The sequence below is a fragment of the Pleuronectes platessa genome, chromosome 5, assembly GCF_947347685.1.
Source record: "Pleuronectes platessa chromosome 5, fPlePla1.1, whole genome shotgun sequence".
Classification (NCBI taxonomy): domain Eukaryota; kingdom Metazoa; phylum Chordata; class Actinopteri; order Pleuronectiformes; family Pleuronectidae; genus Pleuronectes; species Pleuronectes platessa.
Genome location: NC_070630.1, coordinates 4,493,740 through 4,557,556, shown reverse-complemented (window position 1 = coordinate 4,557,556; position 63,817 = coordinate 4,493,740). Strand labels below are relative to the sequence as shown.

General features: G+C 41.2%; 8 protein-coding genes across 8 annotated transcripts in view; 7 read left to right on the top strand and 1 right to left on the bottom strand.

The window, feature by feature from the left end:
- The window catches only part of zgc:153184 (uncharacterized protein LOC751652 homolog), a 15,416-nt gene extending 13,581 nt beyond the window's left edge, over positions 1 to 1,835 (top strand). Inside the window, exons 5-6 of the mRNA XM_053423540.1 lie at positions 225 to 428; positions 883 to 1,835. Of these exons, the coding sequence (XP_053279515.1) occupies positions 225 to 428; positions 883 to 1,296 (618 nt within the window). The 3' untranslated portion in view covers positions 1,297 to 1,835. The remainder of the gene's footprint in view (positions 1 to 224; positions 429 to 882) is intronic.
- A 1,670-nt stretch (positions 1,836 to 3,505) lies between these two features.
- Positions 3,506 to 8,525, top strand: LOC128440728 (TPA-induced transmembrane protein). Its single transcript, XM_053423536.1, has 6 exons — positions 3,506 to 3,962; positions 4,730 to 4,813; positions 5,113 to 5,233; positions 5,355 to 5,515; positions 6,751 to 6,821; positions 6,924 to 8,525. The coding sequence occupies exons 1-6, from the start codon at positions 3,894 to 3,896 to the stop codon at positions 7,120 to 7,122; spliced, it is 705 nt and encodes a 234-aa protein (XP_053279511.1). The 5' UTR covers positions 3,506 to 3,893; the 3' UTR covers positions 7,123 to 8,525.
- A 2,545-nt stretch (positions 8,526 to 11,070) lies between these two features.
- guca1c (guanylate cyclase activator 1C) lies at positions 11,071 to 13,187 on the top strand. Its single transcript, XM_053423541.1, has 4 exons — positions 11,071 to 11,265; positions 11,675 to 11,824; positions 12,246 to 12,333; positions 13,051 to 13,187. Exons 1-4 carry the CDS (start codon positions 11,071 to 11,073, stop codon positions 13,185 to 13,187), a joined length of 570 nt encoding a protein of 189 aa, XP_053279516.1.
- Positions 13,188 to 15,301: 2,114 nt separating this feature from the next.
- Positions 15,302 to 16,020, top strand: thrsp (thyroid hormone responsive). Its single transcript, XM_053423538.1, has one exon. It carries the CDS (start codon positions 15,392 to 15,394, stop codon positions 15,803 to 15,805), a length of 414 nt encoding a protein of 137 aa, XP_053279513.1. The 5' UTR covers positions 15,302 to 15,391; the 3' UTR covers positions 15,806 to 16,020.
- Positions 16,021 to 16,110: 90 nt separating this feature from the next.
- Positions 16,111 to 18,131, bottom strand: ndufc2 (NADH:ubiquinone oxidoreductase subunit C2). Its single transcript, XM_053423539.1, has 3 exons — positions 17,877 to 18,131; positions 16,562 to 16,705; positions 16,111 to 16,284 (listed from the first exon to the last, which is right to left on the bottom strand). The coding sequence occupies exons 1-3, from the start codon at positions 18,013 to 18,015 to the stop codon at positions 16,235 to 16,237; spliced, it is 333 nt and encodes a 110-aa protein (XP_053279514.1). The 5' UTR covers positions 18,016 to 18,131; the 3' UTR covers positions 16,111 to 16,234.
- Positions 18,132 to 19,141: 1,010 nt separating this feature from the next.
- Positions 19,142 to 23,471, top strand: rab30 (RAB30, member RAS oncogene family). The gene is made up of 5 exons (XM_053423537.1): positions 19,142 to 19,270; positions 20,610 to 20,708; positions 20,805 to 20,888; positions 20,978 to 21,161; positions 21,813 to 23,471. Exons 2-5 carry the CDS (start codon positions 20,616 to 20,618, stop codon positions 22,061 to 22,063), a joined length of 612 nt encoding a protein of 203 aa, XP_053279512.1. The 5' UTR covers positions 19,142 to 19,270; positions 20,610 to 20,615; the 3' UTR covers positions 22,064 to 23,471.
- Positions 23,472 to 24,078: 607 nt separating this feature from the next.
- prcp (prolylcarboxypeptidase (angiotensinase C)) lies at positions 24,079 to 35,520 on the top strand. Its single transcript, XM_053423533.1, has 9 exons — positions 24,079 to 24,511; positions 28,948 to 29,088; positions 29,172 to 29,273; positions 29,479 to 29,660; positions 30,531 to 30,688; positions 31,510 to 31,682; positions 33,875 to 34,042; positions 34,155 to 34,342; positions 34,534 to 35,520. Exons 1-9 carry the CDS (start codon positions 24,326 to 24,328, stop codon positions 34,742 to 34,744), a joined length of 1,509 nt encoding a protein of 502 aa, XP_053279508.1. The 5' UTR covers positions 24,079 to 24,325; the 3' UTR covers positions 34,745 to 35,520.
- A 4,061-nt stretch (positions 35,521 to 39,581) lies between these two features.
- Positions 39,582 to 41,441, top strand: LOC128440725 (protein FAM181B). Its single transcript, XM_053423534.1, is given in 4 exon segments — positions 39,582 to 39,613; positions 39,615 to 39,780; positions 39,782 to 39,841; positions 39,843 to 41,441. Coding segments are annotated over 4 exon segments (1,239 nt in total). The 3' UTR covers positions 40,824 to 41,441.
- The last annotated feature ends 22,376 nt before the right edge of the window (positions 41,442 to 63,817 follow it).

Genomic DNA, 63,817 nt, shown 5'->3' with positions numbered 1-63,817 from the left:
GATTCTGAACTCATCATATTGTATTGGAAATGAATGAAATTAAGACTAGAATTGAAAATAATCACACCAATATTAATTATACCCTATAATCTCTTCCTGATTATAGTTGTCTTATAATAACGAGTCCTTGGTTGTTTTCGTATAATAAAGTTTGATTCAAACACAATGTGGTAGAGAGGAGATTATAGTGCCCAGGCTCCAGGATCTTCTCTTCCCCCCTTCAGGCCAACCTCGCCCTGTCACCCACTTCTCTCCTGCCTTCGCCCAAGAGCCCCGAGGTGAAGCTGCAGCCGGCGCCACGGTCGCCCCCCCCGCCCGGCAGCCCCCTGGGCCCCAGGCTGCGGCCCTCACGTCAGTCCAGCGAGGAGGAGGATCCCATCGGGTTCGAGGACCCGCCTGAGGGGACCCCCCTGCCGAGCTTCAACAAGGTAAACACATGGTCACAGCTTCACCACGATGGTTTCATATGCTTGTTGCTGTCCTGTGTGATTAAATGTGAGCTGCTGACACATTGATGGCACCTGGAGTGTTTTCACGCGCGATTCGCCAAATGCCCCCGTGATGTCACAGCCGGACACGTGGTCCTCGCACCCGTTGACGCGTTTCTCTGTGGGTGTCCGGCATCTTCTGTTTAAGCAGGCCTTAGATAAGCTGGTGCAAGATGCCACTGTAGAGCCTGAACGCCTCTGCAATGGAGGATTGAGGATGTAATCCCCTTAGCCTAGTTAGGAGTCCCTGTAGGTACCATCTTGTGCAGCGCTCTCACGCATATGCTAATTGGTGTTGGACAGTGACCAGAAGCCCTTTTTAACCACGCAAATTAATTAACGTTAAACCTAAATGAAAATTGACACTTGCTTTCCAAAACTTTTTCCCATGCAGACTCGTGCACGCCTGTCGTTCAAGAGACGCCCGCCCACGAGGCAGCACAGGAGGTCAGCCGGCGAGGAGGCGGGGGCCTTGGGGGGCGGCCTGTCCCCGTGTGAATTGTACAGTCCAAACGAAAATGGAGACAGGCAGGAGGTTTTTTTACACAGCCCGGCCGAGGAGGATGAATGTGGGCTACCGGGCAGCCTGGAAGAAGACAAGGACATGGACTGTGAAAAGACAGAGGACCAGGTAGCGGGGAGTGACCCCGACAATGAGGGGGAGCCGCAGGAGGAGCAGGAGGCCCGACTTGCTGAGGCTTTGGAGGAGGAGCAGCCACCTTCAGAGCTTTGCCCCGCTGAGCAGATAGAGGGCAGCATGGAGGGAGAGGAGGAGAGGCCTCGCCAAGAAGGAAACGAGGAACTGTGACTGTTTACTGTAAGAGAGAGAGAGAAACAACCAGATGTCTAAGTTATTCAAAGCTTTGTTTGAGAGAAGTTCCTCTTCTTTTAAGTGTCTGTTCTGTTTTTAAGTCCCTCTCCAGGCCGTGTATAGAACAGGTCTATAAACACCGGGGAGTAGTTGATGAGAGCAGCTGTGTCTCCGCACATGGAAATAAGCATCACTGTTGAAACTGTGTCCACGATCAGAAAAGACAATGTCACACACATGGGACTTTGAAAAATGCTGGTTAGCAAAAGGAAGAATATCTAGATTTATACTTATTTAGATTTCATAGCAGATTATGAAATGTCCAGGCTTCATTCAGAATCACTCTCACTTCAGATTGAAATTATAAACCGCTTTGTTTTCTGTTTTGATCGGTCGATATCTCTGCTTGTGTCCTATTTTTGTATACAACAAAAATATTTAAATCGCAGTTTTACTGTGGAGCGACCGAGGACCTCAGAAGCTATATACATAGAAATGTTATGAAAATAAACATCTTCCTTCTTATGTAAAGAAAACCTCATGTTAAACTTATTTGTCATCTTTTTGGGGAGTTTTGTTGAGTCATTACAGGTTAAACTGTATCTTTAGTTAGAGGTGTAGACTGTGTATTAAGAGGGATATGGCAGCTCTTGAAAATGAATCCAATCCAACTTTATCTTGGACCAAATTACATTTATAGAGCAAGATGTTTCTGGATATTTTAACTTGACTCCTTCACCACAGGAGGAAGTGGAGACGCACCGTCCATCTTTATAAACAGTTTATGGTTAGAACAGATGATAAGTGATTTCTGTGTCTGTGTGCGTAAGCTTCTTTGTTACAGCTGCTACTGTAGCTTTTGCTAATCATTATCATTAATATTTATTCAGTCTGCACACTCAGGGCCTTTGAATCCAAAAGCCAAGTGGTAAACATTAAGATTATGAAACCATCTCTGCATATTTGCAGATCTGATGGCTCAGTGGTGCAGTGCCAGGCCACCGCACATCGCGAGGGTTCTGGGTTTGAACTCACCAGCTGATCAAAACCAGATATCTGAGTTTTCTCCTGGTCCTCCAGCTTCTTCACACAGTCCAAAGAAATGCGGTTGAAGTTAACTATACTCTTAAACTGTCCATATGTGTGAATGTTAATGTTAAATGATGTGTGACTACGTCCACCCTGCGATGCACGGGCATTAATGGAAAGATTGGCGAGCTGATCTTTGAGGGTATATTAACCAGAAGGACGTGGTTCAATCCCTGGCTCCTCTAGTGGCAGAGTGTCCTATGTTAATTCTATGGTGATAGAAACATCACTGTATGAAATGTGACTTGTACTGTAAAGACTGATAAGACTAGAAAAGCTCTATATAAATACTATACAGTGGATATCGAGATACTAAGATACTTTATTGATCTGTATTGATCATTTGCATTTTGTCAGCCTCTAGATTAAGAACTGTGCAGAGCTGTGACAGCGGTGAAATGCACAAGCACCTCTGTCGCATTTAATAACAACTTACTATATAACCATTCAGGTTTCACTGTGTAAAATTTAGATGAAAGGATCTATTGGCCGACGGTGAATATAAAATAATCCTAGTGATGTTTTCACTAGTGTGTTTCATCTAAATTCTACAAATTGTTGTTTTCTTTACCCTAGAATGGCTCCTTTTATATGTAAATGCTTTATATTAACTACAGGAGACATGTTTATTTACAGTTGCTCAAACTTTATGACGACTGAAGACTGCCACAGGTTCTCTGTCATGTTTGGAGGGGGGGGGGGGGAGGGGGTGTTCAGCTGCAACATGACACTTCACCACTAGATGTCACTGAATTCTACCCACTGAACCTTTAACTGTTGATTTTTACAAGCCCACGTTAGTTTATACGCCTTTATTAACTGTTTCAATCGTAAAAGTAAACATGATTCTTTGCTACAATAATACATATCTGAACTAAAGGTCGACAATGATGGCAGAGTTTTGATTCGGGAAGAATAACGCTGAGTCATCAAAGGCATCATGAAGGAATTGGTGAAATATCCGGACGAATAAACATAACTGTGCAAATATAATATAAGTAAATTTATGAACCATCCATTTTGCTTGAGTCAATATTCAACAATAAAACTCTCCAGATGTTTACCTGAGGAGGGGGAGGGAGGGGGAGGGAGGGGGCGGGGCTGCACTTCGAGTGATTCAGATACCTTCACAGCACAGACAGTGTCGGTATCTAACATGTCGGTGGGTGAATGGAGAACAGGTCCGGGTTGTGAAACGCACTTCAGATTCCCGGGAATGTGTCAACGCCTCCTGACGTCAGGGAACCTGCTGGAAACACCTGGAGGAAGAAGGCGCAGGTCGAGGAGTCCACCAGAAAGTGTCAAAGTCCCTCAGGGTCCCGGGGACACGCGTCCTCACCGTCCCGCTCTTTACTGAGGATTCAAAGACCCGTGCACCCGCAGCTGGGACGTTCGAGTCCCGCCGACATTGTGGTTTCTGGTTTAAAAACTAAGTGTGTAGCGCTGAAGACTTCCGGGTTCAGACTCCAGGCGTCTCCTCTGGGTGCAGAAGACAGAACAGCGACATGGAAGAGAACATCCCGCTGGACCATCTGAACCACAAGGAGGGAGGACTCGATCCTGCTCTTGAACCAGTGAGTTATATGTACATATATATATATATGTGTGTGTATTATATCTGTCTATCCTTATATCATATATGTGTGTGGGTAGTGTGTGTAGATGTGGGGGTGGGGGTGTGTGTATATTCATATGTGAGAGCTATATTCTATATCTATTTTTATATATTGTGTGTGTGTTTACATATACATATATCTACATACACACACTGGCAGCCATATGTGTATGTTTACATATACACATTTGACATGTTAATCAGAAAATGTATGTGAGATCTGAGGACTTTTTTAGATCTGCATATAATATTTGATTGATACAGACAATATTAATTAATTAGCATAAGATTGAAACTAATCTGTAGTCACGTGTCAGTGTACTGTTCATCATCATCGTGGTCATCATGGTGGTATTTGAACTTTGACAGTAATATGTATTACAGTGTCATGTGACAGCCGGTGATGGAGTTAACTCCTGATGCAACAAATAGAGAGGCGATAAAACAAAACAAGTATTTATATGTAAATATACATAAAACACATCAAATGTATTGTGCCGATCAACCCTTGTAAACTGAATAAATAGACATTTTCAATTTGTAACAGTTTTTGTGTTCAAATTATTACGTTAGTGTTAAATACTTGTTCATTTATAAATGTATATTCTCAACTGCGAACAACAACATCATATTATCATTAGACGCTGGATCAAGTCTCTTCTGTCAAATGAATAATTCCCTTCGCAGTCAAGGGATGAAAGTGAAAGTGTCTTTGTCTTTCATCAGCTCGCAGGAAATGGCGACGCGTTGCTCTCAGTTCGTGCACCAGAGGATGAAGTGGACGTGGGAACTCCTTGCAATAACGGAGCGGTATGAAGTTGTTGGTTCTTGATCATTTCCTCCTAACAAAAGGAAGTGTAACATCATCTCTGTCATCTGGTGAAAAGTCCCTCTGTTATTTTCCCATCAGTCCCGTTCAGCTATGAATGACCTTATGTTGACACCGTGGTTTTCAGGAAACGTCTTCTAACTTTGTGGTTGTGTGTCATTCCTCACGTTGTGTCTCAATAACTTAACATCTAACTTGCACCCCCCCCACCCCCACACACACACACACACACACCGATTGCAAACCATATTGTGACAAAATAATGTGAATCTGCTTCCAGATCAGCAACGTCTACAGGATTAAGAGAGAACTGAAAGAGAATCTCAAACCGTGGATGGTCGCTGTCGCCATTCTTGTTCTGATCGTCGCTGTGATAATTCTTTCGGTCGTGATCTGCTCAGGTAAAGTTTTATTTCAACTGGTCTTTTATAAAAAGCGTGACATTATGCTACGTGTATTAATAATACGTGAAAGTGAGAATACCTCCGTTTTGAGGCCTTGAGGTTTTTTCTCTCTGAGCAGCGATTCACGAGGACGTGGACGACAAGTTCGACCGGTCGACGTTTGTGATTCCTCTGCGTTTCAATGGGAGCTTCCAGCTTCCTAATATGGTCTTCACAGAGGAACTTCTCATCATCTCCTCCAGTGAAAGCCAAGCTCTGACAGCTGAGCTTCAAGACAAGGTTTGGCCAATCACTGTATTCCTTGTATTTCAAATAACGTATTTAATCCAATCGGGTTGTGTATTCATTGGGGGCCGAAAGTCTGAGACCTTCTTCTTTATTATTTAGAGAACGGGAAAACGGTCTCAGACTTTGGGTCAAATATATGATAATAGTATCATTAACTATATATTTGCAAATGTACAGACAGTATAAGATTGGAAGATTCTTCCTTGGACACAGATATTGACATCATGAATAATATATAACTAGAAGGACACTCAGTAGAGCACATTCCTCTGCCAAGACCACATTTAAATTCAATAGATCCACATTGTTAACTGGATCTGGACCTAATTGCACAAACTCATTAGTATCAGTCCCCTTAATATGCCAAATAATGAATTATCTCCTGGGACAATGTTAAAGAAAGATTTCCTGGAACCATCCACTGAATCGAATCCTCATCAAAATGTTATTGTTTTTTTATTGGTTGCCTCCTTTCATCTAATCCATCCAGTTGTTTGTGTGTAATGCTGCCGTCAAACAAACAAACACAGATGAAAACATAACCTCCACAACCATTGTGCACAGTAAGGCAGAGACTTTACAGTAATATATAGTTCTTCATGCGAAATGGCTTTAATTTCATTATCATCTTGCATATGAAAATGAAAGTGGCTTTATGATTTCAATCGTAGTTTGTTTGTTTTAGTTTGTGTAAGAGTGGAATATGGACCAAGGAGGATCTAAAATCACTTTCTTTAACATTTTGAAATAAGAAAATTTAGAAATTTGAGTTGAACTCTCAGAAAATAATTCATGGATCTTGATTTTCTTTTAAAATCAGCCATTTTCAAGGGACTGATATCTATGAGTTTGTGCAGTTTGGTGCAGATCCAAATAAAAATCTGTATCTATAGTGAATTTAACTGTGGTTTCAACAGAGCACTGCTAGTGAAGGTCCGGCTGCACTGAGGGCCCTAAGTTGTTTAAATATTTAGAAAATAACAATCTATAATGCTAAAGAACTGTAGTCTTAGTTGTTGTTTGAATATTATTTGTGTTTCACTTGGAAGTGGAGGCTTGAGAAACAACCGAGAGACTGAGCGTAATCCCTCCAGTTTCATCTCTCACGGGGAATTCGATATTGAAATGGCTCTGCAGCAGACTGTGAGAGAATTGAAAGCAGATGAGTATCAGCTAACTGTTTCTCTCCCATTGTTTGTTTGCATGTCCCAACCTGCCGCACCCAGCTGGCTGAGCTCTACACCGCCTCCCCTGCTCTGGGACGATACTTCTCCAAAGCCGAGATCAATTCCTTACGGTAACACACACGTTGCCTCATCTACACAATCAGCTGCATTAGAGCACTTCTTTGATTTGTGTGAGCTCTAAATGGAAATGTTCTGTTTCACTCTCCGAGCAGGAACGGATCCATCATCGCTGACTACGAGCTGACGTTCCTCATGCCTGAAGAGACGCAGGGTCAGCTGAGAAACTTCACCCTGAGCCGGGAGATGGTTTACAACGTGTTCAGACAGTTTCTATACGACCACGAGTTGGAGGATTCTGCTCCCACCTACATCGATCCCCTCTCCTTGAACATGTTTGGAAGAATGTGGTGAGGGAAAGAAAACCTGCTCAAACAAACAAACAACACCGGAGAACCAGAGGATCCGGTTTTCCTGTGGGATTGAAGTGGGACGGTTCACCTCCCACAGCACTGTGGCTTTCGGCCGCGTGTGATTTCTCAGACGTGCGTGTGACTTTTCCGACGCATGTGTAGAACAGGAAGCTTCATGGTCAGAGTCACACAAACCCACAGGGTGTGTGGGTCTGTGTGCAGGTCACATGAAGGCTCTCAATTTGTGTAGATTTTGAGTAATATCAATAATGAAACCAAACGCGGTGCTGCGTTCATAGAGTAATATAAACACATGCAAAGTGTCAGTTACATCCTCAGGAATTTGTGTGTAAAAATGTTATTACAATGTGTTACTGTGCCTTGTTTATGTTTATTCATCACAAGAAAACAACAAAAAATATCACGGTTATGATCACTGTAATTTAACCTGTGATTATATTTGTACATAAATGTTTTACACAAAGTGTGTAATCATACAAGTGTTAATATTTGCATGTCTGTGCCATGTGGAGGATTTGCCTTGAAAGTAGCAAACACTGTTGGAAAATCAGCTATCATGGGAAAAGTGGTCAGTTATTTTAAGATACACCTGCCCCGTTTATTATATACACTCAAAAAAACCACTTTGTACAATATCTCACTTTTTCTACATGTCAGACAGGTTTTTTTTTTTTCTTTCTATGGTTGACCACTAGGGGGCGTACATATCCCACATGCAGCAGTAACCATTTTTTTATTCCATGTGCAGAGGACTATCAATAGTTTGTATTGATTATGTCCCTCTTGAACACAATGAGTTGTATTGTGTTACAGATGATTATCTTTGCTGATATATATATATACATATGTATGTAGTTGCTGCTGTGCCAGTGGGTCTGTTTCCTGGCAGTGGCCACGTCAACATGTTGGTTTCTCTAATGGGATTTCTTCTGTGATTAATGTTGATGCCAAATCACCCGGTGACAGACAGCTGCTCTTCCACCAGAAGGTCTTCATCAAGGCAATGAGACCTGAGGAAGAGTTAAAGAGTTAAAGCTTGAGCCAAAAAACAGACACCAATTGCCATTTATGTTTATTGTCAATAGTAAGAAATCAGATTTAATTTGAATGGTTTGATTAAAACCAAATGCGTCTATAACATGAGAAAAAAATGAATGTTTTTAAGATTAATTGTTTTTACGGCAGTTAATGTGAAAACAAAGTTATTAAAGTCATCCAGTTGTATAGAAATATTTTTGTCAATCATTTCTTATACAGCTAACTGGACAATCATAACCTTAAAACCAAGATATGGTGTAAATAAATATTAAGTTATAAAAAGTTTAGCTTGAATACAAGTTTTGGGGAATTTTATAAGGAAATAAATGATATTGTATGTAAAAACATGGTGTATCGCATTTGAATTATTTTTAAAGTTTAACCCCATCATCACTGGCTGTTCCGACAAGACCATTAATTAATGATTTAAAGGATAATCTAGAGAATAATAATGTATATGGAGCTTTTATGCTGAGCTTTTCTTCTCTCCTGCTTTGGCCACATCTCTGTCTTTGATCTGAGGAGAGAGGAGATTTATTTTTCACATGCTGTTCTCAAATGACCTCGATGCACGATGATCGTCACACGCTGGTCAAAAGGTCAAATTTAAACAGCGGGCGCACCGGAGCCGTCCAAAGAGGTTTCAACAGCTTATTACTGCACATCAAACCCAAATCACTCCACCTGCTCTTTGAGACCTGCAAACATTGGCCCATGCAGCGACTAGAGAGAACAGACCTCCACGTTTCTGCTCTGACTCTCTGAGTTTATTGATTCTGCTTCAGTTGACTCTAGCCGCTCCTCCCTGGGTTTTTTCTGTATTTGTCCTTGGTTTTTTTCCGCATGGAGGCGTCTATCTTTCTTTTCAGCTAAAGTAAACATTTCTCTTAATCTGTTGGCAGCGCTGAGGGTTCATGGGCTCTGGCCTAACCCTCGCGCCTCACCTGGGTGTGCACTCTGGAAACTGCCGGCCCTGCGCTGTCTGCATGCGCAGCCGCTGCTGCATCTCCTCAGTCCTATTTTGAGACCTGCTAATCGTCTAAAGGCAGATTTACTATAACGAGCGCTCTGAGCTTTGATAGCCTTTCACTACTGTGAAACCGCCGTCACACACCTGATCCTTTGAGATCGGTCATGCAGAGCCACGCTCGGGTCAACAATGCTGTTAAAACCGCCATTATGAGAAGATTTTACAATGATCTCTTGGACTCAAGCTGAATTAATTCAATCAAGCTGGACTGAATTGTTCATCAATGCTCTCATCAAGACCCATGAATTATTCCCAAAGGAAATTGGGTCAAGAATTCCCTCATAAAAAGTCTCTATAGCGAAGTTTGAACCGCAAATCTATTTAGAATGTATTAATAACCTTTAAGACATTATAAAATGGATGATTAATCTTTAACTAATGTTTCAGAAAGCAGGGGAAATTACTTCTTTATCTTAACACTAATCATTGGAGAAAATATCTACTATCTAACAATATCATGTCCAGTTTCACCTAAGACAAGCAAACATGACGATAATGATTTGATTTAGAAAGTGATACAAATGATGGCTTGTCATCAGGACTCAGATGATTGTGTGTACACACTTTATAAGGAATGAGGTAATTATAAATTGTGTTGGATTATTAAATATAATACTTTTCATCAAGATCTTTCAATTATTCTCTGAGAAATCATTGAAAATGTTAAAAAATCTCACAATGGTAAATGAAGTGATCCTGGATCTGCACCAAACTTTAATTGGATGCTTCCTGACAACAAGTTTTGTGGTAATCCGCTCACTAGTTTGTGCTTAATCCTGTTAATTAACAGACACACAAACAAACACATGCAGATGGGAACCTCCTTGGTCGAGGTAATGAATACAATGAACAAAATCCCCCCCCAACAAACACACAACATCTGGACCATTGTCTGACTGTCATTGGTGAGCAGGTGAGAAAAGTGATGCAGCGTTCAGAGTGTTGGAGAATCTTCACTTCAATGCAAAGTACACACTTCTCTGTGTATTTGTGTATAAATACTATTCTGTTAAAGTGTTGGGAACCAGCTCAAACCCGATAGCGTGTGCAGTTCTCCTGCACCATCAATGATGTAAACCCTTTTGAGAGTGTTATGATTAAATGTTTCATTTATTGCATCTTTGTAAAGTATAAGTCATTCTTTAAATACAAGGCAACAAAAAACCTTAGAACACAAGTTTAGCAGCTTTTAAAAAGAAAAATGTACATGTTTCTCATGTTTATATAATATACTACGATGTGCGTGACTCTACTTATCATCGCAGACCCAATCTGTAAAGAGGATAAGTCCGACACAAGAGGAATTCCCTTGGTTAATTGTTGTAGAATCCCCGGTGGGTGGGGGGGGGTAACCCTATGTGAGCGTGCACACAACTACCGTACTACATGATTGACTTGAGAATCACAAATAACCAATAATTGTAGCAATTAATTCAAAAGTAAATAAAAAGTGAAAATTGAAGTTAATATTAAATTAGTTCCCCCCCCCCCATTCCCATGCAGTTGTGGACCATTAAGGCAAAAATCATGATCTAAATTTAGCTTCAAGACTTAAGAGTTCAGGCTTTCAGGGAAATTCAGGTTTGAGTCCCATCTCCCTGGATTTTGGCATCCGACCCTCAGTCGTCAGTCAAACAGCAGGAAATGTTCCCAGCTTCTAGGAAGACTCAGCAGTTATCGCATTAGCGGTTATATCTAACCTGGGCCGTCCCACAGACTTAAGGATTAAGGCGCTCGTTGCATGAGGCTTCAGTCGGACCTGTGTCAGTGCTCTTGGTGATCTTTGTCCTGCGTGCATCAGCCTCACCATCGGCTCTCTGCAGCATTCTGGACATCAAGACCAAAAAACATCCACTCAAAATGGGAGGCTACTGCTCCAACCTGGATGATATACTGGAGGAGGACATGCACCACTGGTACACCAAGTTCATGAGGGAGTCGCCCTCGGGGCTCATCACCCTCTTCGAGCTCAAGACGATGCTCGAGATGAACGGGATGACGGAGGAGGCCAGCAGCTACGTGGACCAGGTCTTCTTCACCTTCGACATGGACGGGGTAAGAAAGCATGTCCTCTGCTCGGCCCATTGGGGGAGATTCAATGTATTATTCCTGTGTTATCTTAAATGATTTTACATGAGGATTACTGAAAGGATTCATCAGAGATTACAGAGGTTGGTGACATTTTAAGAGGCATCAGCTGAGGTTAAACTCTGTGAGTCCTGGCATCCGTCACAAAGCTTTGATGAGGGTACGGCTTATTACACATGATGAAGTGCAACAGTCTCCTCAGAATTAATTGCATTTAATGATCATGTGCAAAAAGGATCAAATACTCATTTGAATTTGAATTCCAACAATAAATAAGTATGAAGTTAAATGCACACAGATATACATATTATACATATTACATATTATATGTATGTATTTCTTTCGCTAACTGAATCCTTTGTGTGTTCTTCCTCAGGACGGCTACATTGACTTTGTCGAGTACATCGCAGCCATCAGCTTGTTACTGAAGGGAGAAATCAACCAGAAGCTGAAGTGGTACTTCAAGCTGTTTGATCAAGATGGAAACGGGAAGATTGACAAGGACGAAATGGAGACGATATTCAAGGTGCACTTGATTTCTTTTCTTTCCATGTTTCATAATCAATGAGCCTCGGGAGATACAAGGAAGCCGCTGGCTTACGCTTCCCTGAATCGGGCAGATTAGCTGCTCTACCGCCACAGAGAGGAGAAATGAGGTTAACCTGCCACCAACGAGACATGACACCTAATCCAGGAGGCCTCTTACCTAACCTGGAGTCTAAATGTGGCCTCGTCTATAACCTAACTCACTGTTAAAGACATCACCCAGTCATGACCCCACAGATTACATGAGGCCTTTTCACTTAAATCATGAGCCACTTAGCTTTTAAGGCTAAATGCTGTATCGTATATGTGATATGAAGCAGACACAGTTTCATGTGAGGTGTTAAGGCCTCTGTGTGTGTGTCCGTGTGATTAAGAATTAACTGTGTAAACTCTTGTCACAGGCAATTCAAGACATCACCCGGAGCTACGACATCCCCCCGGAGGAGATCGTGACGCTCATATACGAGAAGATCGACGTCAATGGAGAAGGTGACAAATATTATCAATGCAACGATTGTAATTTATCACCCGGGTGTCTTTTGCTGCAACTCGTGTCACGATGGCAAAGCAGCATGTATCCAGAGGCTCCTGGTTTTCAGAGTAAAATATTTAATTAATAGGAAGGAAGGTTTCAAATCCATTTTAAATAACTTAAGTCAATAATTTGTTTGCTTTTCTGCAAAATCTGCCGAACAGATTTACACAAAACTTGGTGGAAGGAAGTGATGTGGGTCAGGGAAGAAATAAATCATATTTTACATGATTTTTATATATACATATATATATAGAGAGTATATCATTTTGTAATATACATAATATGATTAAAAAAGACATTCATATTAAATATATGAATCAACATAGATAGCAGTTCTATAAACATGTGTGACTTTTCTCATCACATTCAATTACTTATTCTCTGGGGGAATCAATACAAATGTAGAAAAATGCTGAAGTTTTATGAAGATTGATTGAATTTAAAAAAGGTTTTTGGGCCTTGGCAGAAACATTCGCTTAATATATCTATAAAGTCCACTGACAGAGTCTTTGGTGCCAAATAATGACACCTGGAAAACCGAGTAACGTCCAAATGCTCCTGGTTTTCAGAGTAAAATATTCTATAAATAGGAAATTCAGTGTAAATGGACATTTTAATGATTTATGTCATGTTTAATAATGTTCATCTTCGCTGCTGCCTGGTGTCCTCAGGTGAGCTGACTCTGGAGGAGTTCATCAGCGGAGCGAAGGAGCACCCCGACATCATGGACATGCTCAGCAAGATGATGGATCTCACCAACGTCCTGGAGATCATCATCAACGGTCAGCAGAAGAAAGCTGAGAACTGAAGCGACGACCCCCACTAGCTGGGGGCCGCGCTGGACAAACGGAGACTGTTCTCACGATGGACTTTAAGAGGAAAGAGTGTTTGTGCTGGACGAGGAGCCAAATCTCAGAAATGCACAGGATGAAATAAACGATCTGACGTAGCAGCCCCGCGCAGATATGATCCCTCTGGTCGCTGCCCGAGGGACCGAGGGATCTACTTGTCCTCTCCCTGCTGCTTGTGCTCTCACCCTCCAGATTTGTTAAGGTGGTATCAGATCGTGTGTGTGTGTGTGTGGAGAGTCTCAGTGAAGTTCCCATCATGCTTCAAGTAGCTGGTGCAAAGCAAAGTGGATTAAAACCCTTTGCCCTGGGAAGCTGAGACCTCACTGAGCTGGAGAGGGTGTTTGAGCGTGAGGAGTGCAGTCAGCACCAGAACGTCTTGGGCAGCTGTGGGATCATTTGTTTTTCATAATTTAACATCGGGAAAAAAATTATATTTGAACATATTTGAATTCACATTTCAATTCTGTTCTTCCTGTTGAAGAAAGGTGTAAAACTAAGCGAGACATATTGATAACACGTCTTCATGGTAAAGTCCTATATGCCAATCAATGACATAACTACTGTATTTGGGTGTTGAGATTTTAACGTCATGTGGTTAAAATCTAAAACACTCACTGAAGTAGTTTGTTCCTTGTTTCACTGAGTTGCTGTTTGCATTAAATTGACACTTTCAGATGTTTCAAAAACTTGATTGTAACTGAATATGTATGTTGTAGACGCTGAATGTTGATGAAATGTAATGTTTCATATTAATTTTGCTGCACCCAAGGTTACATTGTTGCCTTAAAAAATACAGTGGATTGTTTGTTTTGTTTAAAAGTGTTTGCTTTTTGTGTCTTCAGTGTTTTCTGCCAGGTTAAAAAGATGCAGGAGCAGAAAGGAAATTAAACACGACTTCCAGAACATATGAAAATATCATGCACATTTAGTACAATAGAAAAGAGTCTAGGCAATACCTTACAATAAAGTAAGGGGAATTCATGAAGGGCATAAAATCACTGTATCACATGTAAAATCATTATGATTTGTGGGTCAACCATTAACTGATTATTTGACTAACAAGACACCATATCATTTAAATAGCAAATAGGCGCCATCTAGTGGCTGCAAGGTCTCAAATGATACAAGTGAGATGTGCTGAGAACAATTGGACGTTCAAATCTTTAAGCTCTAATATTTTCAGGCTTTTATAGGTGACATCGCTCATTTAATACAATTCATCAACTTATTGTGAAATGATGATAAAATGGCTTAATACACTTTATTCTGTTAAACATTTGAAACTTTGAGGCATTTGAGAAAATATGCAGTTCAATTTAGCAGCCACAATTCTATGGTCTTAAAATATAAACTGGTCTTGAATTCAAAATGGAGGTAAATACCTAATAACTCTGTTTCAAACTACCAACTGGTCTCAGGCGCAGCTATAATGGTGTAAAAATAATGATGTTAACCTTTTTGACCGACACAAACTGGTGTTTTATGCTTGTGTCTCTGTTTGGCTCCACTTCTGAACACGTCTGCCAACAGACCGAGCGTCTGCAGCATTCTTCATTCGTGAGAAAATACCAGAGCTCGTCACACACATGAAAGAACTTTAGGATTTGGACATAATTTGGTTTAGAGAGGAATCAGGCCCACAATAAAGAGAAAGATTGCTCCGAGGCCTATTTCCAGTTATTTTTATCCAGTGTCAGCTTTTCCTTAGTTTATAGTTTATAGTTTATCAGAACCACATAAAGCTTCATTTTCTATTTCCCTGAAGTTCAATCCTGTAAATCTAAACACTTCTGATCTTTGGGATTAAACTTTGATATCCCTCAGGCCATTTTTAACCCCGATATCAATCATCATAAAACCATGTGATCCCTCCAGACTCAGGTCATTCACACTCGGTGGTCTGCGGGGTTAATCATTCCACAGAGGTTCTTTTTGGTTTCAAACTGGTGAGACATTGTTATGAAGGTTGTGCAACTCAAATAAAGATAAGAGTTTGACTCCACATAGCACCCGGAGCTCCGAATGTATCGGACGATGCATTTACGCAACGGCACTCATCGTATAAATTCACCGACACCCCTCATGGCTTTGCACTGCACACTGCTTCCTACTGTCTGACCACCGCAGCACAGGAACAGCCGGGACTCATCCAATCTGAACCATGCAGTCTGCCGAGGCCAAATTCAACAAGAACAGCCTTCACTTGGCTCTGAGAAGATACAGCTCAGCCGTCAGCGACATGGAGCAGACCATCCTGCTGCCGAGTCTGCTGAGAGACGTGCCCTCCGACCGGGTGTGGGACAGCGAGGAGGCGGAGGAGTCCTGTTGCGGGGACCTGTACGGAAACTACCTGATGCTGAAGACCATCAGGAACGCAGTGGAGAGCGGCCTGTTCCACCTGGGCGAGCACAAGCCAGAGACCCGCACGGAGCTCAGCGACACCCGGCTGGACGCAGACCCAGAAGCCCTCTTCCGCTTCCACCTGAGCGGACTGTTTTCTGTGATGAGCGACCTCACCAAGAGGTCTCAGAGCCTGACTGAGAAATACATGGACATCATCGGAGTGGCGAATTAGAAAACAGGGGTCAGATACGTGGACACGGGTGATTGTAGAAGTGTCGTCTATGGAGCAGTCACTCGAACATCTCTGAACTGTTTACATTCAGTGACCCCATGCTTCTAACTCGTGGAATACGTTTGCATTCATTGCCCAAACTCTAAATTTCTGTCTCTTAATTTTGCAAAACTCCATTGAGACTGATATAAAGATTAAATGATCATGAATGACAAGTGTCCTCGACTTCATTTGTGTCCAAACCTCACAGGGAATTGTGTTTGTTTGCTTTAACCAATTCTGAGAAAATTTCAGTCAGAGAACGATGAATTTGTTAAGTTTTTATTTACAGAGCTATATCTCACACAATAATAATCTCACAAAAGAGACAACTGGAGACAGATGGTGAGTCCACAGATGTTCTCTCTCTCTCTCTCCCCACACCAACACTTAGCGCACAGGATGGAACGGCTCCAAGATCTCTGCCATGGTCCTTTTCTCTGGTGACAGGAAAGAGGTATACAAAAATAAAGGTTAACACAAACACAAAAGCCCCAATTTTTTTAATTCTCACTGAGAAGACTTTACAGAAAACATGGTAGAAACTGAGCTTGAAGAAAATGTTTTGTGATCAGCATTACAACGTCTCCTGTGTGTTTGAAGAAAATCCCCCTGTCACCTCATATGTTCACTCATATAAAATCCCTGATGTCTAATATGAAGAATGATGAGACATTGCAACATGTAATCACACGACACATGAAAAAAACGACTCACCCTTGGCAGGAAACTCCTCTGGGTGCAGTCTGATGTACTCGTTCATGTCTCGATCAAGTCGGGCGTAAGTGTAATTTTCGTGTTTTGTGATGTGGTAGCCGATGAACCAGCCAATCGTCGCCAGCAGGACCTGTCGATGAACTCCTTAAAAGAGGAAACACAGCACAGATGAGAATGTGGTTAAAGCAACAACATGATCCATGTTCAAATAATACACAATACTAATAGATATCAATATGTTGCTTGTGCATTGAGGCAGCACAGTGAGGAGGATTAACACATGATTGATCTACAACAGAATTGTTAAACATTTCTCTGTTTATCAAGTCTTTCTAATGCTCTGACCATAAAGAAGAGATTCAACCCACAATCTTCACACAGACTCAAAGATTTGTCTCAAAACTTAAAAAGATAACAATATGACATCTATCGTGTTTGTTGTTGATATGAATTTTAGTATTGATATAATATTTGGCTGTTTGGTCCAGCCCTGCTCTTCTTGCACTTTCCTTATAAAGGCACTACAGGCCTGTGCCTTATCTTTTCAATAATAAGCAGGAGCAAATGTCAAACTCTTTAATTCAGTTTTTAAATAAACATTAATCCATCATCTTCTGCACAGGTTATAAACTCAAACATTCAGTAGCCCTGACAGTTGGTTTTTCATATAAACTCATGTGGAAAAATGAGAATTTTTACTAATGCTCCTTTGACACAGTCCAGCTAAAAATAGAATAAATGCATAAACACAGCATTAAGTCATATGGACATTTACAGTAGTTATAAAGACTATAAGACAGAGCCTGGAGATTTGTTATAGACGGGTTTATTGCCCATTTGTTTTTTCTATAATTAAATCTCTGTGTAATGTATTAGATCATTTATTGTTGGTGTGTTGTACGTTGCTTTAATATTAGTCGAGGTAAATGTGGATAAACACACATTTTAGATTTAATAACAGAATAACAACGTCAGTTTTTGTTTGTCATCTTTTAATCGTTAAATCATTCTAGTGTTTTATCTTTGAAAGTGTTTTAAGGGGAAGTTGCACTTTTATTCTGCATCATAATTCTGGCTCCTATTTCCCTGTGTGCTGTTGTTTGTTGTGCAGCTGCTGCAGCACTTTGACCCATGACACATTTCCCCACAGTGACAATAAACTATATTTGATAAGAACATAATACGCAGCTATAACAAACTACAACTCTTTGTTATTAGAACCGTGTCAGAGTTGATTTCAGACACTTTCCTGGTTTAAAGCTTCTGCTCTGGGGACAAGTCAAGAGTCTGAAGGCTAACTAGCAAACATGCTAACCTGCTCTCAGCGGCGGCCTGTGGTTGATCGCGTTGTGGAGCATGGCGGAGCACCAGCCGACCCCGGCGAGCCACACCGAGTTCCTGTTAGCGATGCCCGGGGGAGGGAGACACTTCGCCTCGTCCGCTGCGAAGCCCATGGCGAGAAAATGTCCCCACGATTCAGAGTTTTTTTAAATGACCTCCCGGTTAGCAGCTTCCTCCACCGATCAGCTATATCCTCCCGTAGGAAGTCAAGGGCACAACGTGCAACCGCGAAGAGCGTCCGGGTGGAAACCTGTCAGGCGCCCTTTGGTTCCGGATTCTCTGTTTCCTAGCAACAGAGGACAGAACTTTAAATGTGATTTATAGATTAAAACAGATATACTTTTTTTTATTTAATAAAACATATAATTTTTGATACACTCACACTTTAAAGGGAATATGTACCTGACCACTATAACGTTTCCCCCAATGTTGTTATATGTTAGGAATTAATTGTGTAATAAATATTATATATATAAGATGGGATGAAATAACATAATACTTTATTAGTCACAAAATGGGGAAATTAGCCATATTACAGAAGCAAGAGTCAAAAATAGGCCTCAGTAACTAATCAAAAGTAATATGCAATACTTAGTATAAGGATAATAATACTTAAGTGTAAGAAATATAAACAAATATAGAAACATATGAATGTAATAAAACTAATATATACAGTGTAATAACAAGATAAGTGTGTGCAGTGTGAGACTATGTACAGTGAATGGATCGCACATGAACCATTGTGTAGCATGGATAGATGAATATCGCACAATTAAACACAGAATTAAAGTTAAGTCCATAATGGGTGCGTGTATTTCTAATTCTGATAATATAATAATATGAATAACTTTATTTGTATAGCACTGAACAGGGTTACAAAGTGCTTGACAAAAATCCATGGCAAAAAAAATTATTGAACAGAAATAAAAGGTTTTCATTCAGTTAAATTTGGCAGAGAAACCAAAATCATTCCCATAATAACAATATGTATAATAAACATTATTTTATATTATCATTATATTATGTAGATATAAAACTACTACAGTTTGTGTGTCATATATACTGCGATAATACCGATAACTGTGAGAACCTTATTAACTATAATTGTGATATATATAAAATGTTTCATCTCTCTTTTACAATCCAGGTCCTATTAGATGTTAGAGGATCTAATGTGCATTGGTTCTCACTGATGTGGATGAAGTGGAGTTTTGCATGTGAGCAGATGACATCATTGAGAACAGTCCTCCTCCTCCACAGCCACAGGAACAACTATGCTCTTCCCATCAGTGGCTCTCCCCGTTTCCTGAGCCGGATCTATGCATACCTAGTGCTTCAGGGTCCGGGGACGTCCCCGTGTATTTGGGGGTAAGTGCAAAATCTCCTCCTTCAAATACAAAACGCCGACTTTATGTTATTTTTTTGTTATCCTCCTTCTCCCTCCTGTTCCTGCAGATTGAGCCAAAATGGCTCCAGCCGCACGGTAGCTGCTGGTAGCCACTGTTGCTAGCTGCGCCCTTTATAACGGGTCTCAACCCAAGAGGATAACGGAGGAAAAACGAGGATTAAACAGTCCCGTTAGCTCCAGATCGAGTCCCCGAGCGGGATGCGAACGTTGTTACATTTCATTAGGAAACAAGATGGGAGGAAAAATGCGACACCGGGGAAATGATCATTTATTGTCACATGCGGATGATTCCAGCTGAATTCAACCCGGAGAGAAGGTTCAGTGCATCATCAGGAGATTTTTCACTTTAGTCCTGCAGGGTTGGATTCAGCCTTTTGCAGAGAGATACTTAGTTTTCTCACGTACAGGCCCGAATTCACGATGCTGCAGACGGTCACTGCGGAGAAGGATGAACCTGCATGTTGTTTTTAACTGTTTACATCAACCTGTTTATTGTTTTTTCCCATTTGCATGAACCGATTTTTAGTTTTTCCTGTGTACATTAACCTATATGTTGTTTTTTCCTGTTTGCATGAACCTGCATGTTGTTTTTAACTGTTTACATAAAACTATATGTTGTTTTTTCCTGTTTGAATTAGCCTATATATTGTTTTTCCTTTTTATGTGTTGATGCAGTGTGGTGTTACAGATGCTTTGTTTTAGATTTTTATTACATGCTATAAGTAAAAGTATAATATTGGTTTTAGCATTATTGTTTTTAGGATTTCACTGAAATGAATACGATAACAAACTAAACATCATGATCCCTTTGAAGTGATTCACGGCCCCTTGAAAACTGCACCCAAGCAAAAACATTAGGAATCAAACAAAACTTGCAAAAACATCATGTGATGTTAAAAAAAGAAGAAGGGCGAAGTATCAGTGAAATATTAGAGCCGTGTAAAAAGGGCTGGGTCATATGGCCAAAAAGGACCTCAAGGCGAAAACCTTCTTATCGGTTGATAACGATCACGTTATTATATTATGAATACACATGTTTCAGCCCTACCAGTCTATTTGTACAAGTGAAGTGAGTTTATTTCACTTTTAGTATCTCAGATTTTTGCTGGTAAAGATTTTTCAAGGCAAACATCAGAGATGCCGTCGAGCTGTTTACAGATTCCACAACAATATATCAGTTTGATCTCTTTCCCTCCTTCTTGCTTCAGGACCTTTACAGAAATGGCTCATTATCCTTTAATGCAGTCAATCGGTTTCAATGCATTTTCTCATCTTTCTGTTTCTCTTTTTTTTTCACAGTTTAGGATGAGCATGGAAGATTATGACTATCTGTTCAAGATAGTCCTGATAGGAAATGCTGGCGTTGGGAAGACGTGTCTTGTCCGGCGCTTTACTCAGGTTGGTATCATATATATATATATCGTATATATTTGCGCGACTGAGTTTGCAGTTATAACACAGTTCATCTCAATAAAATATAAAATCTCATTTCAGGGCCTTTTCCCGCCTGGACAAGGGGCTACTATCGGAGTAGATTTCATGATTAAAACCGTGGAAATCAAAGGGGAGAAGGTCAAGGTACACAAATATGAAAATCCTGTTATGTTAAACAAAAGTATGTGCCTGGACGATTTGAGTTGCTCATTTCCTATATTTCCTTTTTCCAGCTGCAGATATGGGACACGGCTGGACAGGAGAGATTTCGCTCCATCACTCAGAGTTATTACCGTAGTGCCAACGCCCTCATTCTCACGTATGACATTACCTGTGAGGACTCCTTCAGGTGCCTTCCAGAGTGGCTGAGGGAGATTGAGCAGTATGCCAACAACCAAGTGGTGACTATACTAGTCGGTAAGAAAACTTTATACATCATGTTCGTCTGGGGAAATCTGAAGAGTTGCACACACTGTATTTTACTGGAGCTCACCTGGTTTTCTAAGTAGGGTTGGGTATCATTCGGGTTTTTTCTGTTCTTGAGAACCTTTTCTTGAGATCTAACCCAGATCTGATGGTTTTGATGAGAATTTTTTGGACAATGCAACTGTTAACAAGTAAACTCAACTGAAATATATAAAAGCATTTTGTTGTTATGTGGACTCGAGCTACTAGCCACCTGTAGGCCGACGTTACCTGCTGCCAGAGCTGTGTAAAGACTGTGTTGCCATCAGAGTTTAAATGTGATGTTTACTTGGCACGTGACGTTTCCTGTAAGCAGGGGAAATATTTCACTGCACGGAAATCTGCATTGGAAATGAATAACTGAGCAAATATCAGAGTGTGTTTGTGTGTAGATTTGCAAAAGACCTCACTTTTATTTTTGTGTTTGTGGATTTTTGGTCACTCCTGAGGAAAGGAATCACTCACATGTACACCCACTCCACTTCCATCTGCCTGATCCACACCCACCCACCCACCACTGTTCAGAAAGTCTTCTTTTCTCTGTGTCTTGTTACGTAAACGTCTTGTTACGTGTGTTGACAGATACATTTGTATGCGTTACAGGTAATAAAATAGACCTGGCAGAGAAGCGGGAGGTCCTCAGACAGAGGGCTGAAGATTTCGCTGAGTCTCAGAGCATGCTGTATCTGGAGACCTCGGCCAAGGAGTCCGACAACGTGGAGAAACTGTTCCTGGACCTGGCCTGCGAACTCATCCGAGAGGCCAAGCAGAACAAGCTGGATAACAATGACACTGCCCCGATGCCCGGCGAGGGTAAAGCCATCAGTTACTTGAGCTGCTGCAGCCTCAATTAGACAGAGCTCCAGACCGAGCTTCTGGCCGTGCTAACTCAGTAGCCATTGACTGTAGAGAGCAAATGGCTGAGCCCCTATGCCTCCGTCCCTCCAAGATGGCATCAAGCCTCTAATTTCTCTCATTTCTAGTCCCATGCCTTTTAAAAGCAGTACAAGGGAGTCCGTCAATTTGAGTTCTTTATGGAGAACATAATCCTCAGTGCAACAGGGTGAAGTGTTTGTCTGCCTGATGCATCCGAGGATCCGAGTAGGGCTCAATTTTGTCCTCTTCACGCTGAAATGGCAGAACTCTCCTGTTTGGATTTTAGGCTCCATTGTCATTAAATATTCACCAGCAGTATTATGTGAGTGAAAAAGCTCAACCAGGTATTTTGTTACAGATTCAACCGAGCTGACAAAAAGCTTCCCCCGATCTTTGGAGGTGACCGGTTCACCGTAAAACAAAATGTTTACACACGGTATGTTTTTAAGATGACCAAGTCCGATCGAGTTGCGAGAAAACGTCGCAAACTTTTCCTGAAATCAGTTGCACAATCTTTACGACTTATTGTTCCCACTCCGGTTCCTTCAGCTCTGAGAATTGCATAAAATGTTATTAACTTTTCATAATCTAATTTTTCTGTGTAGTTATTTGCACCTGTCATTACAAACTGTGAAAATATTTGTTCCCAGTAGATTTTTACTTGCTGCTAAAATATGTTTTTAATTGTCGGATTAAACATGAATTAAAACGCGTAGAGATGCTACATTGAAAAAGTGACATTATTTTTGTGTGCTTGCAGTAAGTTGATTTAGTATGAAGCGAGTTGGAAGGCCTCTGAAATTATGAACAGTTTATCACTTGACATTGTTTTTGACCATCAGCTGTTACTTTAACCCATAGTCGTGAATATTTCTGCCTTCGTTGTTGCTGCCTAGCCATGAAAGTGTAAAACTTCATTTATTTTTGAAGCCGTTGATCCATGTAGTTTCCATTGACTCGTTGTACTTCACATGCTTTGATTGTGAAATGTGTCCAGCATGTTTTTACCATAATTTTGTAGTGTCTAACTTTATCTTTCATATATTTGCCATACCTGTATTGTACTGTATTGCACAACGCCAGTTACTGCACACTTATTTTTATTGTAACACTTAGGTTCTTTTGTTGTACAGACTTGTAGTACATCTCGGCACTTTGCTTTTTATACCTTTTATTTTCAGTAATCCCTAATGTACAACTGACGAGCATTTTGTTTTGCCTGGTCGCAGCAGTTACTGACCGTTAAATCCTTGCATCCCATTGTCAACACAGTGTGGGAAATGCAAAGGAAACCACTATTGGGATATTGTGCTTCTTTTTCCTTTATGTGTACCAAATAATCTCAAAAAAATACTCTGTACATTAACATTAAATACTTACACTACATGTTTTGTACTTGTGTTTCTACGTTTTCTAGATTTTCTTAATTTAACCTGATGAATTTCCACCATGTTTTAAAAAATAAATAAATCCATTAATATATAAATTAAATTTGTATCCCAAGGTTAAGAAAGAGAAAAACGTGGTGACGTGTCCAGTATATTTTCTAAATAAAATTATTATACATAACATTTGTTTTGCCCTTTTGACAAGTTTGAAGTGGAGATTGACCCTTCCGGTATAGTTTCAAAATAAAAGCCGCAGTATAGGAATTCATGTTTATTCCCATACAGTGATAATACTCTATAATATATAGATTATGGTCTCTAGATTTAAACGACATTTAAAGTGTATTTTAATGCCATGACAGAGATAAACACAGTGACACTTCCAGTATACTTTCAAAAATAAACCTCTAATATAGAAATAGGTGTATTCAGGCGCTGTATAAAGATTATACATAATATCAACAGTCTCCATATATTTATATAAACATTTAAAAATGACGATTATATGCCAAAGATAAACGCTTCAGTGACACTTCCGGTTTACACTTTCCACTCAGAGGTGTCCTCACGTGTGGAACTCAGACTCCCATCATCCCTTGCGCGTGTGTCTGCTCGCACAGGAAGTGTCTTTGTTTTGACCACTCGCCGCCTCCAGCTGAACTCGAACACGTGAACATGTCAGCGGGTGTTTCCTGACGAGACGCCGCCGACCAGCTGCTGATTCCCGGGGACAGATCCCTGACGAGGAGTCCTCTGTCACTTCCGGCCTGTGACGGGTTCTGGGGGGGAAAGAAGAAGAGGACCTCATGTCTTGTGAGTCAGTCTGAGCTGAGAACGTGTGACAGGCTGCAGATGATGGAGCAGGGAGGCTGCGGGACGCGGGTTCGGGTCAGAGCCGCGGCTCTCTGCGTCCTGACGCTGTGTTTGGGTTCTTTGCACGTGCTCGCGCTCAAGTCCCAACTTTTCACCAGGCTGGGGGGGTTCGCCCCCCCCGCGGAGACCCCCATCAACTACACCACCCTGTACTTTGACCAGAGGGTGAGTTCACTTCTGTTTAAACTTTATCAGTTTTGACATTTACATTTTTCATTTAGCTGACGCTTTTATCCGAAGCGACTTACCATCAGTGCATTCAACCATGAGAGTACAAACCCAGAACAACAAGAATCAAGAAAGTACAATTTCTTCAAAGCAAAACTACAAGGTGCTTTAAGTAAGTGCCATTTAAGTGCTGCGAAATCAGTTGTCACGTGAAACGTTACAGGAGCTTCTGGTTCCTTGTTCCTCTTTCACTTCACTTCGAAACTTCTCTTGCAATGAAGAGAAATATTCTAGTTCCTAGTTTTTGACCTGATTCAACCTTTAATGTAAAACAATACAATAATACTAATAAGACTGGTGTTATAATGCTATTATGACATTTTAATATATCCATAAAGTAGTGTTTTACTACAATAAGATTGATGTTATAATAAAAATAAAAATACTTCTAATACAAATAACAATTACTGTGTTTATAAAGAACTTTTGTGCTTTATTGAAGCTATACTGCTTATACTGTTTTTACTATAATAAGAAATATATTGAGTGTTTTACTATAGTAAGTTTTACTATTAGTAAGATTGTTAATGTGTGTTTGACTATACATGTAATAAAAAAGTAATAGATTGTGTATTTTACTATAATAAGATAGAGATGATGTGTTTGGCTATAGTAACATTCATATTATCAGATGAATACTGGTTAACCACTACATAAATTGGCTTCACAGTTTCACCGTTTATTGCTCTTTCTAATATGCTCAATATACTTAGCGCTGCAGAAGTTGTCCGTGTGTTGTGTCTGCAGACAATCGACGTCCCCCGCCCCCCCCCCCGACTTCCTGTAGTGAAGGGAAAGCCTCCACAATCAGCTCTGTTTTCTCCAGCATGCACTGAAAGTATCGCTCCTGGCTTGCTGCCTGAAAAGGTCTCCGGGGTCCAGTGAACGTGAAAAACGCTTAAAACACGATATCTTCTTTCAGCCTTTTACGTTTCCCTCATGGAGCATGAGATCGCCTGCTGAGGCGTCACATCGAGTGACATGTGGACCTGACTCATACGATCACAAGACACAGCGTTTGTCTTCATAACTCACGCGTTGAGGTCATCCTTCACTGTCATCGTGTGCTGATTAATCGGCTGCTTCACTTCACGCTGTGATGAAGTTACCACAAGTGATGACGGTGCATTCAGGTGCTCTATAAGCTGCCCGAGGTAAACGTGTCAGGATCTCTGAGGAGGGGGAAGATACATAAACTGCAGCTGAAACGCTTGAATAAATTCAAGGGGAACTATTGGGCCTTGGCCGAGGTTTGTGCTCTACTGAGAGACACTCTAGTTTAACCTTGAAGGTTAAACTCTGTTGAACATTTAAACCTGTTTCCTTACAAACCTGTTAACAATTATTTTATTTATAACTGAGACTAAAAAGTGTAGAGACACGAACGACCAAATTCCAGAATCTTTCTTCTTTTGACTGCTATCCATTTGCTTTTCTCTTTACACGTATGCACTTTACAATTTACAAATATGTTTAACAGTTTTTCATTGGTTTCTTTGGGTAATCAATACAATTATACAATTACACATCACAAATCTAATGGTTATACCCCTACCCACAGAAAGACCCAACCCCCACCCACCAGCCTACCCCATGCAGTAGAAGTACATACATTAAAAGAGACTTTAGAATGTATATATATATATTTATATGTATATAGGAATATTGGATTATTACACAATTTACAAATATTAGATGTTTTCAGACTTTTTAAAGAGAGGATTTGCTTTTTTTTGTCTTACATCTCGGTAATTCTTAATATCTCTGTTTTCGTGGCTCTTGAGAAATTGCGATGAACTCAATCGGTTAATCAAACTATCAGATAAACCAACAAAGAGGAGAACAATAGGCTGCAGCCCCACACGTTATATTTAGACACTGTTAACAGAGGTTGGACGCGGGGCCAACACTCCACACCTGGTCCAGCCCACCACTTCCTGCCTGATCTGCCGAGCTGACAAGATGATGAAGACCATTTCCTCCCTCCTCCTCACACCCATTGTCTTATCTGTGTGTTTTTTTTTTTTTTTCTCAAACCAATTATCAAGCTACTGCTGCTTCTTCTCCAGACGTACAACAAAAAACAGCCTTGTTCTCCTCTTGTCAGTCCCAGAAGGGTCTTTGCCGTGATGATCATCAATCACAGTCCTTTTTCCTTCGCTCTCTGAGTGAGGAGCGCTCCAAGTGATCCAGCAGTTGTCCTGAGGAAATCCTCCTCGAATGGGTTTTCCCTGCAGACAATGAATGGAAGTGTTCTTCAGCATCCTCCAAATCAACCTCTGTCCTTCACCGTGCTCGTTTCCCTCATGTTCTCCAACTCCTGGACAACAAAAGCAACTTTTTAATCTCCAGTGGAACAGTTCACGCTTTGGCCCAACATGCCAAGCAGGGTGTGTGTAGAGAATCTTAACTGAGACAAGCAGGGCTCAAGTGCTGCCTGCAGCTGCCACTCGGGGGCGCTACTTATCAGAGTGTGTGGATTTGTTACAAAACCAGTCTTGTGGGGTTTTGTGATGTGCATACTGAGTGGGTGCAAGTGGTGCAGTATTCAGCGGGGGTCCTTTTTGATGAAGCACTCCACATATTCACCCACTTTATAATTTGCTTGTTTGTAAGAATATTTTTCAAAGGGAACTCCACTCTCAATAATTGAAGAGCTTCACTCCCCCCAAAAAAATCTACCAGTTGATCTACAACTGGAAACCAGCTCATGAAATATAAACAAATATGTGATTTATATAAACGACAAGTAACGTAAATCATGTGTTCACAGAATTCTGACATTACACTTTGGACGACCAGTGCAACTTCTTCTGCTGCCAAACGTCCCCTTTAAACCGTCTCATGGTCCCCCTCGCACTTAAAAGCCCTGCCAAGCACCGAGGAGTGGAGGCTTGAATGAACACATTGAGGTCCCCGAATCTTTCTGCTGTCATTGGCTCATAAAATTGTTGCCTCCTTTGTATCCACCGAGGAGGAGAGGGAGCGAGGAGGACGAGGAGGAGGAAACAAAACAAAAGCATTTTGTATTAAGTGCCGGGGCCGATTCAAGGGCTGGCCGACCCCGCTGCATCGTAGGGGTTGTCGTCTCTGTGAAGTTGTTGGTTTCTTTCCGCCTTTGTTGTTAAGAATACAGGAAATATAGCTGAATGGGGGAAGATACCCAGAATCCCTGAGGCGTGATGAAAGGATATCTCGGAGCTCATCGAAAGTAGAACTAATTTGGCGTCTCCCCTAAAACTGTCTCCAACTTTTTCTTAATACAAATTGGGGCTAATTACCTCCGGGGGCTTGTCATCTCAAAACGCCACAGTTGGCCCCGGGCCAGGTGTCGGCCGCCGATCACCCACCTCCGAGTGGACTGTAAAATGCTTGTTTGTTGGTTTTGAACATTAATAAATGATCGGTGCATTAGATATTCTGTCAACAACATGTGACGAATGCACAAGAGAGAGTCGACTTCTATTTCTGAGTTAATTAGATCACCTGTTAAAGTTACTGATGCTGACTCAGGAGCCAAAATGTGTCTTTGGACTTAAAATAATTAATAAATTAAATTTTTTAGTGATAATTATCAATATTGATTGATACTGAATGTTTCCTTTATAAGAATGTTTGGCCATATCGCTCAGACCTATCATAAAGTATAGAGAGGATATCACAAGGCTGTTTATAACATGTATGCCATAAACAGGCAACTCATTGTTATTGTAAGGCAGTAAGTTCATGCAAATTAAAACACAATCATTAACACAACATGCACCAGATTTATTACAACATATTTTGTGGAATAATGATTTCACAATGGAACAGAAAAAGTTAGAGATTATCTGAATATAGTTTTTGTTTAATATTTTCTGACAGTACTATATAATCATGACAAAAGAAAAGTTGTTTAATGTTGTATCTTTTGTGTTTTACAAAGCTATCTACATTTTCTTTATCACAACATATCAAAGTTTTTTGATTTTATGCTGAAATGGTCTATTTATATTCATGAGAAAACAAAACTTAAGAAATGTTAAATATAAGAAATAATAACATATGTATGGACGAGTCAGCGTCATTTCAAGCATCATTTCATCTGTATCAAAGTTTTTATTTAAATAGAAGAAACAACATGTTGTTCACTCAGACAACTGTCAACAGTTTAATACAATCATAAAATATCAAAGCTTCTTCATTCAAACAAAACATAATTAACAATAAATAATTACATTCCCCTGCCGTCTGTCTGATGCCATCTCAAGTTGGATCTCATTTGTTTGACTGCTTGATTTCAGCTTAATTATCATAATTCTGATCAGTTAGTGGATATGAACTCATTGAGGATTATAAAACACATTTAATTGAATGTTTTCTATCTTTTTCAGATTGATCACTTTGGATTCCTGGAGGATGGCACATTCAAACAGAGATACCTGGTGGCCGACAACCACTGGAAGCAGCCCGGAGGTCCTGTTTTATTCTACACGGGCAACGAAGGCGACATCACGTGGTTCTGCAACAATACTGTAAATATCCCATCTGTTAACTTTCTCGTACCCTGTGCACAGCCTCACATTTGATCGAGCGCCTGCCTTTGTTTTGTCCTCAGGGCTTCATGTGGGAAATTGCGGAGGAGTTGGGCGCCATGCTGGTTTTTGCAGAACATCGTTACTATGGAGAATCTCTGCCATTTGGACAAGAGTCTTACAGTGTAAGTGAAGAAGTTCTAATTCTATCATTGAAATCTAATTCAAAATGATATTTACTCACATATCTGTCCTGAAATGCTCGTAGGTTTGTTAGATGAAGGTGTTAAAATAATTCCGTGCAAAAATAGACTTCACTTTCGATGCCAGGGAATAATTTTGTGTTCTCATCTTTTAAATTCTGAACGAAACTCGTCATTTTTCTTGCAGGACAGCAAACACCTGAACTACCTGACCTCAGAGCAGGCCTTGGCAGACTTTGCAGTTCTGATTCAAAGCCTGAAGAGCACTTTACCCGGAGCTCAACGCAGCCCAGTGATCGCGGTGGGAGGCTCCTACGGGGGGATGCTCTCTGCCTGGCTCAGGATGAAGTACCCCAATGTAGTTGTCGGGTAATATACTTATAATAATGTATCATTGTGTGCTGGCAGAACAGGATGTGACGCTCACAGAAATCAGTTGTGTGTTCTGTTTTCCGTTTTAAGGTTGTGGTAGTTGTTGGTCGAGTGTTCCCCCAACTCACTGAAACAAGGCAGCCTCTCCTTTGTGGGACACTTTATAATTCTCATGTCCTAAATCATAAAGCACGCAGCTAGCACCAGTGTCTCCTCCATCTTGGTTCACTATGAAAGCTACAGCCAATGACGTTGTAGGGGGGTCAACTACACCAACGCAATTGGTTGATTGAAGGTCAAAGTTCACCAGAGTTGAACTCCAGGCGAAGCCATGTTGCGGATGTGCTTTGCCACTGGAAGAGAAAGTTGTATTTGCCCCAGAATGGATGTGAATAGGAAAACACATGAAAACTTTTCCATACACACAAAAAAAAGATTTAATCACTAGAGGAAATAAAAACTGAGAAAGCATCATACGCCTTCTTTTAATGATGATTCTGCAGCCTCACGTTCACCTGACCGGTCATTTCCCACCAAAGGAGAGTGGAAGTACAAAGAGAGAGATTCCTCTGAGTGCTCGTTGAAGTACTTCTGTTCCGTTTTTTTTCCCTTTCGCGAGCTCCTGTCGGTGAATTAATGTTCGTAATAAACACCAGATGTTCATTTGAGTCAACAGACTGTTTTACAAGAGGCTCTACAGAAACATGAGACATTAGGCATCAGAGCTTGTATCAGCGTTTCCTTCACTTTCATGCTGGGATCATTATCGTCCTCTTGCAAACATCCGGCACAAATGTTTTTCACAGGTTTCAGGGGGAAAATGGAATCCACAGACAATAAGAGCCAGTTTTGCTTCTTGTATTTCAGAGCTCTGGCGGCCTCCGCTCCAATATGGCAGTTCCCTGGTCTGGTGCCATGTGGCGACTTCCACAGAACAGTAACGCAGGACTTCGCCAGAAGCGGCTATAACTGTGAGGCCAACATTAGAAAGTCGTGGAAGGCAATCAATAACGTCTCCTCCACTGGTGAGTCAGACGCTCGTGGGTTGATTTATCTTCTTCTGTCATGTTATATGAAATATGATGTACTTGAATTATTCAGAAACAATTAGTCAGTCCAGTTTTATCTCTTCTGTGCTGGAGGCTTCTGGATTGTGAGAGTTTCTGTCCATATGGTTTGTTAAGTGGTGCAATCATCTCCTACAGCCTGGGACCAGACGGCTGTTACAGAAACCTGGAGAACTACAGGGTCTAAACTCCACAGAGGACAACCTGGGATAGAATCAGAATATAAATTTGCCTTTATGAAACCCACTGGTATTTTTTTGTGGGACAATTTGTATATTTGCATGAGAGTTTCTCTCTCCACACCTTTTCTGTGTAAACTCTAAACTAAGGAAAAGATGGACGATTTGACACCCATAAGTCATATCAAAGTTTCTCTATTGCCACCTGGTGGCAGGCTGCAGTATTGATCATAAACCCTCTCTCCTCCATGTTAACGAATGGTAATGTCACTTACAAGTAGTGTAATAATAAAATATATTAATATTAAGTATAAAAATAAACTTTATTTATGTAGTACCTTTCAAAACACAATTGCAAAGTAGTAATAAAGACGACAAATCAATCAAATCGAAAGTTAAATAAGACAAATAAATCGCTGAGATAAAAATCAGGGACATTTCCAGTTGAGGTACGGTTTAAGAAAGAACTTAAAAGATAAGTCTGACAGCTTAATTTCCTCCGGTGAGCTTCAGGAACCTCTATCATCTAACATGGCAGTGCACATTAAAAAGACATAAGTAATGTGATTACTTATGTGATTTTTGTTCTCTTTCGATTAGCATCTGGTCTCCAGTGGCTGTCAGAAGAATTCAGTTTGTGCAGCCCTCTCAAAAACAAGATGGACGCCGTGGCCTTCAAGAACTGGCTCCAGGAGACGTGGGTGAACCTGGCGATGGTGGACTACCCGTACGAAGCCAACTTCCTGCAGCCGCTGCCTCGCTGGCCGATCCAGGTATGAAAAAAAAAAAATAGTAATAATAGTAAAATAAAATCCTGTATCTTAAGATCTGCGCCATTATTTGCTTTTTAGAGGGGTACAAAAAATGCTCCAATGCAATTAAACCCTAGTTAAACTTCACTAAACTTTGCTTTACACTGGATTTTGTTTGTCTTTGCTGAAGCAGCTCGTCCGTGTTTGAAATGAACGAGCGATTCAGACGTTTGTGCGTTTGAGTGTTTGTTGTGGTCGTCCCCGCTTTTGTTTACAACAGCTGTCAATTAACTTCATTAATATTCATAAGGCCCTCTCTTCTCTTTGGACTGTAAGTATTCTGTAGCCGAGCTGCTACAAGTAAGCCACCATTCTTCCTCCTCTCCTCGTAGCGAGGGTCCTTTCAGTCGCACGCTCCGTCAGATCTCTGAGGTGTTCCTCTCAGGAGAGGACATTTCCCCGTGAGGACGTTAAACAAAGGTTGGCTGCTCTCATTTGAATGGGAATGGAACAAATACTTCACTGTAATCATGTAATGTGGATTCAAACTAAATTTCCTTTTTTAATTTATTTCCATGTAAACGCTTGTGAGTGACCAGCGGCCGATCGGAAGCCTGATAGACTTGGGAGCAGTTTATTCCACCAGTCACCTCGGCAGGTCACGTGTATAAACCGAGCTCCGCCATTGACCCCACATTCGGTTTGGAGCCTCCGCACTCCTCCCAGCGAGCCCCCCCCACCCCACACATCTCTTTCAAAATAAAACTTCCACCACAGCGATACATTCTTTTTTTTTGTTATATGTTTGCCATTTAGCCGCTGAAAGGATCCGGGAGCACTGTGTCACATGAGACAAACACTAAATGGCCATTTTGAGTTGTGTTTTTTTTTTCTTGGCTCTTTGCCTTTTAATGTATGCGACCCCTATGGGTGGTTTAAGCAGTTTAGGCAGTGGGTGCAAAGAGGAGCTTTTTTAATGACAAAGCTAATGTGATTATCTGAGTGAGTGTGAGAACGGGGTATTGAGGGCTTAGAGGAGGGAAATCTGTTGGCAGAGATGAATGTATAAGCCTAATCCTATCTGAAAAGTAAGGAGAAGATGCTTTGGAGCAATTGCAGTGTTTCTTTTTTTTTTTTTCACGGTATAAATCTTTAGTTGGACATGTCTGTGGCCCTCCTCATCCATCGACCACCAACTCCTCCCCAGCCCGCAGACAAAAGCCTTAGTAACAGACTCCACACTAGCGCAGCTCCCCTCCAACGTCCAAACAAGGAAGCCCAGTTCCCCCCCGGCTCACAAAGAGAGCGCCGAACAACAGCCACGGCCAACTCCGCCGCCGCAACCATAACAACACGCGGAAAAATAAAACAGACGCCGAAGCTCCAATATCTATCATTCAGCCTGTTAATCCTGAGAAATCAGCCAAGGCAGTAATGCATGCAACATTTAAAAAAAAAAAATCTGTCGTTTAGATCACTGGCTTTAAGTTAGTGGACGTTTTTCTTCCCTCTTGTGCCAAGTTTAGAGCAATAAATTCCGGTTCATTCCAGAGAATTTCATATGCAAATCAGGCGCCACCACGTTTTATGTGGAAAAACACTTTAGGGGCCACAGGAAAGCAATGTTCAGTCTTGTAAACAACTTGGATCTACAGTGTTTGCAGACAGTGTTCAGACCCCTTCACGTTTTCACTCTTTATTACGTTGGAAAGTTTTTGCCCATGAAGCTACAACGTTAAAAACCCCACAACTTGAAATAACCTTGAGATGTGATCTTTACTAAAGTGGCAAACTGGCTTTATTGGGCATTTGATTGATTGATCGGATTTGACACAAACCAGTTCCCAAACTCTCCGTGGACCTCTGGGGTAAAAATTGTGGCTCGTCAAAGATCAGAGCAGGGGTATGAAACCATTTCCAAAGCTTGGTGTGTTCCCAGGAGCACCGTGGCCTCGATACTTAGGAAACGGAAGAAGTTTGGAACCTGCAGGACTCTTCCTAGAGTTTGCAGAACTGAGTAACTGAGCAAGAAGGGCCTTGTTCAATTTCACAGAGCGTCAGAACTCTCCTGCAGTGAATCTGCTTGAAGGACGACGGTGTCAGCAGCTCCCCCATCAACTACGCCTTCATGGAGTTTAAAGATATAACCCACCTTGAGTAAAAGGGATATTATAGACTTGCTTTACCTGAACTATAAACCTGTTGTTTTCCAGGTGGTGTGCAAGTATCTCAGTTTGGATTCCACCGCGTCCGACCACCAGCTCCTGCACGGCGTGTCACAAGCAGCGAAGGTTTACTACAACTACACCGGCAGCTCCTCCTGTCTGAACACATCGCAGACAGCCACCGGCAGCCTCGGGGAACTGGGCTGGTTTTACCAGGTGCGCCACAAAGGATCGCTCCTTGTCATTTCCTGAATAAAGTTGTGCACAAATATGTCAGTGGGCAGCTGCACCTGTCTGAACCAATGTGTGTCCGATCCCTGATCCCCAGGCCTGCACGGAGATGGTGATGCCCATGTGCACAGATGGCATCCAGGACATGTTTGAACCCGAGGAGTGGAACTTCCAGGCCTTCTCCGACGAGTGTCACTCCATGTTCGGCGCCAGGCCGCGAGCTGAGTGGGCGGATATCGTCTACGGGGGGAAGGACATCGCTGCTCACAGCAACATCATCTTCAGGTAAACACTGGCTGGGAAATGGCCGACAGAAGGTTTCCTGTGTTTGTTTAGTGCAGGGAGATTAGCTAAGGTGAATGCCACGTACCGGCTTTCCCATAAAACTATTTTGGCTTTTACACTCTGTGATATTAAAGAAAGTGTCATGGAAGTCCATTCGTTTGCATAACGTGAATGTGTCTGTTGTGTTTCAGTAACGGAGGACTTGACCCGTGGTCGGCTGGTGGCGTCACCTACAACATAACCGATTCCCTGGTTTCTGTCATGATCCCGGACGGAGCTCATCACCTGGACCTGCGCTACAGCAACGAGCTGGACCCCCCCTCGGTCCGAGCAGCCCGGGCGCTGGAGCTGAAGTATTTCCGGGAGTGGATCCAGCAGGTTCAAACTGTGTCGATGCCCTGATCTCTCAAAGCGGCAAAAAACTTCACCTGACTTGTTTAATCAGTGGTATTTCACAGGGTTCTCTTTCCAAAGTTTGTCTTACTTTTTAAATCAATGCTGGAGATTTTCTTTAAAAGATTAAATTAACACACATTTATCTACGATCAGTATTGATTTTTTTTCAAGTCAATTACTTTTTTTTTTTTTTTTATCCTCATAACGTAGCCATTTTCATTGCTGGAGTCTTATACTGCAATTTTTCTTTGACTCAATTTTACGCACTTCATTGAAATACAAAGGAAAATGTAGGATTCCAAATACAGCACAACCCCAGGATAACATCTCAGTATTTCTTTATGCCAAATGATATATCTTCAACTGCTGCAACATAGAAAGGTAAATTATTATTAGCATGAGCCAAAATGAAAAGTGTCTTAATCACAATGGAGTTCAGTTAATATCTTTATTTAGTTTTTTACTATGTGATCAAATAATCATCAAAAGACTCCGATCATCCTCATTTCACGGCCTCTCTGTCGTCAAGCTTTTATTTTCTTTTTATCTGTGTTTCAATCAGGGCGACACTTCCTGTTCCATCTCATCTTCATGTCATTTTTCTCATTTAATGTCATTGCTTCAGATTGACACTCCTTAAGTCTTTGTTGTTTGTCTTTTTATTGTAATGTGCTTCTTTACACTTCAACAACACGTCTCAGGAGAAAAGCTGACACCAAAGACTTTGTAAAGAAAATACATTTGTTTTTTTTTAAAGATATTAAAATTGATTTGATCAAAGAGCAGTGCCTTCCTCGCTAAATTCTTTATGAGCTGTCAACACATCCAACAGTGAAACTGATCACACATCTATGAAATATATCGCCGTATGATCAAAATGTCTTTTAATCATATATGGATGTAAGGTGGTTCCGTCCACTGGACTCTTTGTCCCGCTTCAGAGCGACCGGGGCTTTTAAGTTGCCTCCGCCTGGCAGGAACAATTGCATGTGCTGGAGATTTAATAAAAACCCAATCGGAGGAGGCCAATAAAGTGAGTGGTGGGAGGTTATTGCAGCTACGCCTGCTGACCTCACCCCCGTGGACCGACCTGTGGGATTCCCCTCTTGGCACACATTCATTCACCGGCCGCCATTAAAGCTTTAAATTGCTGCACCAAAGTCGCCCACAGACCCCGTTTTGTTCCCCCCCTGCCAGTAATATTATTAATACAACTCCTGGGGTGCCGGAGAAGTTGAGAGGGGTTGATGGGAGGTTAATAGCAAGAGGCTGAATGGACTCAGGGATCGTCGGGGAGAGAGGGAAGATTTTTTCTTGTAGTTCAGCGTGAAGTCACCGATCAAATGTGAAGATAAAAAGCTCAAATGGTCAAATCACATGATAACGCATCTTCCTACTTTTAAATTTTCTTGCTAATTCTTTATTTTCAGCCAAGATTGACGATTTACTTCACCAGTGCATCGTCGGTTCTAAACTTGCCTGTTTGGAATGTGTGCCTGAACTGTGTTGATGCTCCAGAGCCACTTCAGAGTTATTCCCTGTCATTAGTGATTCCTCCTCAAACAGTTCTATAATATAGAGTCACTTTTTATTGTTTGTGTGCAGAGCTTTTTATTAACAGTCTATTGTGCAGAGTGAAGTTAGAAAACGTTGTGTTCATCCTACCTGGTTTATCTGCAGTCAGTATTTTTCATAAAATTACATAAAAATGCATTTTGCATATAGGCAGATGTTTGTTTCAAAATAAAAGCCCTGTAATTCAACTCGATATAAAGCATTGCAGCAACACATTGAACGCTGCGCTTTTACTTTGTAGACACATTGCAAAATAGGGATGAATTTTAATGTTGTTGCCATGACGGATATCATGAATGTGAAATAAACATAAATGATGTGGCTGGACAGATATTATCTGGTGCAGGCTTCAAGTCGCAGACCAGAGCTGCAGTTTACCCAAGAAATGTTTAACTCGATCCACAGACTGAAGGCCCACTGCCCCCCCCCTGCTGGTCGCCTGTTAATATACATTTTATTCATATTGAAAGTATCCAGCGTCCAAATACCTTTATAGAGTGAAGCCAATAAAATAAACGGTTCATTAGATACAAGTTCCACATACAGACAAACAGACGGTTGGGGAATTAGTAGGTTTGTCTATCACAAATATAACTTAGAATTGGTTATTGGTTTCCCAATTAGGTCTAAAAACTATTAGGTTAAAACAAATTGTGGTTATTTGAATATATACATTAATAAAATAACACATTGAATAAATAGGATGTAAACAGACATAATGAACATTGCACATATTCTCTATTAAAGCCACAAGTTCCCCGATGTGACGTGAGCGTGTGAAACGGACGGGGAACATGTCCTGCGCAGGAATGCGGGTTGATTTCCCCACATTTTGTCACAGGCTTCACTGAATCACCCATCGCTTTAAAGGAACACAGCTAAACATGGGGGAGGACGGGGTCTCCGCCACTAAATGCCCTCCTTAAACTTTTTCTCAGGCCTTTGAGAGGTCATTAATTTTGTCAGCCTTTTCTAAGTCCCTGACACTGGCCATCAATCAAAGGTGTTATTAGTATTCGCTGGAACACAAACTGCGAGCACGTCCCTGCTCAGACGGGGACCACACACTAGTAGAGGAAGAGATTAGGGCCGTGTGTGTCACGTCACGTTGCACCGAGCACCCCCCCCCCCCCCCCCCCCCGCGCGCCCTCGGGGATGGGTGCTGCTGAATAAGTGAATTCTTTGGGTGGTAATGTTTTACTATATCTCAACAATATGGATCTGGGTACTTAAGCTGGTTGTGTGTGTTGAGAGGGGGGAGGGGGGGGGGTGCAGTAGATTACTAATGATTTCCTCCAAATTAAACTTCCCCCCCTCCCCCCTGAGGTCCAGACAAAATGAGATTCTCAGAACGCAATCCATATTGTGACCTTTTGTGATTAACGCTGAAACAAACACAGCTCCATTACGGGGATTAAACAAATCAATTAACAAACTACCTCCCGATAAAAGTCCCAAAGAGTTGAAACAAGTCAAGACCTCGTCAGCTGTGTTCTCACTTCACATATCTTCGTCTTTTTTTCTTCCTCCTTCGCCGCCGCAGCCCATCCCCTCTCGCCCTCTCAGCCTTTGAGCAACAATAGAAACTTGTTTCCGGGATCTGTGCGTCAGGCTCTGTGATGTGAATGACCCACCAGCACAAAAGCCAAAAGCCCCCTTTGACTAGAAGGAGGAAAAAAAAAGGTGGATATGGCTGCCATGACTGTGATGATGTCACTGTGCCAAAATTGTGCCGCTTGCAAAGAGAGGGGAAGCAAAAAGTCCAGCTCCATGAGACGTTGTGACGCTGCTGCAGCTGATCTGCATTTCTTCCACCGCTCAGGTTTAATTAAGTGAAAAGTTTAGAATTGACAAATGTAATATTTGTCTTGGTTTTGCTGGGAAATGTCACAAATGTTTTTTAAACCACCATCTGTACAAATAGCATGATATTCTATTTTTCTTCTTCTAAATCCTCCTTAGATTCGACTGGATTCCTTTACATTCACAGACTTGTGTTGGGCCACAGATAATGAGATCAGTGCTATCAGCTTCACTGTCCCCTTTTTCTCCTCATTAACATGAGAAAGATTTTTTTTTTGTGTGTGTCCCTCAACTCTTAACTCTGCGTCAACCCCTAACCCTCAACACGCTCATTTGTAAGAGGAGCGATGTCCTTTCAATTAGTAACTTGCAGCTAATCTTCAAAATATGTTAAAGTAGGAATAATTTAGCTTAAAGTGGTCAGAGGTTGGGATGGACAGGATTCTTTGGTAAAGAAAAGACAATGTGCTGTAGTGTAGCAGTAAGTTACAGATTTTTTTAATGCATATTCGATTTATCTTTCTGGAAATTCACTTGAAATTCCTCCGTTAAATTGGCCAAAAAGCGTTGGCAACACAACAACACGTCCCTTTTAATGTATTCACCACAGCCCAGAGACACTTCCTGTAATACGTTATTGTTTACAGCAGAACGTTTCATACCCAGGATTCCGTAAGGTCAACATTTCTTCTGGCACACTGAGCCCGAACTGCACTTTATTCCCCTTTAAATTAACAGCTCCGGCAGCTTTTCTAGTTAAATCGACTGTTCATTATTGAGACCCATTTTACGAAGGGGCTGTGAGGTGCAATTTAATGAATCTCTGGCACAAAGCTCCCTTTCACTGCCGGGCAAAGAATAGAGGCTATTTAGACCCTGTAGGGCTTTATGTCAAAGGCAGCCCATAATAGTTGTCAGGCCAGGGCAGAAATTCCCACTGGCCTGGGAATGCACCAGAAATCAACTTTTGCCACGAGCAGATTAAGACACAAGCGAGCAGTTGGGAAGATTCCTCCAGATTGTGGCATCTGTTTGGGCTCAAAGATTTTCCCACAGAAAAGAGGCCTCTCTCTGTACTGTAAAGCCTCCATTCTTTTTCTTTTTCATGCCGGGTTTGTTTCAGTGGCTAAATGAACAGTAATTCGATTACAAGTTAACTTGTATTTGGTAACCCAGACACGATACGCATTAAAAGAGATGAACAACAGTTACAGTTTTTTAGAAAAGAAAACAGGAATTAGGATAATAAAAATGCTGCGGATTCGGATTTAACTCAGTTAACTTAAAAACATTGTTTTAGAGAGTTTAAGAGCTACAGTAATATCCTCCACTTTCAGTAGAGCGTTTCGTGGTTCAGGGCACACACTAACAGTTAAAGCAGGGGGGGGGGGGGGGGGGGGGGGGGAGTTGTGACAGAGGTTATTGTCTTCAACTCAGCAGGGAATTTCAGACAAATCCCTCTTAGATGCAGGTGGTCGGGCACAAGCAAAGAGTTAAGTCCCGCGGTCCCTTTGCCCCTCCTCTTTGATGTTCTGACATCATTAGTCCAGCCCCCCCCTAAGATCTCCTCACGTCCCTCGGAGTCCCTCACTTCTACTCTGGAATTTTTACCGGAGCTCCATGAGCAGCATCAGGACCGAGCGCTTGTCAGGGGGGAGAAAATAGACATGCTTTGAGGAAACTTTTGGATCAGGGATCACAGCGGATGCCACAGGTGTAGCCGCCGGGCCTCGACAGAGTAATGGCTGTTCAGACTGCGATCATGAACCCTCAGTTCATGAATTTCTGCTTCCCGGGTTCTGTGGTGGAGTACGACGTGGAGAAGGGTCTGGACGGGGGTCTCCTGGGTGAGGCAGAGAATGACGAAGACTACAAAGAGACCACCAGGGACCTGCTGAGCTTCATAGACTCGGCCTCCAGCAATATCAAGCTGGCTCTGGACAAGCCGGTGAAATCCAAAAGGAAAGTCAACCACCGGAAGTATTTGCAGAAGCAGATCAAGAGGTGCACCGGCATCATAACACCAGGAAACGCTGCTGAAGCCCCAGTGAAACGACAGGGCTCCCCTCTGGCCCAGCAGAGCCCTGTGCAGAGCAAAACTCTGCCTAAACGCGATGGAGTCCAGGCCAACCTACAGAGCAAGAGCTTGGCCGCCCTCTTCAGCCCTGTGAAGGATATAAGGGGTGAAAAGGCCAAGAAGCCGCCCCTGAGGCACCGCAACCTGCCCCCCTCTTTCTTCACCGAGCCGGCCAACTGCTCCAAAGTCAGCTCCACGTCTGGGATGACGCTGAAGGACCTGGAGCGAGGGAACCCAGAGGCCGTGGATTTCTTCGAGCTCTTGGGGCCCGATTACAGCAACATGGTCAGTGAACAGGACCTTTATCAAAACATGCATCTGCGGGTGCAGCCGGAGATGGGAGGCCTGGATCCTGCCTCGTACGACGCTCACCATTTGCTCAGCGGTCTCCTCTACTCGGAGCCCTGGACTAGCTGCTCTGGACCCTCTAAGAAAACCGGGGAGAACCTGCGAACAGGCCCGGACCAGCCCCCCGTCTACTGTCAGTCTGAGGCCGGCACCCCGGGGCCCCTGGAGGACAACGCACTGTGCACTTTGGCCTTCCCCAACTTCTTCACAGACTGCTCCATACCTCAGGTCACTTACGATTTAAGTGGTGGTTACAACAGAGCTAATTATTCGTCTCTATGAGAAAACACTGACAATTCTGTGGTTAGAAGTGTGACGAGTTTAACAGTAGAGAGTTTTGATGTCGTCCCTGCTCAGCAGAATTTTGTGTCCCTCAGAAAAACATGTTTTACTTTGACTTTTCTTTAAAATGACTTGATGCCATGTACTTTTAAATACGCCACTTTCATTTTCTACACAAGTGGATGTGATTTTTTCTTTATCTCAGGCAACTTCGAGTGACACTGAACGAAAACACGTCTGAAGCTAGGTATGTTTTTGGAAAAATACATTTTGGTATTTAAGACAATAAGGAAACAGACACAAGCTGCAGAAGTAGTTGTTGGTTTAGTTCACTAGGCATCTGTTATGTTAGGGAAATTATATTATAGAAACAGTTTGTCACATTTTGATAAGAAATATGCTGCAACAATCTCTCAGCGAGGCACTTTTTTCATTCCTATTAGTAACAAATCGGTGCAGGGAGGAGACGGGGAAATCTATTTTGTGGAGATTGTGATTACAACAGTGTTTGGTGCATTTACAGCTCAGAAGTGATTTTCAGATGCACATTTACTACTTGCATGTGTTTGTTTGTTTTCATTGGGGAAAAGCCTTTAATGTATCTAGTTATTGTAAGAAGAAGAAAAAATAAAGCTGGTCTTTATTCCTGTGAAAAAATAGTTTGTTTTTGTGTGTGAATATATTACAAAGCAGAAAAAGATTGCAGGGGCGAAGGTAAATGTCTCTGAAATTTGTTAATACAGTCATATACAAGTAATTTGCTGCATTTGGATGAAGAAATATAGAAAGACAAATTAATATTTTAATGTAATTCAATGCAACTGTGAAAGAATTGAGCCACTTCACATACAATATAATTAAAAGTACAGAAAAAGCACATTTTAAGTAATGTTAACTGCAGGTCTCACACGTTACATTACAGTAACTTAATGTAGGTGTAGTCCATTATTATATAATAATTGTTTCTAATCTGTGCACTCATGTTTATATAACATCAATACAATGCTGATTTTAGACCATTTCAAAATTTTCTAATTCAATTTCTCACAAAAACTTGGAATTCCAGTCTAAAAAATAAAAATATTTCTGTAATAAGTAAAGAGCACATAGAAAAACGCCATGTGCAAAGACCAGGGAGGGGGAAACATCTTTAAACAAGCAGAGGAGAAACATTTAGTCCTTTTAGCACTTTGGAGGAAACCTTCAATGCTGCGTGATTAATTTGCATTTGCATTTCTGGGGCCACAAGCAGGTTGATAAACACTCAGTGCTTTAAATACCTCAAAGATTCTTTTAAAAAAAGGGGGAAAAGGGAAATTTCATGCAAATGTTAAAATCCTTCAAAAAACGGACATTTAAATAACACATTTTTCAATAAACACCCTTTTATTTCCACTAAGGAGGAAAGAGGGAGACATCATGGCAACAGCTTCTAGGAAATTTGCTCTTTAGTCCACAGAATCACTACATTTGGTGGCTCAAAACGTGAATATGGGCTTCCTGCTAATAATCATTTCCTGTAGTGTTTCAGGTCAGCTGACTGGACTTTTAAACTTATAACCTTCTCACCGGAGGTCAGTCCCTCTTGGATCTGAATACCAGGATCCTTCTGTTGGTGTGTACCTCATTATCTCCCCCTGGTGGTTGTGTGGTTCAGTCGTTTAACTTCCAACATGGAGGCAAACCTCAGTGTCAGTTTGAGACTGTCGAGTCAAACTAAATCTGAACACAGTGCTTTGCCTCTGATGTCCCGCTGCGAGCGACTGCATTTTCTATTGATAATTATTTTACCTTTATTTAATTATTATTATTTTTTAATTACAAAACAACAATTATAATAATAAAGGCCAGAAATACAATAATTAAAGAGTAGTATTTCTGGTAGAGGTTTGTTTTTAGTTTTTTTTCTATCATTGATATTAGAGATCAGAAAACTTGGATCCAGACAGGCTTTCTCCATCCATAAACTAAACCACTTATCATTCAAGTGTCACCTGGGGAGCTGGAGCCAATCTCTTAGGTACTTCTACCAGTATAAATCCATTAATCACATTAACACGGAAAATAAATTAATTACAGTTTAACAAACAGCTCAGATAAAGTCTGGAAAGGATTTTTAGTAGAAGTGCATTTTTAAGAAGGGACTTACAGGATTGCCCTGTCACCTGATTTCTACTGAAGTACTGCAAAGCGTCCGCCTCAGTACACATTCCGTCACATCACAGTCATGCATGTACACACATTCATACTGCGATCTGCACAGCAGTACACAGTTATTCTTGTGTACTTGGCAGCTCAGAGGCAGTTGGTTTGCACTTGGCCTTTTAGAGCCGTAATTCTCATAAAAAGCTTGTGACATTTATACTGAGTTGTTGGTCTGGATTGTAAAAAAAACTATATTACTCTTCAGTTTGAAAGTAATTTGTACTGCAATAAAAAACTATATCCATTAAATAACTTGTGATTGATTAATCCAGCCGGTACAGCACTCTCTATAATACACAATATTATTAATATGGTTTGTGGTAAACAATGTTTATTTTCTACAGCTGAACTCACTTATATTCAGAGTTCCACTGGAGATATGTAATTAGGTTGTTATTGTTCCAGAAGGAGCCGTCAGCCTCCTCGTGGGGTTTTTGTGAAATGCTGTAAAGTGTAACGGATGAAATATGAAACATAAACTCAGTTTTTCTGCTCAATTTATTCAACCATAGCTTCCCTCAATTTTCAATTACATAAAATAAATGGCAGAGGACCAGAAATACTGTTTGGTCTTCAGTGCTGGACCCACAGGCCCACGAGAAACTTCTCAACAAATACACCAGATGGCAGTAATGTTCCACTGAAAACCTGACGTGAACCACTCCCATTACAGAGAGAGGCTCTTCTATCTGATGCAAGAGATATGTATGAAATTGTAGCCTTGTGTGGTCAGAAGTAAGTGGCTCCTTTAGTTCTTGTTCCATTAAATTAATCTCTCCTGTAGTAATGAGGTTGGAAGGCAGTGAATGGTTGTAAACTGTGTTTTTTTTAAGCAGTCCTTTTCAGCATTGGTTTAAAGGTTCATTTGTAAGAATTAGGTGAAAAGGATCTATTTGTCAGAAATTGAAAATGAAATAATCTTAGTGATGTTTTCACTAGTGTGATTCATCTAAATTGTACGAATTGTTATTTTTCTTTACCCTAGAATGGGCCCATTATGTTAACATCATGAGTGGGTCCTCATTACGGAGGCCGCCATGTTTTTTACAGAAGCTCAAACTGGACAAACTAAAACAAAAACTGAAGGCTACCACAGGATCTCTGTCATGTTTAGAAGGGGAGGGTGAGGCGAGGGGTATTCAGCTGCAACATGCAACCTCACCAGTAGATGTCACTAGATTCTACACACTGAACCTTTAAAATAGCTGACTCTGATAATATATTGATGTATATATTCACTGCAACACACGCTCTACTTTAAAACCAATATTCCCAGGGAATCGTTCCTTGCCTCCCACTGTCCGCCTCTGTTTGCAGGTTGGCCAACACTATCCTATGTCATTAGCAGGGGAGAACAATATCTGGCAACCTGCAATACGGCTAACTATAGACATAGAAGGCATATGGATTTTCTGTCCCCGAGTTGACACCAGCTGATACATTTAGATTAGGCCCCACTGATGGAGCCACAACTGCATCCCGGCTTTGATTTGTGGCACAATGGAGATGCAATGTTTGTCAAAGTGATTAACAAGATCTGTGTGGGCACGGAGCTGAATAACAAGAGTCAGCCTACGAGGTAAACTCGAAAAATATACAGCTGCTTTTCCCCTGGTATGGTATGTGATGGCCTGTAATGCAAAATGTGTGTGTATGCAGATGATACCAGGTTTTATATGAGCACACACAACACTGAATTGAAACCCAGGATTGTGGCAAAAAAACACACACAACCAGTACTGAAATGAACTCCACAGCAGAAAAGTTATACATCTTGGAGTTGTTACTTTCATTGTTCTACTCCAGAAATTGAGTTTCCATCCACAGCTGCCCTCTCACTGACCTTTCACAGCTAGTCCTCACATCTTGTTAACACCATCACGATGGAGGCACAGTGCCAGAGGATATTCACAAGCCTTCATAGCCTCTCTCGGTGACATGCAACTTTTTTCTTCTTCTCTGTGCTCAAGTAAAAGAATCATTTTTACATTTTTACATTTTATGAAGGGGTGAATAAATGCGGTGATGGGAGGAATTCAACCGGCTCCCAGTACAACACAGAACATAGAAGCACAAAAATCTGATCTGGTGAAGCCAGTCCGGCAAAATGGGAAAGTGACGGTCATTGGGGGGGATCAATATCAGCTGATAACAACATTATCCTTTATAAATCCTATTTAAAAACATTTTGGGGCATTTCTGCACAGTCAGACGCTTCATATTTAATTTTGAGGCAAATATAGTCTAGAATATAACCGTGCAACTCTACATTCCTCATCAACATGATGGCAGTCAATCATGTCCCGTCTGGTGGTGTCGGACTGGACATCGGGACAACTGGGACGAATCCCAGTGGGTTGTCTCATCCTTAAGCTGTTGGGCTGTCAAACAATCCGTAAAGTTTTGTCAGTCTCTTAACCGGCCCTCTCTGTATACCCGTCAGTCAAGGTTCTGTTTGTATAGAAACGTCCTGAGAGTCATCCCGACGCTGGTAGAATTCCCATGCACTTGTTGTCGCTCTCGACTGCTGCTCCTTCCTCTGGTAGATCCTTAAATCCAAGTTGAATATAGTGTTGAATTTCTTTCCCAGACCAGAAATCATGTCGCTGTTTTGGCCGATTCCCAGGATGCTCGCTAATGAACGTGACCAGACAGGATACCGACTGCAGTTCACCGAGCGACCACCGGTATCATCAATAACCGAGGTTACATACACAAGCTTTGAGCTCGGATCTTTGTCAACACCAAACTGAACTTCCAACGCTTGACTTCAGAACTGTTATATCATCCTGAAGGGTTTTGTAAGCTGCTTCTCACTTTTCAAGGTCCTCCCACAGAGAGTTCTTTAAGGACTGCATCCAAGGTCAGTGCAGAAAGATGTGACTTCACAATACACTCTGCTTTTCTCACATCATTGTACTGCAGAGCCTCAACCGGTGAAAGCATCGGTAAATATTACTTTCATATTAACAATGTGTTCCTGTCTGATCCTTTTCTTCTCTGTGCAAGTGACATTACCCTAAAAGACAATTTGCTTACAGCGCTGCATGTTTCTTTCCATATGCATTTCATGTCTCACCGCTTTCCATTCGAGTTTGCATTCATTTTCGTTTTCTTCCTCCGCAGGGTGTTGTGGGTGTCTTTATTTACGCCTGTGTGTTTTTGTCAGAGTGCGGTTTGCGAGGTGTGCAGATGACAAAAGTCTCGGCTAAATTAAAGACAATACTGCCTCGAATCTTTCATCTCCAGCAGATGCTATTGACAGACGCAACTCTCTCATGCAAATGACAATGATAAATATCAGTGGAAGAGCCACTGTTTACTCAAGCGACAGGTTTTCATTGGTGCACTCGCTGTTAGGACCTAAAGTAAAATTGAATAGACAAACCTGGGCCAAATGAAAATATCACTATAGTAAATTTAATGTGATGTCTTAAATCTGAGTTGGAGAAAAAGGTGGAGGAGTATTTTTCTTCCCTTGGAACTTCAACACATTTTAATTGAATTCTAAGCGATTCATTAAATTATTTTCCCACCAGATGATGGAGGTTGGCTAACTGAGAAATGTGAAAATTGAAAGAGACAAATACGGCTTTCCATCCATCTTTTGCTTCTTTATCCGAGTGAAGGACGTGCTCGGGGGGGATATTGAGCATCCAAGGCATGTTTTATCCAAGGAGCTTCCTCTCCTCATAGTTGGTCATGCTCCGTCAGAGCCACAGTTAGAAATGTTGTGCCCCCTGACAACAGCTAAACAGAAGCTTTAACACACTGAATATCTATTAACCCTGAAATGTTCCAGCACTCCGCTCCGGCTCTGGGGCCCCTGAATTATTCAGGGTCTCCCTAGCATCAAAAAGTGTCTCTGTATGCTCTGTAAACCTCGACAGAGAAGTGACTTTGGCGTCCGACAGAGGTCATCTTTTACTGATGACCCCCCCCACCCCCCCCATTCTGTCAATTCCTGCCATTTGTCTCTGTCACCTGGTCACTAACAAAAGCATGTTACCACAGGTGAAGGTCAGAGAGGGAGATCAGCTGATAAATCACCAGCTTTGCTTCATGCGTCTTTATTATTCTTCCAACACATTGTTCACATTAGTGGAGCTGATCGTCCTAAGTGGAAGACAAATCTACAAACGTCTTGCTGTAGCTCCATGTTCTCTCTCTCGGATGGGACAGGTGACCTTTATCTGGGACAGAACAGCGCTGCCCGGGATTTTGGAGGTAATTATCATTACGTCATACCACAAAAGCTTGGAATTGAAAATAGCAGCGATAAGAAGGATGACATTAAGTTTGAAACGGCACTACAGGAGTATTTCATCACAGAGCACACCGATTTCCCAAACTTTCTTAATTTCCTGTCTTTGGATATGACAAACGGGAGCAGTCCTACTCCTGCAGAACCTCAAAGAACATGGTCATTTCCTCCAACTCCTGCCAACACATGTCTACTGGATTTATACATGTTTCCCCCATAGACTCTATTTAAAGATGGAAATACATGTTTCTCTCATAGACTCTATTTAAAGATGGAAATATACTCTGGCTGTGAATGCACCAGATGTTGTTATTCGAAACTGGGAGATTTAAATTCATTTCTGGGTAGTGGGTGGAAGTGAAGACGTGTCGTCCATCTTTATTTACAGCCTTTATCCTCATATAACTCACAAACAGTGCGAAAACTAGTGTCTATGTCTATAAGCCCAGCAGAAATCTCAAAGTTTGATAACTGCTGTAATTAGTCTATTTTTTCTTGTTGGACTTTTTGAAACTGTTTGTTCCAACTCGGGATTTGTTTGGATATCATGCTTTTTAAGATTTTGGGTTGGACTGCCAGTTCCCTTATGATATTCCCTGCTTTACTTTGAAGTTATACTCACCTTGTGTGTCTCTTACTGGTTTAACTTCCTGCCTTTGGTCCTGTTTCCTGCTCCTGTGATCATCTGCACCACCCTGATGTGTGTCCCCTGAATTCAATTATACCAGTGTTGCTTGTGTATTTCATCTCTGAGCTCCAGCCCTGTTCGATTTGCCGGTTTTGTTCCTGTATGGCTCACGCTTGGTTCCCTCGTGGGTTTTGTCCTTGTTGCTGTGTTTTTCCTGATTGGATACCAGAGTTCTTGGTCAGTAAGCCAGTCCTTCATTATATTTCCTGTTTGCACCTATCTGCTATGTCTGCACTTTAGGTCAAGAACGCACCAATTGGCCTCCTGTTGATAAAAAGTCCAGGTTTCCCTTAAACTAAAAACATAGACTTTGTAATTTGATGCATGAGAAATATTCATCTGTTTTCCCCGTTATAATCCCTCCGAGTTACTTGACATGCAGAAAGCAGGCAGCACAGCGACAGTTAAAAACATATTAAGAATTAGCTTTGTCTCTTTTAATGTGATGCAGTTCCAAAGCAACTTTTCACTGCCTGACGCTCCGCACGACTGCTCCCAGATAAAACAAATCACGGCCGGTTATTTATTTACATGTCTGCTTGTTTTGTTTCTCTGCTGAGCTCCGGCACTGTGCAGCAGTGGCTGGTGTTAACTGTATAAAAATGCATCTGGGCTGTGGTTGATGTCCAGTGGCTCAGAAAGGCAATTTCCCTGCAGCTACCACCGACGACAACATGAGTTGTGGAATGGAATATACAGACACTGTTCATGTGACAACCTCTGCATGTCCTGTTTCACAGCAATGGTCCTGAGACCTCATCGCAGTGCAGGTTAAGAAAACACAAATAAATCAACACATGCAAACGGAGAAAACTTCAATTTGACAATACATGTATAGCATAAGGGAAAATGCACTGCAAATACTTACACCACTAAATACCACAACAACACAATCAAATACAACAAAACCACTAACCACACAACAGAGGTTTTCCAGAGGAAGCTAAAAATGGCTGGATGCTAATACATTGAAAGGTTCAGTGTGAAGGATATAGTGACATCTAGTGGTGAAGTTACATATTGCAGCCGAACACCCCTCACCTCACCCTCCCCTTCCAAACATGACACAGAACCTGTGGCAGCCTTCAGTTATCATAAAAACTCAAAAGGTGTTTAGTTTGTCCAGTCTGGGCTACTGTAAAAAACATGGCGGCCTCCGTAGACAGGACCTGCTCCTGAAAAATATAAAGTATTTAAATATAAAGGACCCATCTAGGGTAAAGAAAATATCACCAGGATAATATATTTATTTAATATTTAATACATATTAAATATGTACTTTTTAGGTATTTCTTAAACAGGCTAATGTCATATTAGCTAGCTTTATAACATGCTAACTTCATCTTTTTCAGATCAATAGTCTACAATCTGAAAAAGACAATGTATGTGTTGTCAAATTGCTATTTTCTCCATCTGTATGTCTATTCACATGTGTTCTCTTAAGTTGTTAAGTGCTCTCAGGACAACTGTACAAACCATGTTTCTTTTTATTCAAACTTACAAAACAATATATAGCAGCCTGGTTGATAAAATATCTGATGATCACATCATTAAAGTTCTTTAACAATAACACTCTTCTTCACAAGCCTTGATAATAATCCTCCGAACCTCAGCACAATTAAAAAAGTCATAAGTGGCAAAAATAAATTAACTAATCAGCAAATGACACTTACTCAGCAGGCACCGACAAACACCCTGAAGTCACTTTCAGCTTTTAGTGTGAAAAGATGTTCATTTATGGTTCGGGTCCAAATACCTTACAGCTAACAACGAAAACAAAAAATGCATTTCATTTCCATTACTATCACTTACCGGCTTTTGCTTTAGTGCGACAGATTCGAGAAACAAGACGGTTGCATAACACCTCTGCTGAGGACCTGATATGTGAGGCTGTAGCCTGTCTGAGGTAATTTAATGCAGCCAAGTCTGCCGCTGCACCCGGCGTGATAACACGTTTCTCTTTTTTTCGGGTGTATTCCGCTTGTCCTGATGCAAAGTGGGAACGTGAGCAACATTCTCACCTCGAAATAGATGTTACTTTGTGAGAAATCATCAAAATGGGCTGCCAACGAGACCCGCGGAGCTGTTCAGTTATGAAGTTACGTCTTACTGGCGCGCTGCAATTATCTCTCCATTGTGTCTTGACTTATGACTCATGGCATCCTGTAAGAGAACATGTCTCCCTGGCTACTGTCAGGTGCAAGTGTTCAAGGATGTAAGGGATGGGGAGCGCGCCGTGAAGCCTCTTTGTCTTTGAATCGTACCAAGGGCAGGATCTGATCTGAAGATATAAATGATGTGCCTATCATCTGAAGGAGAGAAAGTCGCATTAAACCGTCTGCACGTCCCCCGAGAAGCATAATAATCTGCAAGACGAGAGAAAATCCCATTACCTGTTACGGATTTCTTTCCTCATAATTGCTGGAGTCTCCCCTTTGGGAGGGTGGGGGGGTGAAGGACAGCAGACATGCCGACATCACACTTATCTTCAGAATAAATAATCTAGGGGACATCTATTTTTTTTGTTTTTGTCTTTCCCAAAACTACGTTCAATCCTTGAAAAATGGGCTTCGACATAAAACATCGCTGGGACGACAAGACTGCACCATCAGTCGGTCGTTGGTCTGTGTGATGAAGCTAATTGATGACAGATGGTGAGTCACGACGGAAAGATGGTAATTTGGTAGAAAATTTAGCAGTTGGCCAATTTCTCGGTGCAGATTCATCTATTTTTCTAAATGATTTCATGTCATTGAAAGATGCGTCATTTTACTTGGTTAGAGACCCGGTGGGTTGATCGTTCATCTCCATGTCAAGCAATCCAATTATTTTCCATCTACTTATTCCAGTAATCTCTGTCAGTCTGTATGTTGCATATCTTAGGAATCATTAATATTATCAGCGTCACACTTGGCATGTCTCGTTAAGCGAGGCATACTTCTTATTACCAGTAGGTGATGCAATGTCTATGACCAAATATTGTCTTGTCTGAAATGTGCCCCAGATTTATTACCATTCAGGATAACAATTATAATGCTGTACTAAACAGTAACAAATATAGCTTTAATTTGTTATCCAGAAATCAATAATTTGCCATTTTGAATTATTACAACAATTGGTTTGACAGGTAAGAGTTTTATCTTTTGGAGTAATATCATAATTTCTTTTACAAAAATGTAACATTGGTACATTTTGATAGTGAAATAGTTTTGTCTCATAAAAAATTGGACTCGACTGTGCAACTGACACTAAAGTTTAAACAGTTCAGCATTATCCAAAAGTTAAGTTACAGCCGCAGCAGGAAAGGTCGGACGATAGAAGCAAAAAGAGATCGAGCAAAAGGGAAAGTCCAGAAAACCAGCAGGCCGGATGCAAACTGGGAACAAAGGCAGGACAGCTACAGCTTTAGATGGTGGCATTGGTTCTCTAACCATTCAACCATTCACTGATCTGTCCGTTCGTTGATTCATCCATTAATCTATGTCACGGTCAACTCTGCAGTAGCTCTCCCTCGTTCCTCAGTTTCCCACGAAGCCTTTTGTTTCTTGTTTGTTTACCTGTCTGACTTCATCTGTGTCTTTATCTGTGTTTGTCTTTGTGTTCTGTGTTTGTGTGTTCACTCCATTCTTCGCCGGATCATACAGTGTATCACACCGTTGTTCTAGTTTATTCCTTTTTGTCCGAGCTCAGCTCTTTGCTTGCGCTGCCTCGGATTGTCGCTCTGTGACATCCTGGTTACTCGCTGCCCTTGGCTCAGTTTGTATGTTACCTGAAGATTCAGTACCTCTCTGGAGAGCTGCCATTATTCTCTCCTGGCTCAGCTGTCTCCAACAAGCAGCCACTCCATTTTACAACATTTCTTTACGATCTTTTCTGAGTCCTGCATTTGGGTCCAAAGAAAAGGAAAGAAAATCTAAACTTAACCACAACCTTGTCTCTTCAATCTTAGTCTGTTAAACCTTTTGCTGAGAGGTGAAGGTTAAAGCATCTTACGTCAATACTCCTGCAGCACCACGATGTAACACATGGAAGAGACTCAACCATAATATCTGTCTACCACATTTCACTCCCATTGACTCTAAATACAGATGAACAACAAGTCTCCACTTTGTTCTATATCCACCCAGTATGTATAGGTTTTGTGGCTTCTCCTTTGGTCGCACTCATGGAGGACCAAGTGAAAGAGGCGACCGAAATGGGCATCACGGCGATGCAACTCGGCGTGCACGACGAGATGGACATTTCCAGCGGTCGTTGCCAGCTCCTTTTCGGAAGCCCGGAATCCTGGCTTCTGAACAAAAAGTGGAGGGACATGCTAGGCTCTGATGTTTTTCAAGCCAACGTAATAGGTATCGTCGTGGATGAGGTTCATCTAACTTACAAATGGTAAGAGAAAGTCTTGACTTAGTAAATAACTCACAATGTCGTGATATAGTTGACAACAACTATGCGTCGCTTAACATACGTCACATACTACGTTGCTCTGATTGGTTGTAGGTCTATCCAATTGAGCGCAGAGGCATTTTTTTTCCTAGTTTGGTGGAAACACGTCCCATAATCACAGCCCAATGGGGCAGTATCAGATTCATATTCTGACTGGAATTATGAGTATGACAACGTCAGGCTAGGTCTATAGTAGTAACTACACACAATCTTCAATCTAAACGAATAGCCTACCACATAAAAATAATTTCACCTTTGTTTTTTCACTTTATGAATAACTACATGAATTTCTGTATAAATGTACTAAAGATACAACACCCTGCCTTCTCCGTGTTTGTGGATTGGACATCAAACAAACTAGACAGCCAAAGATATGGTGTATTAGAGGTAATTCTTCACCGTATGCAGCTGATGTTTTGGTTGAGCGTGTGTATCTCTGTTACCTTGATATCCTGCCTCCGACCCCAGATTGCTGCCGCGCAGACTCTGGCTCCAAATGACATCATTGGTGCAAGATGGTAGTGTTGTGTGTGTATATAGTATAAAATATAATATATAGTTGTATTTTGGATGTTTTGGCTCTATTTCTGGATAGTGGAAGGGAGTTGAGACCCGTCATCCATCTTGATTTACAATATATGCGTTCCACGATTCACTCCCAGTTCTACAGCTACTGCATTTATTACCTCACACCTACGGGCAAACTAAACAGGGAAATTTCCCAAGGAGCCCCCCCCCCCCCCCAAGCATCACACAATAACCACACAGAGTCAAAAGGTGAAGTTAATTACACTGGTTCAACAAACACTTTCTCCTCCAGAGCAGCACTTCTGTGAGTGGACGGACATGAGAGACTCTCTGTTACCTCAGATCTCACGGTCCAGACAGTTGTTTGTTCTGCTCCCTCGGCTCCATTTGTCCAATTCTGCGTCTAAATCAACCCAATTACCAACAATCTGGATACCTGGGGTCTCGTCCACTAAATGGCTCCGAGTGTTCCCCTCTCTACCCCCTGACAAAACAATAAATAAAATCTGGTTGTAATTCAGGTATAATGAAAAAGAAATGGCGAGTCTGTGAAAAATGGCTGTAATCACCCGCAGGTTATGTAAGAACTATAAACTACGAATGCAGACATTACGTAATGCAACACAGAATGTCAAGCTTTAGGTCTTTTCTCGTTTAAAAGGTTCGGATATAATATAAAAAATCATCAACTCTCTGACTAAAAATCTAACTGTTATCGCCGTTCGTCCAACATTTCAGGTTTCACATGATTCTTTTCCATTTGTTTAGTTTGTCGTCTGCTGGAGTTTCATTTCTGGCTTCTATCGCTCGATCCTTACATCTGTTTAGAGGATTTGTCCAAGAAATGATTTCATCCAGGCGTCTTGTTGGACGAGACCACTTTGTTTCTTTGACTCGTCGTTTCTCCTGCATCAGGTTGAACGCTGTCAGTCAGTGAATGATGGCGTGACCCAACTTTTAACGATCTGTTTATCTCGGGCCTGGTCGCGGAAAACGATTGATGATTGCGCCGAGAAAGGAAGAGGAACAGAAGTCTTACTTTAAACATTTTGTTGCGTCTCATTGTTAACGTACAGATTTCTGTCGAATTTAAAAGGTCCATAAAGGAAAGAAATAAATGATCACAAATAATTTATAGGATTCTGACTTTCGCAGACGTCGACTCTCAGAGAATCGAATGTTTTATGTCTTTAGTGTTCTTTCCTGTGAGTCAGGTCATCTCTCAGTGTGATACTGCACAGTTCCTTCAGGATGAGATAATGAGATAAAATAAAGTTGACTGATCCTTAAGGAGAAATCGGTTCATTGCAGCAGCAGCAGATTAGCACAGCGATAGCATCTCTTCAGAAGAACAAGGATTTTAGGGTTTTATCACACAGTAAAGGTAGAGTTTTTTATTTTAGTGTTTATTATTTGACTTATTTTGATGTAGATGATCTCTCAGTTACACAGTGACAAGTGTTGCTTTTCAGATCAGTTTTTATCTAGACCTTTCGGTTAACAGGCTTCTCTGGTTCTACACCGAATTACACACATTCAATAGATATCTGTCCTGTAAATATGCATTATTATTTTCCTTTAGATCCAGGAATTCAAATCCCAAAGTCTTAAGCTTCCTTCCACCAAGTTTCTTTAAAATTGGTTCTGTTGTTTTAGCGTAATCCTGCTGAAAAACAAGCAATCATACAAACTGCAATGAAAATATAACCTCCATGTTGGCGATAACAATGTGTAATAACAGTGATATTACAACAGTTGCATGTAATAGGCGGCTTTTTAGTCTTTATACGTCCTATTCAAAGGAAACAATATGTCTCAGTCACATTCTCTCAATCACTGTTTCCATAGTATTACACCAATAACGTTAAAAAGAAGGCGCCTCTCTATGGCCTTGTTTATTTTGTCATATGCTAATGTATGCAGATTAAGGCACCATTAGCATCTTTGTCCCAGGAGATTGGTCTGTGTGGACTGATTGTATTTCTGGGGCCAAAAAAATTTCATATACACCAGCCAAGTTTCTTTTTTTCCACCTCCTCTGCTAAATTGTTCTATTAGCCTTCCCCAGAAAAAAATAATTTCAGGCTTTCCAAATAACCAGACAGCCCATTTTCCAGGAATATCAATAATTATCACTGGTTTCCGACAACACAATTACACGTTGGGAAGATGTGCTTAACAAGGGCTCGGTGCCGTGGATGTGCAGTTCGCGGCAGAATAAAAAAAATTTTCTGCGAGGTGCAAGTAATTTTATTTCTTTTTCCAGCAGCCATTTAACAAGTGTTACTCCCTAAAATAGAAATGAGTGCACGGTGGCATCGTCCCAGAACTTTCTTCCACAGGAGCAAGAAAACGTGCCAGCCCGACTCCGAAGCAGATGTGTGCAATAGGTGAAAGGCTCCGGAACATCTGCATTCGATGCCGCTTCATTGAGCGTATAGACAAATGACTAACAGCTGTTTTACAAGCAGCCGTCACGTTCTCACAAGGTGTGTTTTCTTCTTCTGCTGTTTTTTCCCCTTCTGCTGCCGCACTCCCACAACCGGCTCACCTCCAACACCAGAGCAAACACGTTGCATCGTTATCGTCGCGCTCACACACACACTGAGAATTTACCTGTTGTCATCGTTTATTATTTAACTGAAAGTCGAACACCCTGGAGAACGTGTTAAGCCTCTGTTGCATTGCGGGGCTTCACGAAACGTAAATAGTTCCGACGTTTTAAAACCCAAAGATGCAAAATAGTGTATTGATTTATTTCCAGGGGAGTGGAATATTAACGCAGCAGATAAAAACGCTGTTTATCTGTCGGGGGGGGGGGGGGGGGGGGGGGGGCAGTTTGCTGATACGAGGGTGGTACCCGGCACAGTTTTATATTTCTGACCATCTTTGTTATAGATAGGGGCCGCGATGTGCTGAGTCATCGTGGCTATGGATTTCCAGTCAGATCGTGGAGCTGGAAATAAAGGTGGAGGAGACAGGAAGGCTGTGAAAAGGTGCAACACACACACACTAAAACACGTTAACGTTAACATTCCAAGTTAGGGCCAGTTATTTTTTTTTACATTTTCACAGTTCTGCCAGGGAATAGTTAAAGGACACATTCAGGGAACCGATGATCTATGAGGATGGGATATTTGGGGCAGTTTGATTAATGGGGACTTTTGGTCCTCGGTGAAGCCGAGTGCTTGGTTTATTATTTGTTTTTCAGCAGCATTATGCAAAAACACCTGAACTAATTTCCATGAAACTTGGTGGAAGGATGGGATTTGGCCTTTACTTTAACATTAACATTGCGAGATAAGAAAGTTGTTAACATTTTTAAGGGAATAATTCATAAACAAACCTGTAGTTAGCACCAGTGTGTAAAGTCGAGTAAATCCAAATTCAGAAAATCCACTTCTTATGTGTAACTCCAATGATTTTAGAATTATGTCCAAACCAACATGAAAGATTTGATCCAGAATTTAAGGGGACTGTTGTTGTTTCTTTCATCAACAAAGATATAATTAACAGCTTTATCCAAATTATCAAAATCATATTTTCCTTAAATAAACAGTGAAGTTAAAGATAATCAATAAATACAGAGAGAAAATATAAAAATGTTTGTCACCAATATGAAAAGTCATTCTCGGTGATAAAACATGTCTGATCGTCATAGCAACAAGACCACAGATGCCCACTTTCCAGATAAATGTTAAAGTGGAAACAAAATAAAAACGAGTAACAAGATGCTGCTTCTCAGATCAATTCCTCAGATCTGATTTATTGTTTAAAAACATGTTGTGTGTCTCATACTCCAGCTTTATTTAGGACAGCAGATGTTAAGAGCAGCCATTTATTCACATGCTCAGCAACAGGATTATTGACTCATCAATAAACGTGCATTCCAAACCAGTAAATCTGCCAAACTCTCCGTCAAATAAAATCTCAAACCAATAGCATCTGATCCTCAACATGAGGGCGCATTAATGTCTTTTATTGACATTAACACAGATGTGCAAATCTGCATACAAATGACGCCCATTAAAAAGCAGCTTCACTCCTTCCTGCAGGATTCAAGCCAAACATTCACACTCAAAACACCAAGATTCAAAGAAATAAACAAAAGCTCGACTGCAGTTTGTAGGGGAAAAGATATTTTTTCATCATTAAACATTCACCGGGTTGCACTACAGCTCAGTGTGCAACTACAGGTCCGATCCTATCAATCAGGACGAATACCATTAGTATGAGTGTAGTCCGCTGTGACCTTTTCAGATTGCATTATGATAGTGAAAACAGTGAGAAGGTCAGCGGATGCCCTCTCTGCACCGAGGAGGAGACATGGCACAATGTGAGCGGCTCGGATACAGACGGTCCGGCAATGGCCGAGGAACGAGATGAGGAGACGACGAAGACAAACAGAGAATATATGGGCATGAAGATTTACCTCCGAAGTGTTAAAACAGAGTCTGCATATACATATTGTGGCCAAAGTGTCTTGATCGCCCCCCTGTGGCTTGGTTGCAGTATATATCATAAAGCTACCTCCTCCATGTTCACTGATTGGACAGGAACTCAATTTAAAAGACGGAATACACGTCAAATGCAGTTTTCTCAAAGATGTTATGTTTTCGCTCTGTCTCTATTAATTAGCAGCATTACACAAAAATATTTGACAGATTACCACAACACTTGGTGGAACGATGCAGTATGGGTCAAGGAAGAATCCATTAAAGCGTTCTGTTCAGCTATTTGTGATTTTCTCATGTAATTTCTTAAAAAAATAAAATACATTTGTGCTGATATCTGAGCAGATACAATTCGGTGCAGATCCAGGTCATGATCTGTATTTTGAGGGGTACGCGTCCCTGAAATCCCTCTTCTTAACTTTAAGATTAATTTGAATTAGTTAAATGATGTTATAAACAGGGTGTAAAGTCGTGAATGGCAACTGAGACTGACCAGCGATTGCTCGAACGTGTGTATCGTGAGACCTCGATATCACAGCTCCACCCCCGATCGCTGCTCTGCAGACTCTGGCTCCAAAATACTAGAAAAGATGGCAGCATTCGTTTTGGAGATATATTTGGTTTCATTCCTGGATAATGGGAGGATATTAAATCTTTATAAACAGTTAAAAGTTGAACGATTGCAAAAAAACTAGTATTCGGTTGTTATGATTTCTTTTCCCCACTTTTGATGTGTCAGACAATTGAAATTGAAAATAATCTTGTTTGGCTTTAACAAAAAGGAAAAACAGTTTGAATAATTCCTCCTGCGTGCAGAACTCTTTTCTTTTTTATTATTAATTTGGATTCTTGTCAGGTAGTTCCTTGACTTGAGTTCAAATATTTTGAAACCAGACCGAACAAACTAAATAATCACATCGACAGTTTTCTGCTTGTTTTGAAAAGGTAAGATTTCTCTAATAGGCTACAAACTTTTCAAATGGAAACTTGCACTGTGACTCCAGCGCTTCAGACTGGCAGCTCGCCTGCAGCGACTCCTTCAACAGAACAAACCGAGAGCTCTCACTTACCCGAGCCACTTAATTCTGGTCAGGTAAGGCTGAACTCACAACAACCCCCAGCTCTGACCTCATTAATTAATTTCTCTGGGACTTTCTATTGATTGTAAAACAGCGGATGAATAGGCTGCAGACACATATTTGTGCAAATATGATATAAATATGGAAAGAAAAAGCCTTGGGCTGCTGGAATGAATTCAGTGTGCTTGTCCGTCAGCGACAAACAAACTGATGTTTATATGAGTTTGATATTGAAATGTAAAGCGAGGGTAAAGAAAGTTTACTGTGAGGAGGGTACTTGTGTTCATATTCATTACAATGTAGTATAGACCTGAATCTATCGTAAAACACAATCACTGTAAATATAGATGGACAACAAGACCCCACTTCCTCCAGCTGTACAAAGTATCCTGGATAGGGACGCTGTCATTTTTCGTAAATACACTTGGCTAATTGGTGTCAATCATCGTGGTGTTTTTGTAGCATTGAATTGCTAATTAAACCACACATTTCACTTAAATGAACACCTCAACAAACCGGTATGATAAGAACTACCTAGAAGAAGCTGTTTTTGAAAATACCTTATTTTTGACGTGTACTTTGACTATCGATGTCCCATCTGCTCACATGGAGGAGATGAATCCATACTGCAGATGGCCACCAGACAAAATCAAAGTTGTGGTCCTTGATAAGAAGAAATAGTTTATAAGTTTGAAACTCCTACAAGGAACTTTTAATTTCCGTTGATTTTAGAGCCTCTGTGGACAAAAAAAATGTATTTTTCGTAAGATAATCCAAAACAGTTTCATGAAATGTTAATGTCTGATATTTGGCTTCACATGAAAAACACAAGCTGGTCTGTATTTGTCATCTTTCTAGCATGTTGACGGAAAAATTAAATTAAAAAAAAGGTTTGTTTGACTCTTTATTACAACATTTACATAAATCTGGTAGAAGCATGTGCACCATTAATGAGCGTCCCACAAAATCAGCTGTGATATAGAACTGTGCAGCGTTAACGTGACTGTAGAAGGAAGACAAACATTATTATCATACCTCGGCCGAGTTTATTTTTATTTTGCCGTTATTAATGGTTATGTATATGAAACCCATTCAAGCATACAGGTGCAAAACGTGACTCGGCAGTAAATTAGTGAATTTGCACCGAAGTAGCTTTGCTGTGATGGCTCCATCCTTACAGACCCTGCGTCGGGGGGGTGTTACAGGAAGCATAAATCATTACTGCTCTTCATTTTACTTTGAGACTTACCTCTAGCATTCTGATCACACCAGCTTACGTGATCATTTGCGCATGAATTGTAATTATAATTGTCGTATAGAGATGATAAACTTGGCGAATCCTTTGCTGGGACTCGTCCTGTGCCACTTCGATATCAGCCTGCTGACTGGTCCTGCCTTGTGTCGGTGTTATCGTGATATTTAATGTCTCCACTAACCATCAACGCACAGGCGGCGATAACACAAAACCACTCAAGCTCTTTTTTTCCTTTAATGCTAATACCCACTGTTTAATTGTGTAATTAACACACATGAATCCTGAGCTCATCCTAATTGAAATGTGTACGGTAGATTTTAATTAAAGGGCGAGTTTAAGACTGTAATGAGACACACGCCACGATCACTCGATGGCTGATAAAAGCAGGGGGCGGGGCTAATGAGCACGCCGCCCCTCTAATGACAATCAAGAGATTGTGCTTTTAATGATGTCGGAAGAACCAATGCTACCAACTAACTCATTTATTTCCACTATACTTGTGCAGGGACCGTTCTAACTTCACTCTACCTGGTTTATCTGCAGTGAGGTTATATAGTTAATGTTTTTCATTAAATGTAATTGTATTTTATTTCTCTTCACGTGTGTTCATAGATTTCATATCTGCTATTTCAGAGGGTTTGTTAAGCAACCGACTGGATCTCTTGACCCAAGTTCACAACTTTTCAAAATAAAAGTTTTGCAATTCATCCTGATAGAAAGTGTTGCAGCAACAAAACGAACATTGTGCTTCTACCATTGCGCCCGTCACGATTTAGTCTGTCTGTGTCAGTCCAATATGGCGAATAATAAACAATTTAATTACCAAAATGATCTGGTGGCGATTTAGAAAACGCTGTTTGACCCGTTGTCTGACCCATGCTATAGTTAATGAGGACGTAGAAGAAGAAGACAGGCTCAACTCGGCCCCACTGACTACTCCCGAGAGCTGGCTGCATATTTCTTCCATCTTTGTTAATACCAAATCGCACCAAACTTCCCTGGGTAATTTACAACACACACGCCATATTTGAAGTTGATAAGTTAAGTGACAGACACACACGTTTGTGGAAATACATTTCCCTGCATGTGATGTTTGACATAAAATGGGGTAAAGAAATAAGAAACCAAACAGATCAGTTTTTTGCCCTGATCTCTATCCCTCATTTCATTTTTGCTTCACTTGACGCGCCCTCGATCATGATTGATATAAATTACAGTGTTGTAGTCGACAGAGGACAATTACGCTGCGTATTCCTCGACAAGGTAATAACAGGAAAGGTGCTTTTTGTCACACGGGTTTTAAATCAAAGTAACGGCTCATTAGTGTTCTGTGAAAAAACCTCTGCTCCAGGAGGTGAAGACAATATCAAAGGTGCACAGTTTCACTTGGGCGGATTTCTCAAAATACATATGACATTGGGACTTAATGAGCCACGTGTGTCAGAATGTAATCTCTCAGTGATACCTGTGCTGTGCAGGCTGTATTAGCCGCAGCGTAATGCATTGGCACTGCTCCGGGGCAGAGGCTTTGGCGATGTGCAGGCGTGGAACACACTGTGTAATATCATCTCGGTGTCATTCCCAGAGATTATCATGAAATGGCTTTGGAGTTACTGATGAAACTGAAAGCGTGAACTATTAATAGCCCGAACAAATAATGCTCCATCAACTCTGAGGATGAAAATGAATGATCAATGGAACGGGCTCTGAATGCTGGTTTAAATAGGTTGGGGGGGCGAAACACCCTCTGATACTCTTACAGTATTCTTCAGTTTGTATTGTTGAGTTTGTTCTTTTGTGATACAGAGTTTGAAAATTGATAATAGGCTAATTACCTCGGGAATTCACTTTAAACATCCTCTTCTTAACTTCATGTAGTCAGAGTTTAAGCAGAAAGATTTTTCACAAGAGGATTTATTTCATTTTAGGTATATTTCTCAACACACTGATGTTTGTTCATGTGTTCCATTTTTCAATCATTTTGATTTATATTTATTTGACGCTTCAAACACATCGCAAAAGATGGATTTGTGATTTGTCCAGGACATACAGGACCTCAATTCCCATTTCTCCTTCCCTTGATCGCTGCTGCACGGACTCTGGCTCCAAATTATGTTATTGGCAAAAGATGGTTTGTATATGGAACAGTTTGACTTCCTTTCTGGCTAGTGGAAGGAAGTGGAGACGCATCGACCATCTTCATAAACATGCTTTAATCATGCATGACTGCAGCTATGAACCATCCACTCAAAACATGGGGTCCTGTAGCTGAATTGTAATTTGTTCTGCCGATGCTACTTCCGGTGGCACAATTTGTATCTCTGCCTTTTCTTGTGTGGATGTGTCGGTGTTTGACAGCACAGCCAAATGTTTAAACCAGAGAAAAGTCCATGTGCGTTTGATTCTGAGGCAGCGGCATCAAAGCCCGATGTTCTGCATTCATGTTTTAACCTGCAACTGAAATGTTGCTTTGTCCCCAAAATCAATCACAAAACTCCCAGTGCAACATCACACCGTGTTCTCGGCCCTGTGACTGAGCTGCACTGGGACTGTAAATGTGTTTTCTGTTGTGTTTGTTGCTTCTCTTACCGTCTGGCCGTCCTCTGGTCAGCGGTGCCCTTAAAGTCTGCGCAGCCCAGAGACGTGGGAGGACTCGCGGTCCGCTGCTCCTCCCAAGGCCCCCTCTGCTTCCTGCTCCAGCACCATGATGTCATCTTCACCACAAGTTATCATCTGTTTGAAAAGCGAAAAATCTGTTTATTCCCACAAGAGCCGAGGCATCCCTACTTGTGAAGGAAAAAGTTTTAGTGTTTAACCATCGCCCCCCCCCAAAAAAGAGCCTGTAGCCAAAAAATGAGATAATTATGCATTTGAAGAGGTTGTGATGCCTTTTTATTAATTTTTATCCAACTAATTTTATCACAGAGGATTAACCCAGGGGTATACTCTCAGCGAAATCTAATTTAATGTTCATAAGGGCTGTGGAATGACTGTGGAATATTGCACACCGAGCAAACGCTGGTGCACTGACGTTAACTCCAGCAGCTGCAGGAGCTTGCAGTGGGAGTCACAGGGGGAGCAGGCAGTGGATTTATACACCGTGCAGAAAACCTACTGAAGTAGATGTGACCCCAGAGTTCACCGGAGGAGGAAGTAAACCAGAAACATGAACCAGTGAGAGCCTGAAAAAGCAGCCCCTCACTAGATGTTACCTTATTCTTCCAAAGCTTCTCCTACTCAAGTGACGCGTACTGTAATTCAGCTCAGTGCTTTTGACTGTTAGTTTGTGTTTGAGGGCGTTTTCAGTGTTTACTTAGTGATCTGGTTAGTTTTGGTTTCACGTTGTACTTTAGGAGGAACTAAAGAATCAATAACACTTTAACTTCCTGTGGCGTATAACAGACCAACTGTACTTTGCACAATCCAGTCTCTAGTGCTTACCTACAACATATTGAACAATCCCTCTACTGCTCCTTTTACTATTTTTTATATACAAATTTTGTGTCCTGCATTTATATATTTATACTTGCACGAATACACGACAGCAAATTCATTGTGTGTGTAAACCAGCTTGGCAATAAACCAGACTCCGATGTATGTGAGTCTGACAGTTCAGTGAGTGTTAGTCATTCCGTTTGAACAGAGAAAATTAATGAACCAGTTCTTAAATCAAGTTTCCACTGTAATATCATTACCGTGTTCCCACCAGCAAAATGAACGTCCCCATCGTTCAAACATTAGCTCACCATAAAAGACTACAAGCAATCCTGTGAGCTCCTTCCACTTTTTACTTCTTCTTCTATTGCTTAATTCTGTCTCGACCTCCTGAAATTTGCTGAGAATTTGGTCAGAGAATCCAAACTTTCCTCAAGTAGCTCAGTTTGATCGTCTATTTCTCCTTCCTCGACATTTTCTAAAAGCCAAACTTTATATTTAATTCAACATATTGTCCTCATACGCTTGTGATTTCCAAAAAAGCAAAACTGCACACAAAACTTGGCTCAGCTACACAACGCTCCAAACGATATTTTCAGTCTGAGTGGGAGAGAGAGAGAGAGAGAGAGAGAGAGAGAGAGAG

Excerpts from the sequence above, each read along its gene's own strand:
- LOC128440728 (XM_053423536.1), top strand. The coding sequence starts at position 3,894 with ATGGAAGAGAACATCCCGCTGGACCATCTGAACCACAAGGAGGGAGGA. Across the intron at positions 3,963-4,729 it reads TCGATCCTGCTCTTGAACCA|CTCGCAGGAAATGGCGACGC; the intron begins GTGAGTTATATG and ends GTCTTTCATCAG. Across the intron at positions 5,516-6,750 it reads CAGCTGAGCTTCAAGACAAG|CTGGCTGAGCTCTACACCGC; the intron begins GTTTGGCCAATC and ends TGCCGCACCCAG.
- ndufc2 (XM_053423539.1), bottom strand. The coding sequence starts at position 18,015 with ATGGGCTTCGCAGCGGACGAGGCGAAGTGTCTCCCTCCCCCGGGCATC. Across the intron at positions 16,706-17,876 it reads CAGGCCGCCGCTGAGAGCAG|GAGTTCATCGACAGGTCCTG; the intron begins GTTAGCATGTTT and ends TCCTCTTTTAAG. Across the intron at positions 16,285-16,561 it reads AGAGGAGTTTCCTGCCAAGG|AGAAAAGGACCATGGCAGAG; the intron begins GTGAGTCGTTTT and ends TCCTGTCACCAG.
- prcp (XM_053423533.1), top strand. The coding sequence starts at position 24,326 with ATGATGGAGCAGGGAGGCTGCGGGACGCGGGTTCGGGTCAGAGCCGCG. Across the intron at positions 29,089-29,171 it reads CGTGGTTCTGCAACAATACT|GGCTTCATGTGGGAAATTGC; the intron begins GTAAATATCCCA and ends TTTTGTCCTCAG. Across the intron at positions 29,274-29,478 it reads TTGGACAAGAGTCTTACAGT|GACAGCAAACACCTGAACTA; the intron begins GTAAGTGAAGAA and ends TTTTTCTTGCAG.
- thrsp (XM_053423538.1), top strand. The coding sequence starts at position 15,392 with ATGCAGTCTGCCGAGGCCAAATTCAACAAGAACAGCCTTCACTTGGCT.
- rab30 (XM_053423537.1), top strand. The coding sequence starts at position 20,616 with ATGAGCATGGAAGATTATGACTATCTGTTCAAGATAGTCCTGATAGGA. Across the intron at positions 20,709-20,804 it reads TTGTCCGGCGCTTTACTCAG|GGCCTTTTCCCGCCTGGACA; the intron begins GTTGGTATCATA and ends ATCTCATTTCAG. Across the intron at positions 20,889-20,977 it reads TCAAAGGGGAGAAGGTCAAG|CTGCAGATATGGGACACGGC; the intron begins GTACACAAATAT and ends TCCTTTTTCCAG.
- guca1c (XM_053423541.1), top strand. The coding sequence starts at position 11,071 with ATGGGAGGCTACTGCTCCAACCTGGATGATATACTGGAGGAGGACATG. Across the intron at positions 11,266-11,674 it reads TCACCTTCGACATGGACGGG|GACGGCTACATTGACTTTGT; the intron begins GTAAGAAAGCAT and ends GTTCTTCCTCAG. Across the intron at positions 11,825-12,245 it reads AAATGGAGACGATATTCAAG|GCAATTCAAGACATCACCCG; the intron begins GTGCACTTGATT and ends CTCTTGTCACAG.